Raw genomic sequence first — 69814 nt, 5'->3', positions numbered from 1 at the left:
CTTTTTAGATCCTATGAGGTTCTTTTGGATTGCAGGAATTAGAGTATATTTTGATACCAATTCGATTTTCCAAATTACCTTACCTTTCACTTACCGTTGAATTTTTAAATAATAATTACCAATTTAATCATTATTCATTAAATAAATAATTAGTTTTGTTGTGTCAAACAAGAAGAAGAATCATTCGTCTTTTTGATATTTTGTACTGTAGTAAATACATTTAGGAAGTACACGATTCGGGACGTAATACAACTGGTCAGATAGCGCACATGTAAGCATTAGTGATGGGTAAAGTTTTAAAAACTCCAGTCGGAGTCGGCCGGGATCGTTCGGAAGTTGGCCAGTGCAAAGATGATGTTTCATTTCACTAGTAAGCATGTAACATGATGTTAATATCAATTTAATTTTATATTCAGATTTAGTTTTCTTATTCTTCAAACAGCACAACAAATGTATTTCAAAACGAATATTTTATTACATTTAGGATAGTGGTGTTACTGACTTCATGCTACTTTGTTGCTACTTCAGGCTTCACGAATTCACATTTTAAGCCATAGTCAGCCAAATTCTTGAATGATCCTGTTCTACCTAATACTTTCGACATCAAACTCATTGGACTTCATGTAGCAAACGGTTATCTTTAATCAATGCTATAGGTAACAGAAGTAAGAATCGAAATCTTCTAATTTTATAGGTAACAATAAGTCTTAAAATTCCTAAATAACATTCAAGCTTGAGGCTTTGAACTCATTTTACGAAATATTGGTGGTCAAACAGCGGAGAGCAAGTTTAAACTATAGCTTCATTGACAGTTTGAAAGAACATCATGGTTAGGTTTGGTTTGGTTGTAAACTTTTTCCTAAACATATTATTCTAACATCATATTCCATGTAAGTTGACTGCCATCGTGACTTCCTTGTTGAAGATTTGTTTTAGATGGATCAACCTCTTCCCAATCTTCACCGAACACGATTTCGGTCCAGCGCAAAATAAAACTCCTCTCGAAAACCATGCCTATCCATCGTTTCTCTGATGCTCCCCGAGCATATTGAGCAGTAAAAAGGAGCAACGACTCGTTCCTCGAAACAATCACCATTGTCACTGCATACTTGGGGCGACCACTTCCCAAACAAACCCACGAGGACATTCGCCATCTATCCAATTGGACAGAGCACCCTCGAAAAACAAGAACAAACCTCCCATTTTCCCCATCATAACCAAAGTGTCCATAGTAAAGCAAAGCCTGATTCATTTCTAGCAAAATCTGAAATCGATGCGATATTGATGTGTTTAGCAGAAATGGTTAGATTTTATGGAGGCGTTCTAGGTGGCTCTCGGGGAGCTTCATCGTTGAGATGAAGAGAGTCAAAGGACAATAGGTTGTTGAGTGTATTTCATCAAGCGAAATGGATTACTGAACAAAACCCAAAAAGTAAAAAACCAGTATAAAAAGACGACGTTCTTCAGAAAACGGCAAGCTGCAAAAATGATCATAGAGCATCCTTCAAACGTTCATTATTTGATTTCATGTAGACTTTTTTTGCCGTTTTCCAGCATTCCCCGAACACTCTGGCATGCAGCCGTAGAACAACAGGGCCGACCAACTGTGTTTGTTTGTTTGATCGAGGGCACATGGCACGGAACGCAAACCGCATCGCGTAATTTAAAACGTTTCGTTTGTGCTGTGTGTGGCAATTATAAAAAGCAAACTCGTATGCACACACACACACAGACGAACGCCGCCCTCCCTGTGGAGTTCCACTCGGTGCAGCAGTTTGACGTTTGTCAGTTGTCCCGCCGGTAGGGTGCATTTCCGTGGAAGCTACTGCGGTTCTGCAGTTTAAAATAAAAAAAGTGAAATGCATTGGACTCCACCAACTTTCATCACATGGCACGTGCGCGACCGGAGGCTGATGGGTCTCCAACGGTGTGTATTTACCTTCTTTTTTTTGGTCCGCCCGGTGTGACGCTGGAATGGCGCGCGATGCGTTGAGCTGTCGCCACAGCTGTTTCCTACCAGCCTGTGCCACCTTCAGCTCGTGCTGTTTTCGCTTTCATCTTAGTAGCGGGAATTGGACCAACCAAAAAAAAACACTACAACGAAACCATTCATGAATGGAAAGAGCAAAAAACAGGCAACGACAAACAGGAACTTCGCTGGCGGTTTGGCGAGCTAATTGGAAATTAATCACGGAACCTCAATTTTGCGTCATTTTATGAAGAAGAAAAAAAGCTTCCCAAAAAAATGCATTCCAACATCCTGGCGACGCCATCCGAGTTGAAATTAATACTTTTCCACTTTCATTTTTTTTGTAGAGGCTCCTTTTCGTTTGCTGCATCGGAACTAAACCCGCCGGCTAGGGTTCTTGTGCAGCTAAACCGAATCTTTGGTACCGCTTCGCGCAAGTAAACCAACTTCCTGACGTCCCGCTGTGAGCCTACCGGTGTGAGCCTCCTTTAATCGATCTCAGAGAGCCCGTTCGATCGAGTGTAATTAGTACGAAAGGCCCACCCGGTCGAGGCGATCCGGCGTCCCCTTAGCGACCGCTCGGGGTGAAGCCGGAGTTGTCCTTTTGCGCGAAGGAATTCCTGGAACCCGGGAAAGGTTCTAGATAATTATATGGCATCGAGGCTTCATTTAAGGATTAAAAGGTTTTGAAGATTTGTTCCTGCACATACGGGCTTGAAAGAACGCGCTCGAACACGTTGTGATCAATCACTTTCGGTTTCCGATGCTTGGGATTTATGAATGAAAAGGGGGCTAATTGGTGGGTACGAAGAGGTGGACTAAGGTTTCGAAGGAAATCGGTAGGTTGGTATTTATTAAATTAGGAGCTACTTGTAAGTAGTAGGACGTTTTTCAATCATCTTTAGATTCTTTTTGGACTGAGTTACAATAGTTAAAAATGAAAAAATTTAACCTTGGATTTAGTATCTTCCAATATCCAGTATCCAATAAAATATATCTAATGAAACAGATTGATCACAAAATAAAATCTAATATTACTTCAATATTTTAGGGACTCAGCAAATAAATGAAATGAACAAAAATATAGAAAACATCTCAAACATGCCAAAATTAAAAAAGAAATGACTAAAAGTAAGACAAGATGCTAAAACAATATTCGCGGAACTGTTCCCAAAAATGAGGCTTGTCCCTATTTCATTTTTGTTTCATTTTTGCCAACTTGTTTCATTCTTACTTATGAGCTACAAATAAAAATACTCACACACACCTTTATGGAAGAAACAGTGCTCCAAAACTTCTCGAAAGCACCACCGCTCCTCCGTATGTAAGCTATAAACACGCTTCACGCATATTGCTAACGGGTAGCGAAAAACTCTTTAGTTTTACGAGCGCCACCTGCCATTTTCCTTCACGGTGCCACTCAATAACCTAGCGCGAGTGCCACCAGTGGTGGTAATTTCAGTCCCCCCAGTAGCCCTCTATCAAATGAAACTAACAAATGTGTCATAAAAACCACCCCGAGCCATCAAAGAGAAACCAAAAGAAAACCTCTCACCCACCCATAAGTGGCAAATCGAGCGATGCCGCGATTTGTACCTGTCCGTTCGGTTGGTTGGGTCGGCACTCCGATGGACGACGAGTACTCCGATAAGGTATAAAGTTTATGATATTGATAAAATTTAACCCGACCTAAACGGGGCGGCACTATTTGGCCACCGTGAATGGATAAAACAGGTAGAAAGTGCCGATCCGCGAACACACGTTCCGGCCCCGTTCCCACTCGCCAGGACCAAGACCGCGGGAATTTATGAATATCGCTCCGTTTATCACGCGACAAAGCCGTAAACCGTCTTGGAGGATGGTAGAAGACGCGCGTTGGTGCATTGACGTAAGGGTTATGGGCACCTTCAGGATACGGGGAAAGCAAAGGGAAGCAGATCGCGCTGAAGGAACGGTTATTTACGCTCGAAACGAAACGCAACCGAATGGGACACAATTTACGGTAATGTCGCGGCTCGCTGACGGTCTCTTGTCAGTCAAGCCAAAATTGGTGGGTTGCTTTTGCATCACCAAGCACGTTCACTGTTTCTCTTGCTCTCTCTCTCTCTCTCTCTCTCTCTCTCTCTCTCTCTCTCTCTCTCTCTCTCTCTCTCTCTCTCTTAGTGGTGCTACTTGTGGGTCGAACTGTTCCGGTTGGGACAGTACAGCACGGTTGGTTTCGTTAATTTTTTGGAACCAACTTTACCACCACCCGCGTTTGAGATAAGATGGGTGTAATTACCGTGTAATGGCGCTAATTAAATGTCCACCTCGTCTCAGGTCGCGGCTACACACTACCAGGATGCTCCCCCACCACACAAGCGAACGTTTTGTCCGGTGTAACAAGAGCGTAGGCAGAGGGATGCATGCACTGGCACAGGCTGTTTTGTGACACCTTGACATGCCAGCCCCGTAAATAGCCGCCGTTACTGTAGCAACACTAACCGGCGGCAGCGTTCGGGAACGTTGGTGACATTGGATTGTGTGTGCGCGTGTTGCTAAAAATCGAAAGTAAGAAGAAAAAAAAGAGCAAACCACGAACCCGCCATAACGATTGGTTTTTTTTTTGGTCGGTGAAAGGTGAGAGGTGCATGAGCGCGCTGAATGTTGAAGGAAAACGAAAAGTAAACACTTGTCGTCGACGACAAGCGTCCTAACCGTTTCGCTGTCACACATTTATATTTAATTTTGTGTAATATTTCATGCCATTCTGTTTGCCCCTTTTTTCAAACATCTTAGCACATCTCGTGCTGTTAACCTTTGTGTTATAGTTCATTTGTTGATGGGTTTAAGTTTTTACTAAACATTAAAGATTTAAATAAGTTAATGCTGTATTTTTATTAGTTTAACTTGTTGATATTAGTCTATGTTTTTCATTTTTTTCAGTTTTGATCAACTCTTGTATCAATTTTTAACTTTAAGCCAATTGCTTTATTTACAAAGTATAACGAAATGTCTGAAACTGTATGTTTCAAGATCATTGAATTTAAGTTAACATCTTTAGTAATGTCATAATGGAATTTAAAAGATAACAATTCCAATTCCAAAATTTTAAATTTAAAGTTTTTACAGTTTTGAAACATTTCATCACAAGGAAATGCATTTAATTTACATTAAGTGAATGTTTTTTAATAACTAGATAGTTCGGGAATTGAATATCCTTTCTTTTGCTGTACAATAAGCCATATTCTGATAAAAATATATTGAAATATAGCAGAAAAACCTAAAATTTCACGTTCAATTTCACTGGGACTCTAACACGGGCTTTAGAGGCAAAACTTGATACACAATATCAAAAATACGACCCCCCCCCCCCCCCCCCCCCAGTCAAAATATCGCGTCAACAACTGTAATATATCTCCCTTTTTTTCCTGGTTTGAGAGTAGACAAACACGAGTAAAAGAATTATTGAAAATAAGCTAAGAAGTAGGAATAGAAATATGGAATCTATTACACTGAAATTAAGCGAGAAAATACAACTCGTTGGCAAAAGTCTCGTAAAATGGCAGTGCCGTAATAATAAACTAAATAAAAAAGTAAACCAGTAAAACATCTAGGTTCTAGTCAAACTAAACTATGCTAATAAACTATAAGGAAAAACCCCTTGGAAAATTCAAATTTTCCTTCTGGAAAGCCAACCCTCTGTATACCATTTTCGTTCGCATCTAAGAAGGTTAAGCTGTCCTCGACGGCATGCAAATGATCATTCCGATCGAAAATGTAACTATTTCAACTGTCACAACAACGAACAGTATGATGATGGCCAGTGCGCATACTAAACTAATGTGCAAAAAAAAAAACGAACACTTTGCCCACTGTCACCATCACGTCAACGTCACGGTGTGTCGGCGCATTTAAACGGTCCACTTCAGTGCGACTGTCAGCGCGGAAGTTTTGCCGTTTTAGTAAATCGTGTCGTGCTGTGGAATGGAAGAAAGGCAAACAAACTCTTTCACGCCGTGTTGTCGGTCGTGGTGATGTGGTGTTTTAAATTAATAGAAAACAACAGCACAGCGTTACCCCAGACTGCGCGACAGTGCGAGAGTGCGCCATCGAGTTGATTTAAGGGATGGTATGGGACTTTGAGTTTTTTTTCTCTTTTCAAAGTCGAACGCAAATGAGCAGCAACAAAACATAGTAGAGTACACTACAAAAAAACCCGTTCGAAACGAAAGGAGTAGCTCCACCTCTTTCGGATGCTGGCAGCCAATCCTGGTCGTGGGGCAAACCTTTTCGCTGGTTCAAAGATAAAAACCGCGCACCCGCGAAAGAGTAACGTCGTGAACCAGTTAAAATGGTGTACTTTTGTTTCGCTTTTTCCTGCTTTTCTACTCGCTTGTATATTTCACATCGGCGCGGCGTGTCGACGACATTTATGTTTACATATTTGAAGACTGAACGGAGGGAGAGTCCCTCGTGATACATGCCGCCCCACACGCACACGCATGGCACGCGTCTTCGGCCACTTTTTAAACGCAGAACTGCGTCAGTCTTGAGGCCGGCTGTAATACCGAAGGGGGAGAATCTTTTTTTAGACAAGATGTGTCTTTGTTGGTATAACAAAAAACACCAATATTGCTGCTACATTGTGTTGCAGCGAGCCGTAGGACAAAAAGGGTACTAAAAATGGGGACGATCATGATGGTAAATCATGCTAATTTGATTTCCATGTTTGAGATTTGCTTGTTTTCTTCGGGAGAGCTATAATTTAATGCAATTTTATTTCTTATGAGCTACCACTGTAGAGCTGCATTTTTACACTTTCTGAGAAGCTTGCATTGCCTTTTTCAAATGTATTTTTTGTTACTGGAACCTGGAAACATGTTGCGAGACTGGCACCCTCCCATTGGTTCGCCTATAAATAGCTCCCCTTGAACGCGGAAAACCCGTGCGCGCATTTGTTTTTTGGGGTTAATGGAATAGGAGAGTTGTCCCCAGAGTGCGTTACTCCTACTCCCCGTGTAGTGCGTTAGGTTGTGTTCCATTCTCCCGGAGAGCGGGGGGGTTTTATTTTTAAGGGCGCACAGTGAAACAAAAAACCTGCACCTATCTACGGTTGCATACACCGTCGATGAAATGTGGGATGCATTTCTCAGCGCCCGGGTGAACGACACGATACACACATACAGGGTATAATTCCTTTACCGTCCATGCCACGGACGTTCGACGACTTTACTTTGTACAGGGGGTTTTCTTTTTTCTTGCTTTAAGAAGTGAGTAAACCTCCTTGGCAGCTCCTGTTCAGGGTTGTTTCTTTAGCGTGCCTGCGGGTGACACACACGAGCACCCTCTTATTGGACCCTCGAAACCCCCAAACGCAACCGCATGTGTGTGCATGTGCGTAAAAAATTGCCTTTTATTCCGATATTATGTAAATATCGTCCAACCACGCAGCATATATTATTTACAGAACCGGCAAACCGGCCGCCAGCCGGGTGATGGATATCGAAATAAAGACAAGCATTCCGTACTTGGCGTTCGTCGCGATGAGGTGAGGCTTCCTCGTCGGCGGTGGGATGCGAAAGTGCGGCATCCCAGTCGCGCATTCCAGCGCGCCTTCAAATTGGATGAAGAGATGATTTCGTTCTGTTTGCTTCATTCTTCCACCGCTGCTGTTGCTGCTGCTGCTGTGTTGTGGGTGGTGGGGTTTCTCTTAGTTTTTCTTCGTCGTGGAATTCCTCACGAAGCATACCGTGGTTGCGGAATGCGTGTAGCAGCGATAATTTGTAGCTGTTATGATCGTCCGACTTACGCCGGGTTGCCTGAAATAATCGAGCAATCATGATAAGTATCGGCCACATTAGCAACATTAGCGGTGGGGCCCGGGGTTGCTGGTTGCTGGGTTATAATTCAATTTGTTCAAATCTCAGTCGTGTGTTGTTTTGGGTTCTTTTTTCCTTCTTCGGGGAGAATGGGGAACAGGAGTCCATTGCGGATTCGAGAAGTTTGGTGGGTAATAAAATGAGTTGGATGGTGTGAAAATGCTGTAGAAGGCTAAGAATGCTATGTAGCGTAATTAACACGTATGTTTTTAAAGAACTATTCATGGTACAGATATTACGACTATTAACAAAAAGAAACAATTGTTTATATTCTACCACGGTGAAAATTTTGTAGTCAGATTAAATTAGGGCATCATGACGGTTTTTTATAAAATCAAAAAAGTGCTTTTAATTGTTAAAACTGTGTATTGTTCTAATTTGTTCTTGTTACTCGTTGCTGACCTATGTCTTGTTCGGTCTTTTGCTCGGTCAAAAACCTCCTATTAGTGCCTTCGTATATGTTTCTTCCAGCTACGTTTTAGAATAATTTCAACCATTCAAAAGATATCCAGTCTGAGTTATCGAACGTATAGACGGACTGGACTAAACAGATATCGACTATGCCTATATTAACCATTGGACCTTGAAGCTTCTATTAATCGTTTCGAAAAGACTACTGTTTGTTACTGATACAAGCAAAACTTTACAAATACTTGTATTAATTACTCGCAATCCAATTTAATTCAAGGCATAGTTCTAAGGCTGAAGTATATAATTTAACATAATATGTTGATTGTAATAAAACAAGGTTTAGTAAACCATGACAGAATCAAACTAGCTAAATTGTTGAAATATAAAAATCCAAAAGATAGCTCCTATGGTTCAAAGCTGTGTAAACGTTCATACCAAGCAAGCTTGAAGATTAGATATTGGGTTTTTTTTTAATAAATATATTAGTTAGTTAGTTAATTGTTAAGGCCCAAATTGAGGTGGTAAGATGGCGTGGAGGCGTCCGTCATTAAGGCCGGGATAACGGACTGGCACACGAAGGCGCGAGACCTTAAGCGGTTTCGGACACTCCTGAGGCAGACCAAGACCGCAAAGCGGTTGTAGCGCCGGATAAGTAAGTAAGTAAGTTAGTTTAAGATAGTTTACTATACAAATATCTTCTAAAACTGATGTACATTTCCTTTTCTAGGTAGTATTAATGAACAGGAGTCTGAAGAAATTTAAGTGATAGAAAATGCTTGTCTTTTCCGGATAATTATATGTTACTTTTGGCCAGTCGTGTTTATTATCAGTTGAACTCTTTTATATTTCCTTTTATCTCTATTTTAGTATTAACGGTGTTCCAAACTCGGAGCGTGTTCCACTAGCCATTTAGTAGCCATTTTTGTTCCGAATTTAACCCTTTGAAATAGTGTTACCCCTTTTCGCTAACGCATCTCGCACAAAATGGCTCACGTCCCATAAATAACCTAAACACACACACCCATACACTTCCCTCTTTAACCCCTTTCATTTGTTACCTACCTACACGGTTAGTGTTTCCCCCTTTTTCCCTGCACAGTAGCTCAACAACCACCAATAACGAATTTGGGATTCGGAATTGCTCCGTTCTCCTTGTATTACCTTCCGCCTAATAGCTCTTTTTTATGACACACCGAAAGGGGTAGAATAGGGTGCCAAAAAAAAACGGCATAAAAAATAAAGCCTGTGCAGTGAAAGCATAAAAAAGCAGAAGCCATTTTTTAAACATCGACTTTTTTACCATAACGTCAACTTTTTTTTTATGATCGATTCGGAGAAGCGTGTGCACGATTGGGTGCTGTCTTAGAACGTGTGCCGGGGAAAAAAAACACACACACAAACGATCGCCTGGTAAGGCGCCGCCCTCCCGGTGCTGTGATGCGTGTGATTTACCTCTGGAAATGATTTTAGTCAGCCGACACCGGATCGTCTAGGTGGTGGGGGTAGCACAATAATATGTTAGAAGTTTGGAGTTCAATAAAAAGTGAGCATCATTTCGTGATCGTAAAAAAGGCACAAACAAACACTGCTCTATTCTTTATGATACGCAACACGCTACCCAGAACCAGAAGATCACTTTCAAGCGTCATAAATAGTGTCGACTGCATTTTTTGAACATTTTTTTATTATACAACCGTCCATCCCACAAGCGACCGATGAGTGATTGGACATCGTTTTTGAAGTTTTGTCGAAAAATTAGCTTCAAAAGTTCTACCTCCCGTGCCGCTCGGTGATGTACTGACCCCGTCGTCGTAAGACAGGTAGCCCCTGGTACCCGTAATAGGTAGCAGAAATCGGATTCGGACCTCATCTCCTTTCAACTACCAATCTGGAGCGGATGGTTTGCATCCGCACCAACCGAAAGTGACAAAATAAAACAATTTGCCTAACATGCTGCAACCTTTTTTTTTGTTCCCCCGTCCCGGTGAAAGTGAGGTGACCTTTGCTGTGCAGTCACTGCCCAACTGATGGCAAGGCCGCCCGACTTCTAACGGTACTGCGAAGGTGGAAGGCATCATGGTCGTCGAACAAAAAAGCGCAGCACGAAACAATTAGAGCCATGAGGAGCAAATGTGTGTTGGTACCGTTTTTTACAACCACTCTTAGCCCATGCGGGGCCGGGCGTACGACTCCTGCTTGGTACGGGACCTTGGAATGGATGGTGAAAGTCGTGCGAAAATTTGCAAACTTACAACTGCATCGTAAATGCCGGGGGAAAAAAGAAGGTTCACTACTCTAATCAACCTTCGCCTTTTGCAAAGCTTACGTAAAGTGAGGAAAAGTCAGCCTGGTAGACTTGGCCGTGGACGATCAATCCGCTGGCATGCATGATCCTTCCGGGTCACGAACCTTGGAACGGCACTGTGGGCATTTGCTCTGATTGTTTTATGAGTACATTTCACTGTCACAGATCACCTAACGATCGATATCGTTTAGCAGGGTGTACGCTTTGCGCTCGGTTTTTGTCGAGAGGTAAAACTGTTTTCAATGCTCTAAAGCGGTGTAGTAAAAAAAAATATTTCTATGACAAATAAATCATACGATATGAGGCCCAGAGCGGACAGCTAGAGACAAATGGATTTTTTATGACGTGTTATCCGAGGAGAATGCATTCGAGATGCGTCTAGGATCTTTCGTGTCACATGCTGAGATTATGCTAATAAAAATTGAGAGCATTTTTAAATTTGCATGACATTTATATTCATTTCAATAGAATTTAAAACGTTTAAAAATAACATTCATTTAGAATAAATCAACTGTTTTATGGAAGTTTTGTAGTAAACGTTTTTATTCATTTTTACGAGTTTTCTTCATAAACTCACTGAATATTTCATTGATTGAGTTACAATTCTATAAGACCTTATTCATGTAATATTCAGCTTAAAAATAATCAAAGAAATCAAATGGCTTTTTCCAGTCGGACGAGTGAAAATACTTTAAAGTATTATTTATTTTTCTACGATCAGTCACAGTTAGTTGATCACAATTCAGCTGATGAAGATGATGACCCACCTCTGACTATTACATAGGATTGTGATGTACCATGTATCTTGCGAAAATTTAATTGTTGATGTAATTATGTAACGATTAAATATTAGTAATTTCTCTACTAAATCAAGAGCGTCTTCCACATGAACATGTAGTTTTCTGGAATGTCTTATTGAATATGAGATGTATAGATTGAAATTTCAAATATTGATAACCTTAGTGGTTAAGTGTCTAGTTATGAAGCCATGGTTTTATTTAATATCTTTGAAGTATTGCAATATTATACATTGCAATACATATGTCTACATTGAAAAGCGTTCCTTCTTGTTTTAGTCATTGCTACGAATGCTGTTTTATCGAAAATAGAAAATAATCCTATCCTACATGAATAAACATAAACAAAAACAACGTATGTACCTTTATCGAAAGCAATAACAATGAAAACCCATTTCTCAAACACATTCCACAGTATCTATATGTTTTCAAAGGGTTCATCAACATGTCAAACACGGTACCGAAACAATTATCCTGCTGAAATTGTTATCCCTTTACCGCATCATTTTACACCGTTTAGCAAAACATTAACCCGCCAACCCTTTTCAATCGCCACCGCATTCTTCTCGATCTGGCGACCTCTTAACCCTCCACTTAACATCGATCATAATTGTGACCAGTTTATCATCGAAAGCGAGTGGTTTCCCCCGTTTCACACGCCACTTCAACTCTAACGCACAATTTGTTTCCAATCGAACTCTAGCCACTCGGGTGCAGGCCACAAGGCTGACTGAATCATACTCGTAGCAAGGAGAACCCACTTAAAACGGCGACACACCTTGCCTAGCCTGTGGGGGTGTCCTTTGGAAGGATTTGAATTCCCTGAAAAGGGGTCCTAACCCAACCGGCACCAACTGACAAACAACAAACAACGGAACCTGTACCAAGACACACGGGGGAACAACAGGGTGAAAAACAGTTTGTCGACCGTATCCACTTATGCGCAGGGTTAAAAGGCGCGCGTGGTCCTTCGAGAAAAGGGGTTGTACGGGGCACGGATCTAGCACCAGCAAACAAAACTACCCGAACTACACTTAAACGCCGAAGTTTGCTTGCACCGAGCCAGCGACCGAAACCATCAAGCTGTCAAACAAAACGTCACTCAACGGTCGCTCTCGAGGGAGCGACCTCCTCGTCATCTGGCGTTCGTCTTTCGCAGCGAACGGGGTAAACAATACCAAAACAAAACGGTTTTTGGTTCGGCTCATTATGCTCCTTTGCCTTCTTCTACTTCGTCGCTATCCTCTTTCTCCCGAAACGCAACCAAATCAAACGCACATCAGCGAAAGCAAACAGGCTGCCAATTAGTGGTGCCCGGGCAAGGAAACCGATACCGAGTGATGGCGGCCTCTCGGGGCATCGATTAATCATCCACCCTGGCGCTGGTGGCAGAAAGCTTCCGGTAGTATGTTGGTCCTTCGAGCCGGAGTTTCGGGCTCATTAGACGTGACCGTCCGGAGAGCCACAAGATACTGCAGATGGATGATGATGGGTAGTTGCTATCGGTGCGTGTATGGTGTAGCTTAATCGTATTTGCATAAGTCACATGTCGGGTGTACTGGCCTATAGGCCTTGACAGTTGGCGCATAGTCTTTCATCCATCCATCCATCCATCCAACGGTTTCTTAGCTTAACGAGCAAGCGACATGGCCGATGACCTCCCGGAGCTCCGGGAGGGACGGGCGTTCGATTCCGATGCGAAGTAATTTGATGATAATAATGTCGTCCTAGTTGCGGTGACTTGTTATCCCTTACTTTTGACGTGGTGGTGGTGGTGTATGATAAATATTTGTCAATCGATGCTCCCATATTTCGTTCCCAATCCATCCAAATCGGAGTTTTGTTGCAAAAAATGGCGTTGTTGGAAGTGTGCCTACAAGCAATGGACAATCACTCTCATTATTATCTTCCTTTTTATCCTGTAACAGTGTATGTATTACAAATATGAATTGGTCTGTTTTGCTATAGACAACATTTAATGTTACATACCTGCTGTAATGCCATGTCTATTTCTGCAAAATAAAATAAAGTTACTATACGTCTCTCTAAAAAAACAGTCCCTGTTGTTTAGTTTTTCTCCTTCGAATAATAATACAAATCGCTTCTACGCGTCCTGCCCTTAAGCCTATATTTAGTTATATCTCTTCTCCCGTATCCTGTGCGTATCCTGTGCCCCAGCTATGCACTATACCAAAACCAACTTCATCTACCTCGCTTCGGTTGAGATTAGTTTTTGGACGTTATAAATCATGACCGCTTTTTTATCATCCATCCGTGGCAGAAATGATCGGCAATCTTTGGCAGGCAGGCAGGCGTGCAGGCATGGAGGGCGTACGCCAACGTACCGACCATTGTGTGTCGGTGTGATCTTGCAGATGAGAGATGAGAGGAAAACATTTATCTTCCGCCGATGCCTCTCGAAAGGGGGCAGTGCGGCGGATGCGGTATCCTTTTTCCCTTGACGAGAGGCTGAGGACGCACACGGCTAAGGAGCTGTGCGGAGGAGTTTAACATTGAAGTTGTCAAATTAACTCACTTCCTTGTGTATGTGGGTGCTGGTTTTTTTTATCTTTTCTTGTATGTGAATGTAGTTCCGTATGTGTTGTAGGGATTGAGGAAGTTTTTTTTTACTATCGTGTCATCAGATTAGAGAAGCAAAATGTTGTTGCAAGCGAGTGAAGATCGTTTATTTAAGAGTTAATCACATCGCTTTGTAGTTGAGTGTCTCGCATAATCTATAGCAGTTCACCTAGATTTGTATTGAAGTTGTTCTATTTGTTGAACAAGTAGTTTAAAACAGAACTAATCGAAGTAACAAGTTGAACAAGTTCGTAAGAATAAACATCAATTCCTAGTTCAATAGGCTAAAAAAGCTATGTTAATGTCTCCTATTACTATTTCTTAATAACTTTATGCTTTTGATCGGGAAAAGAGTCGTGATCATACAATAAAACATATCTAAATAACTTAATTTAGCTAAACAATATGTTTAAAAGTGGAGAAATCAACTATTTGCCGTCTGATGTATTATACTTTATGTTTCAGTATAATTCTTAAAGAATAAAAACCATTTTTACTTTCACACTACCCTTAATCACTGCTCTATTGTCATTTTGGGTTATTGCAATATTGTGGTGTTCTCTTGTACATAAAAGAAAGTTTAATTAACTTAGCTCTTGGACTGAGAGCCTCGATCATTTATTGAAATAGTTGGTTTTGTTTTTCTTTGTGTTGTGAAAATAGACTAATCATTTCGAGCCGGTCTCGTAGTACAGTCGTCAACTCGTACGACTTAACAACATGCCCGTCATGGGTTCAATCCCCAAATAGTCCGCGCCGCCATACGTAGGACTGACTATCCTGCTATGGGGGGGAATCAATTAGTCACTGAAAGCCAAAGCCCACAAGTGGGTACAGGCAGGCCTTGACCGACATCGGTTGTTGAGCCAAAGAAGAAGAAGAAGAAGAAGAAGACTAATCATTTAAAAAATCCAAAGTGGAAGTGCTCCAGAAATCTACATTACCTTCAAATAATTTCAGAATTTTCATGTATGTTTTCCTTGCATCTCAATTGTTTGAAGGATTTAGTTCAATATGCAGAATTATTTTGCGTATTCTGCTAATTTATTCTATTATAAAGGATACAATTGGAAGCAACCCAAAGACATCCTTTACTAACTTTCGAAGAAACTAAATGCCGCTTCTTGAAAATTCATTTTTTATAGTATGATAGAAGTAGTATACAAATAAATGATCAAGCCAATTGTAAAGGAAATTGACAAAACTCTTTATAAAAACGATATCCTCCTTTGGTCATCTGTGGATGTGATACGCACTTTGTCGGTAAAAAAAAGGCACTTGCTACACATCCAATCTAAACGACTTTATCAACATCAATGCCGCCCTTCCTGCTGTAATTGATCAAACAGCTACTGAACAGCTAACACCAGACGTACTTTCGATTGCCAACCGAATCAGTGAAAGTGACAACACTTTGGGTCCAACCCTCGGAGTCTGATCCAACTAGAAACATCGAACCTCACAGCATATAGATAAAAAACGCATCAGTAAGGATAAACCAAACGAGTGCTTCACACTTTCACACTGTCCGGATTCGGTAATGCGTTGTGGCCGCATCACTATCAGAGTGGGTTTGATAAATGGCTTACGCTCCACTCTTGACGAATGCTTTACCCTGGCTGTCTGAAAAATGAGGTATAAGGAAACAAAAAAACACTGCCAAAACATCGTTTACTACGGGGTGGCTCTAGCTCACTGGATGTAGGTGTAAGATTGGATAAACAAAAAGTCTCCGAACCGCTGGAGCGAGGTAAAATAGGGAAATAAAAAGTGAGCAAAAAAAGCAACTCAGAAACGTATATTTTTGGGTGAAGGCTACAAAAAAGTAACTCTCACAATCCGCCACAAATGGTCATCTGCGGTGTGCGGACAGTGCCAGTGGTCGTATGCTGTAAATCGTGCGTCGTTAGTGGATGGATTGAGGACTAAATTTCGTTCAGCATTAACTGGCAGACATTCTAGGCCGGGATGTATAAACTGGATGGGCACTGGAATTGGTTTTTGTATTTCTCGTAATACTTTTACCCCTGCTTCGAACACCATAGGGCAATGTTCTACTAAAGCATGAGCTGGCAGACTGTTGTTTTCTGTGCTTTTTTTGTTGGAGGGAAGAAAAACCAAAACATCGTAAGAAACCCCTCCAAAGAAATCCTTTTTGCTTTGAACAGCAAAGTTACGGTGGCCACAACATGTGACCAGACACAGTGCACAGCGTGTGCTTAAAAACTCGCACCCACCGGTACCATTGAAACCCCGCAATACCGAGGGAACGAACGAACGCGTACGCGCACTAATCGAGTGTAAGTGTCAACGCCACGCCACGTCAACTTCCTCACGGCCACGGCGTTCCATTTCACAAGTGACGGGTTTCGTTCGTGGCCGTCTTAATCCTTTTCCGTGTGCTAAGGTATAGGCTCTACCCTCCCCCACCATTATGGCTCCGGTGTTGCTGTGTGGCTTCTAAACCTTTCGGCCAAGGCGGCTAATCGGCTTTTGCGTTGCGTTCCGAACGTCTGCCGCCTCGCTGGAAAACAAAGGCCTAACTGTGCTGCTAACTAACGGCTTTAGTCGTTCTCGCCTCTCTGTTTTAGGTCTCCGTCTCACCTGACAATCGGCATCGAAACCCTTCAACCGAAGGTCGGTTCACAATCCGATTCCACAAAGGCGCAAGGAGACAGGCATAGAGAGAAGCGAGTAAGCGCAAGAAAGCCACCGCCAGCGGTAGCTGCAGATCGTGAGCACTGAAAAATGAGTAAAAAAAAAAGAAAAGGATTATTCACAGTTGCCCGGCATATACACGGCATATACCTCCGGGAAGCTCTTTGTTGCACCCTAAGCTTTAACCGATACGGATTGCAAACTTCGGCAATCGAGAGCCCATCAATAAGTACGCAGGACGCGGCGGATCTTCCCCGGCATCTGGGGGTAAGTAGATCTATTTGTTTTGGAAATTGCAAGGAAAACAGTTCAACTACTCGCTCGGGCTGGGTCTCACCCGCCCTAAGAGCGGCTTATCCTAGCGGCCCCGTTTGAGCTGGCAAGATTCGGGCGAAAGAAAGCAAAGAAAGAAGGTGCCGCATTTCGCACCACCAACAACAAACAACAATGGCGTCCCAATGGATCTTACATGGTGGCAAGAGGTGTGAGATATCACACCAAAATAAAGACCTTGTGCCGGCCTGAGACACCTGAGTGCGGGGATCCGGATGACCAAACCTGTGCCCACGTGGTGGACTTAAGATATTGATCTGCCGCCCTGCTGGACGTGGACGTTTGGCCGGTTGTCGGTTGATTTGGCTTTCATGTGCAACCGAGCGAGCGGCGAGGACAGAGATTTGAGTTTTGCATAAGCCATCCGAACCCGAGCGACTTCCACGAACATGAATATTCAAAAAACAGCGTCATCCATGCGCAACGGCTTTTTGAAACCGAGAAGAAATGTCTCGAGATTCTGAAGGTTTTTTCCCCCTCCTATTTGCACCAAAAGGAAGGCGGTCTTTTTTCACTCTTGCCGTCTCGAGAGCCCCTTTGCCGAATAATTGTCCTTTTAAGCCATACGCATCACCATATGAGTTACAGTTTGTCTCGCGGAAAAAGGATATAATGGGTACGGTACTTCAGAAAAAGTCCCCTACAAAGAGAGGTCATTTTGAAAGAGCGCAGCGAAAAAAAAAGGTCGCGACGTAACTGGAGAAGGCTTCCTGGCGCGGTTGGCGACAGTATGGTAACATTCATACGAACCCGAACAAAAAAATTGTGACTAATCTCCCGTTCCCGCGCGGATGTGTTCTTCCTTGTTTGCTGCTGGCGGCATCCCAGTCTGCGCGACCTACGGACTTGTGCTCGCGCGTAGATTGTTTTAGCGTCGGGTTAGGACGAAGGCTTCTTTTTTACGCCATCCCTATGTCTCCCGACGGCGACGACGAAGAAACACATTCCTCGACACTTTAGCGCTTCCGCCCGCGTGCCTCGGGAGACCAATTTCCGAGCTGATTATGATGCCACTTCCGGCAGGTTGCTCGAGAGGATGCGTGACCGGGGAAGGATTTTTGTATTTTTTTTACCTTGTATCACTTGCAATACGGCTGTTTTGACGCCTTGCGGGGATGTATTTTGGAGTGGGACTCGCGCGCTGGTTCAGTTATCAGTGAACCATAATTTGTTTGGTTGGGTTTTACGCGTATTAACCGTTGCTTGCTTGGCATGACGGTGCAGCAAAATGGTTGTTAAAAGTGAGGACACATGTTTTTAGTTTTCTAAGCACTTATATAGTTGACTGTATGGTGTAAAACCGGAATGAAACGCCAATTGGTCCTTTCGAAAGATTCTTTTGGATAATTTATACCGTATAAAACCTACATTATCATATGTTTTGTGTATTATTGTTGTACTACCAACATTCTTTTCAATGTTGTTATTTAAAGGTAATGTTGAACTTGATGTACTGAGGTTTGTGAAACAAAATGCAACATGTATTGTATTGTTCTATAGTTCTTCTCTGATCTTCAAACTTACTGAACTCAAATTGTTTGCCTTCAAGGCTTTTACATTCTTGGAACGGATTGTGTTTTCCAGTCTTAACTAACAAATGCACTTTATCATACATGAGTTTGATGACTTATCTTGCACTTCAAATCCTCTTTTGTTTTTTATTTTTTTGTATGGTATTCTTATTTATATACGCTAAAAATCTTCAAATTTCGTGTTGTTTAGAATGTTGAAATAATGTACGCCACCAAATGGCAAACCTCACTTAGAAATGGATCGAACTTTTCACTTTTCATTGAATGAGTTGCCATCATACGGAATACTATCTTATATCTTCAGAAACTCTGTTTTGTTGCCTTTTGTTGAAGGATATGACATCATATTTCTCCAAAAGAACTATCACAAATATCTGTTTTAAGCATTAAGTTTGTGATTGTTGTGATATTTTAGCGATGAAAATCAATTCTATATGGTGATACTTTGAATTGTTTTTGATTTACATCATTTGGAATTATTTTCAGGAAGTTATCTTTCATCGGGTAACGGTTGTTAAACATTTAGCACATGCTCGTACTTGAGTTCCAGTTCATTCATACATCCCGCATGTTTCTAGGAAAATAAAACATGTGGTATTTAACGTCCGACATGGTCCAGAAATAGAATTGGGAAGTAAATGAAACTACAATAGCCTTCACCTTCACATTACGAGTAAAGGGAGTTGTCTATGGAATGTCCATCCCCACCCGACTGTTGAAAGGTCGTCAATTAGATCCATTTATCGAAGACATTACTCACCATCAGCTCGAATCCTTCTCAACGGTGCAGATAATTAAATTTGAAACACCGGTGCCACACGGTGGTTTAGGGGGTTATCTCCCCCCCAGCGTAGCGGGTACGCGTGATGAATGACGAACAACGCCGAAGATCTTGTAAGATCAGCACTCCCCCCAGAGTGACACGAATGCGTTTAGTAGGTGGATAAGCACACACTAGCACGGAAGAGAAGAGAAATCTGCTATCGTATCCTTTTCCGACTGGAAACCAGCATCGAAATCATAAATGGCGTTGTCACTCAGCAGCCGAAGGGCATCGGTCGCGCTAGGCCTGAGCTTGGGTCGGTAACCAAGCAGTCATGGTAACACGCTTGGCGTGGGAACCATGCAACAGGCTACCAGCAGTGGGCTGAAGCAAACACATATTCCTCGCTTCCAGGAGGAGGAACGCTTGTCGAAAATAACCCAACACCAGCAGCAGCAGCAGCGTGCATGTGAGTGTCTATTTTCCCAATTTTTGCCGGACGACCCTTTTTTCCTCCCTTCGGCGGCCATCCTTTGTATCTGGCTGGCGATGCTCGGCCCGACACTGCGACGTGTTTGTCAGCCGCCTATCAGAGCGTGTAATGTAGTTTTTCCTTCGTTTGCATTTTCACTCAACCCCGGGGGCAAGATGAGGGAAGAAATAGTGGGAAATTGAACTACCCCAGCTTTGAGCAACAAATCAACTACTAAAGTCGGCTTTTTTAGTTCAGTAATTCCGAATCTCCGATGGGCTGGCAAGAATGTCAACAAAATTAAACTTCTTTTCAAAACACATTGCTGACACAGAGCGGTAAAAGAAGCATTGAAAACGGACCCACAATACACCCGAGAGGAAGACTTATTTCGTTTTAATTAACTATTTAATCACTTTTAGAGCAGATGCAGACAAAGAATGTCCTTGTCGAAAAAAGAAAAAAAAACACATCTGGATCACTAGCGATCATACTGTTACATGTGGTTCCATGTGTTTGTTTTGTCGCTCTGCAAGAACTACTCAGTGAAAGGATCGTGTTTTAAGGGAAGATTTAATTAGAAATCAGACAAGACGGCAATGTAGAAAAACAACGACAAAAACCAAATCATTTCCTGATGTCCTAATAGATTGTTTTCCACTAAGCGGAAACCGATTTCCATCGGTGCAGATCGTTTTTATGAGGGTAGGGAAATGATCAGCCGGCGCTAAGGAATTTCCGTTTTTAGGAGCTCACTACAAGCCACATGTGTCACAACATGGCAGGAAATGAAGTTCAGGAAATGAAGTAATCAATCATATCGGTAGAGAAAGTGTAATTTTGGTGGCATGGAATTGGGCAGGTTTTTTGGAATGGTTTGTTAGGAACAACTTTTCCTCAGTGATCTTCAGTGGTGTTGGGCTAATCCGTGGGTAATTCTTTATGCCCTAAAATATTCATCGACTGTTATATTACCTTACATTATATTCTAGAATTAACATAAAACTATACGTAAAAATGTTAAGTAAAATATTTTGAGAACAGTTTCATTCAAATAATATAGTCATTTGTTTTTATTCTAGCACGCAGTGTTGATTGGAGTTCATTTATCAAATTAAAATCAAAATCAAAACCTTTACTGCAATCAACACAATTATTGTTGCTTCTATAAGATTTTCCTGGGATATACAGTGTAGTTTCAAGAGTTACTGCTAATTTCTTAAGATGATGTGTTTACCTTCTAGTTTATCGCATTATTTGTTACACCAATCTGTTTGTCCACGTTGACACTGTGTAAAGAGGGTCGTTAAATCATCTCGGTCGCAATTATACAGACGACTACTTCCAAGCATATATAACAAGATCATCCTTTCTTGGTGCAATTTAATCCATTCCCTTGTCAAAACTACCAACTTCAGCACAAGCCGTCTGTTTTTTTAGTTCGAGTGCTGCCATCATGTCATACAACTTTAAAAACTTCATTCGTCACGCTTCAAAGCATACTTACGGCACAATTCTACCCAAACATCAGACCAAAAACGGTGACATTCAACACTCGTCCCGGTCGATGGTTATCATCGAACTGAAAGGGAAAACGTTCCAAAAATCCTTGAAAAGCTTCATCCAGTATAATGCCGTGCAGGGACTCCCATTGCAACCTTGCACATCTTGGACCCTCTGCCATGGCGCGAAACACAAAAGCCAAAATCAATAAAACTGATCATCAATTTTTCTACCCTTCGATCGAAGACGTACCGGCGGGAAGGGGAAATAAAAGGGATGAGTGTTATCCTTTCACACTTTTCGCCTTCGCAATCTTGTGTGAGAGGAAGAAATCGAACTGAACATCTGCCCCGAAGGGCCTCGAAGATCTTCCTTTGGGACACGGTGTAGAAGGCGCTAGATCATGACTTTGCCTTGCGCGTGTTACGTCTGCATCCTTTTCATCGTTGCAGGGTGTCAGTTTCTCGGTTCATTTTCCTTTCAGTTTTAAGAGTGGTTCTTTTCTTTTCACTCCTTCGCTACACCGTACAACCGTACACGATAAATCATTAACTCTTCTAAGAAACTCGATCGCGCGATCCTCTTTTTCCCCCGCCGTTGAGGTTTCGGGTTGCGATTTGGCCATTTTCAGTCGGCATTTTGTGCCGGTGCGAACGACCCATTCGATCGCTCGATCGATCGATCGGTTGTGAGCTGATAATTAATTATCCTCACAGGCTGAAACCACTTCAACGAGAAGGACACGATCGTAGCGACGGAAACCATGCACGGAGCTGCACCACAGATGAAACTCATCATTGCGTGGCTAATTTTTTATTGCTTTCAGGTTCGACAGTACTTCTCCGCAATAGGCAAAAAAGTGTTATATTTCTGGCCTTTTTTTTTTGAGTTTATACTTTTTCTAGTTATCGACACACCCAAGTGTGTCCTTTCGAGGTACGTGAAAGCTGAAACATTTTAGGTGACTTTTTTGCTTCTAGCTGATCGTCGTTTGTAAAGCAGGAAGAGAAAGGCTCACCGTGATGAAACGATAATTTATGATGCAAAAAGCAAGCAGAGCGAGCGATGCATCTGTGATTCTTTTTTAAAATTAACTTGTTTCCTGGTGACACTTTCGGGATGCTGTTATGCTCCAGTAACACGCTTGCCTGTAGAATGCTAACGAGTTTTTAAGCCCAAAACCGGGAAGTTGTGCTCGAAGCCATACCAAATCGTGCTACAAAAGCTTATGCGTTGCGTATGGTTACGAGGCCCAGGGCGTCCTGAAACGGTATCGGATGTATCCTTCTACCCCGTTTCTTCGTATACCCGTTACCCTGGGTCAGCGGGAATTCTTATCCTTTCGCATTGTTCTGCGAAGGAGTTTTCGAAGTCGAAGGAAATCAGCATGATTCCAATGCTGCTGTTGCTACCCCTGCTGGAATGTGCTGCACGTGGGTAAAGAAAAGAGCATCGGACATTAATGCAGCGCACACAATTTTACAAAACCAACACAAATGTGCTTGTGGATCCGATGTGCCTCGAATAATCGGTAATAATGTCCTATTCTACTTTATATTTTATTATTTCCCGTTCGGTCCATTGTGCAATATGGCCGACCGTCCTCGGTGTCCCCGTTGTTTGCTACGCAGCCCCGGGAAAGACCGAAGCGGCGATACCAAATGTTCGGAAGGGTTTACCGAAGGGTCATCTTTTGGGCCTCTTTTTTTGCTGGCCAGCTTGCGTAACTCATTCAGGCGGAATTACAACCCTTACCGGGCCACAGCAACTGTCCCTTTGCAATCAATGGGTGAGTCCTTTTTTTTTGTTCGTTGCTCTTCTGAAGGGATAACGTGTGCAACTGGCCAGTGTGGTGGACATTCTTTCATGCTCAGTTTTTTTTTTTTTTTGGCACAAAAGGGTCAGGACACCCCACTGCGGACGCATAAGGACTGGAGCGGTCATTAGAAGAGGGATAGGCTTTATACGCATCCGTGCTGTCCGAGCAACAATGCGCAAGAGTTGCACATTTTCCTGGTGACGGGGTTGCTTGGTTTGCTCAGTTGAGCGTGCACCTTTTGGACAGTGAAGCCTCTGGACGGTTTCTGGCCATGATTTATGTACACATAGCCGATACAGGACGTAGTTTGTATGTGAGGAAACTTTTAAAATTGTTGTATTGATGACGGGTTGTCTGTATTGTGATACGATTTAGCTCTATTTTTCCAGCAAGTTTTAAAGTATACAAAGTATATGATCAGGCCTTAGGCGATTCGAATTTTTGAATTGTGCTAGAAACTGTTACGATAAAAAATAATTAATTATTCTCTCTTCTTGTTATTTTTGTGGATTGTTAAAATAGTTCATTTTTTACACTGTCTTTGAATAATTCAATTAACCTGGTATCAACACGATTCCTTTTTATCTTAATTGGAATAAAGGATAGCTTCAGATGCTTACCAATGTCGTCGAAGTTTATTTACATTTAATGTGATGAATTGAAGGGCCTTAACGAAATCCAATGCTTGTAATTTGCTTACTGTCATCATTTGATCATCGAAATCAAATTGACATCTTTACTGGTGACTTGAACAATTGTTACAATCATATGGTGACATCTTTAACGTAAGTTATTGTGCCACACTTCAGCAATGAGAACTCCAATGCTTTTTAGAGTAAGTGAACTTATTGAGTTTATGCAATCTCTTATTCTGCAAGTAATAATGATCTGTTCTAAAACCGTTTTTTTATCATACAAAACCACAGCTCCACCCTTTATTGCTTATGAATATCCAAATCGCTCATGCACGGCTGTTCGGCCACACCGGCATCGACGAAATCTTGGTATGGAATCAAATCTTCGTACGGTTCCACATCCACCATACTATCACGCACCCCTTCCACATCGCGAAAAACGCGCAACAAGTTCTCACCCGCCAGCTTGCGCAACTCTTCCCGCGTCCAGGGCGCAAAGGTGGTCCCGTTCTTATACACACCCTCGGCTAGCATATCGAACAGATCAGGGTACTTCGAGACATCGTCCAGATCATCCGGAACCTCCGTAACTCCATCAAAGTCTCCACCGAGTCCAATATGGTTCGGTCCGGTGACGCTTTTAATATAGTTTAGATGCTCTGTAACGTAAATAATTGTTAATAATCGCATTGCTTTATGTGTATCTCGTAGCAAGTAAACCTACCGATCACATTGTCAATCGACCGTCCCCCAACAAAGCCCGGATAAAAGTTCACCATTATGATGCCATTGTTCTGCACCAGCTGCTTCAGCACATCGTCTCGCACGTTGCGATGATGGTTGAAGACGGAGTACGACGACGAGTGGCTAAAGATGACGGGCGCTTTCGTGTGCTCCAGCACCTCCACCATCACCCCGTGGCTGACGTGCGACACATCGATCAGCATACCGAGCCGGTTCATCTCCCACAGCACATTCCGGCCCCAGCCCGTTACGTTGCGCAGCGTCGCTTCCGGCTGATCGTCGATCGGTGACGCATCCGCCCACGGCGTATTGCACGAGTGCGTTAGCGTCATGTACCGTACGCCGAGCTCGTAGAACATGCGCAACACCGCCAGGCGAGAATCCATCGAATGGCCACCTTCAACCGCAATCAGCGAACCGATCTTTCCCTCCCGGAACGCTTCCATAATGCCCTCGGTCGAAGTGACGTACCGCATGTACTGCGGGTACTTGCGCACCATCCGCTTGATCACGTCGATCTGTTCCAGTGTGCGTTCGACCGCATCCTTGTACTGGTTGTTGCAGCCAACGTACGCCACCCAGAACTGGGCGCCGACTTTGCCCGCCTGCAGCCGTGGAATGTCCGTGTGGCTGTTGGTGGCCGGACCCCAGACGGGATGTGCCTTCAGGTCGGCGTTCAGCTCGAACTTGTTGATCTGATTCCGCTCGTAGTTGTACAGATTCCAGGGCAAATCGTTGTGGCTGGGATGGGACAAACAGGTGGAAAAGATGTGATCATTATTGAAGGTTGGATAGGATCTCGCCACGAAGGCATACTAACCCATCAATCAATGGCACCTCGTCCAGCACTGTCCGGCCGAAAAATTGATTAACCTGTGGCGCTAAACTGTTATCGGTGTCGCTGTTCGTCGCTATTGGAACGGCAATAGCTACCGCGAGCACAGCTAACAGTATCAACACACCCATCGTTAGCGTCTTTTTGTATGCCATTACTGTAAAATTTGAAATACAGTTTATTTGAACAAGATAAAGTTTGATACAAAAAGAAAGAATTTAGTTGTTAGTGTAAAGAATTTCTTTAGAAGTCGTAAAAAAATTTATTATATATGTTCAAATATACACAAATATACAAAAATACTACACTACAATAGAATGCTAATGAAAGTTTCGCTGGTAATCATTAATTTCCAGTTACAGGGGGCATGATGACATCTTGCTTCCGTAGTTCATCATGACTAAGCAGCTTTAACACGCAACATCGATCACGTTGTTGCGAGAACATGCTTCACTTAACTAAAACACCCTTCATAACCTCAATCTATCCTATAGCATCGCTCGAAACCAGTGGTTATCACATTCTATGTCTCTCTTAATTCACTTGTACCACACTGATCACAATCAACAACTCGTTACCACTTGTCGCCTACACGCTAATTACCTTTAGCAAGACACGACATTTTACTCCTCCAGTGTCTGGACCGTCTCACGCAACTGCCCGATCACTACTAAACCCGTCCGGTAGTAGCGCGCGCGACCTGAACTCGCGGTCTCACCGTCCCACTTTCCCGTGTACTACGGTGATATGATAATGGTTGTAAAATAATTACGCCTTACCCGGCTTTACCTAACGCGAATCGGGGCTCTATCGTCATTCATCTCGTAAGAATGATAAGCCGAGAGTACCGGTGGAGAGAGATACTAAACAAAGGGTGGAGAGATATACATACCAAAGAGGGCAATTGTATTTGAAATCGATTAAGACCAGGCGTCTGTTGTAAAAGCGATTATAATGACAATCGGTTGTCGGAGTGTCTATCAAAACAGATAATGGATGAGATAGCACTTTACAGCTTCTTGCTGTTTTGTTAACCTTCTTGACGTCTTTACTTTATTTATACGTAATTATACTGACGTAATTATCAGAAACCTAGCTCTTGTGCATCTCCATATCCGTCAGGCAGGGCTGATCTGCTACATTCGCTCTCACGAACTCTTCGTACGGAATAAGATCCTCGAACGGGTCCTCTTCCACCAAACTGTCCCGGATGCGTTCGACCTCGCGGAACACACGCAGCAGATTCAATCCGGCCAACTTCTGCAGATCTTCACGCGTCCACGGCTCAAACGTTTCCCCCGTGCGCAGCACACCGTCCGCAAGCATATCGAACAGATCGGGATACTTCGAAACATCTTCCAACCCTTCCGGTGTAACGGCCACCCCGTTGTAGTCCCCACCGAGCCCGATGTGATCGACACCGGTAATGCTGCGGATGTGGTTCAGATGCTCTGGAGGAAAACAAAAAGAATTGCACATAAAATCCCCTTTCAAAAAATCCCCCTCCCGTTCGCTCCATCTTTAACTCACTGATAACGTCATCGATGGTATTTCCCCCGACGAACAGCGGATAGAAGTTGACCATGACAATGCCCCGCTTGCGGGCCAGCTCTCGCAACACATCGTCCTGCACGTTGCGATGATGCTCGAACACGGCATGGGCCGACGAGTGGCTGAAGATAACGGGTGCCCGGCTGTGCGCCAGCACGTCCCGCATCACCCCGTAGCTGACGTGCGAGATGTCGATCATCATGCCGAGCCGGTTCATCTCCCAGATCACATGCCGGCCCCAGGCGGAAAGGTTGTTCAGGGAGGGGGCCGGTACCTGGTCATCCACCGGCGATGCATCGGCCCACGGAGTGTTGCAGGAGTGCGTTAGGGTCAGGTAGCGTACACCGAGCTCGTAGAACAGCCGCAACACCGCCAGCCGGGAATCGATCGAATGGCCACCCTCCACGGCGATCAGTGAGGCAAGCTTTTTCTCCCGATACGCCTCCATAATACCGTCCGCGGAGTCGGCATACTTCAGATCGTTCGGGTACTTCCGGATGATGCGTTTGGTGACGTCGATCTGTTCCAGCGTGCGTGCGACCGCATCCTTGTACTGCGTGTCGGCACAGCGGATGTAGGCCACCCAGAACTGGGCGCCCAGTTTGCCCTGCCGCAAACGGGGCAGGTCTGTGTGGCTGGTGTTGACATTGGCCCATACGGGGTGCTGCTTAAGATTGGAGTCGAGGTTGAAGTGATTGATTAAATTCTTCTCCACCAGGTATATGCTGAAGGGCAGATCGTTATGGCTGTGAATGAAATCAGAGAGTGTTGTGGTTCAAGATCGAATCTAATTGTCACGAGAGTCAAGAGAGAGAGAGTAACATTACCCATCTATTAGTGGCACTTCATCGAGCACTTCTCGGCCGGAGAACTTGCTTGGCTTCGGTGCTTCATCGTACGAGTTGACGACAGCGATCGGTACGACGATGGCGCAGATCGTTATCACTACCGCAATCACGCAGGCGGTGAGCAGCTTTTTGTTGCTTAAAACTGTTGTATTTTTATTCATAAATCTCTAATTCTCAATTCAAAAACCTGCTTCATACTTACTTGTTTGAAAAATCATCCCGAAAAAGGATCCTTACCTCACCGACGCTAACGACCTACTGAAGTGAATGTGCTTCTGACGACTGGGGCGGATTAGATAGCACACAGCTGGCGCAAAGATACTGATGCCAGGTGCTTTTATTACCAATCGAAATGATAACGTCACACCATCATCACTGATTACACGGATCGACTATAAACAATTTTATTTCAATCTAACGCATCTTCCGAGCCATCGTCTTCGAACGGTTGCTCGTGCGAGAGTTGCCGCTTCACCAGCTCTACTTCGTCGAACACGCGCAGAAAGTTTACTCCTGCAAGCTTATTGAGTTCTTCTTCGGACCATGGTTGGAATGTTTCCCCATCGGCGTACTTTCCTTGCTGGAGGGCGTTGAACAGGTTTGGAAACATGGACACATCCTTCAACCCATCGATGGCGCCATCGAAGCTCTCAAATCCACTCCCAATTCCGATGTGATCCGATCCGATGACGTCCCTCAGGTAGTTCAGATGCTCTGCAGACAACAGAGCGCGATCGTAGTACTGATTGATAACATGAATCAATGATCTTACTCACCAAGCACATTATCGATTGTGTATCCTCCCAGAATCTCCGGGTCGAAGGTTATCATAATAAGGCCTCCCTGTGTGGCAAGCGGGATCAGTACGTCTTCCTTCACGTTCAGATGGTGCCTGTTGATAGCGTACGCCCCGGCATTGCTGAAAATGACCGGGGCCCGGCTATACCGCAGCACATCCAATGCTGCCCCGTAGCTTGCGTACGACAGATCCACGATCATACCGAGACGGTTCATTTCCCACACAACCAGGCGTCCCCAAAGGGAAAGATCCGTTCTCAGGTGGGTAGAATCGATGTCGACGATGTCAACGAGCGATGAGTCAACCCAGTTGCAGCAATTTTGTTCCGATGCCAGCGACATACATCTTACGCCGAGTGCGTGCAGTGAGCGTAACAGTCCGAGCCTCGAGTTGATCGTATGTCCGCCTTTCACAGCGATCAGGGACCTTATTTTTCCCCGCCTAATAGGATCCAGTATCTGAGTTAGGGATGTGACCCGCGAAAGATCATGGTGGTGTTTTTCGATCAAACGATTTAGTGTGTCGATTTGTTCAAACACTCTTTGTGTCGCTTCAGAGGGAGAATCGGTACAGTTTGCACCGACGTACCACATCTGGCCATATACGTGTCCAGCTCGGAGACGGATCAGATCCGTGCGGAAAGTGTTAATCTTGCTCCAAACGGGATGCCGCCGCAGGTCCCAGTTGAGGTCAAACTCTCGTAGGTTATTGTTGGTAACATTAGCTACGTTCATAATCAGTCTGTTGTGTCTTGAATTCAAAAGAACAAATTTAGAACAAAAAAAAACCAAAAAAAAAATTTACACATTTTTACTTACCCCACAAGTATTAGTTTGTCATTCCTTTCAATCCTTTCATCGGCATTCAAAACATTTCCAAAAAATATTAGGCAAGAAATTAACGCAAAAAGAAGCCCACCCCACATTAAAAGAGATGGAGAATAGTCTGCAAAGATATAACATAGAAATTGACTATTAATTTGCAAATTCAAACGGTCATATTAAATCAGAATTTTCTTTTAAAGCGAAATGTTTCATGAAACATTTCAACTCATATTTCAACACATTGGAAATTGATATTTTTACCGTTATCTTCATTGTTAGCAGTGTTTTGAACATTGTATCCACTTAATAGTAATTTAAGTAATTTAAAAAAAGTTAATTTTATCCATATAGTCAACAATCTCAAAATTAGTTGAAAAAATTTTCCACGGTTTTCGAAATTGAATGTGACATTTGATTCGAACTTGATGTTTACGTTCAATTTGACAGCCAAAACAACACGGACGGGTTTGTTTACATGTTGTGCCGTTGATTTTTTTTGGTACCAGCAAGCAACACGTTTCTTAGTGCACCGATATGGTCGATTTAAATAGTTTAACGTTAAAGTTTAACACAAAACTCGAACCAGCCTTCAGTTTACCACAATCCTGCTACATTTGGCCGAAAGCAAGTGAACGAAATCAATGGACACTGTTTCCTGGAGTGCCGGCCGAATGCCGTCTACAGAATGGTCGCCGATTGCTATGGCGCGTCTATTCGCACTTGGATCGAAATTCTACGCACCGAGAAGCTTACTTTGCCTACCAGACGGTAGAATTGGAAAGAGAAGCCCTGGCGAGCGACATCGCCAGTGAAGAAAACATCCTGGTGGAGATACGACCAATACAACCAGCGCCAGAAGACTTCCAAGCAGTGACCGTCGACGTTCTGCTGGATTGTTCGCGTCTTAAAGTGGATCTACTGCTGACGAAAGAGTGCCTGGCAGACACATTGGCCACATTTCTTAATAGAACGTTCTTCTGTAAAGGTTGTCGGATCGATTTTACCGGCTGCCTTCGTGACAGAAACATGGGAATTTGTGGTGTTTATGTGAAGGAAACACAGGGACCATCCGTGTACGGTGAAGTGGACCGGCACACGGTGATAAAAATCGACCAAATACTCTACCACCCGGCAACGCTCACACAGAAACCATTGGGAGGCATCGACGGTGTACGGGAGCAACTGGAAGCAGCCCTAACCGAAAGCCGCTCTCTGCTCCTAATCGGGCCGAGTGGATCCGGCAAGTATAGCTTGGTGAAATCGGTTATCAGTGAGAGAAATCTCCCGCTGTTTGAAATTCGCGGACTGCACTTTCTCCGATCGTTGCCCGGGGAAACGGAAGCGGAACTGCGGCAAACGTTCCTTCGATTGCGCCTCTTCCAGGAGCTCATCGAGCGGGAGAAACCCGCCATTCTGCTGGTGAAAGATATTGATACCATCTGTCCAAAGATTGGTGCGAAGAAAGGTGAAGACGTCGTCAATATCGCGCGGATCGCATCGCAGTTTGTATCGCTCGTCGATCAGTACAGGGAGTCGGCGGAGAATGTTATCATCATCGGGACAACGTCGAGCGTGGAAAGTATGGACACGCGCCTTCGCCGTCCCGGCCGGTTAGATAAGGAAATTACTCTCGGCATCCCGTCGAAGGAGCAACGGATTGATATATTACGTTGCTTTTATGCCACTGCGCGAGGTACGCTCACCGACGAACAGCTGGACCTGGTCGGACAACGAACGGCGGGCTACGTTGGGGCAGAGCTGGAGCTGCTCTACTACAATCTCGTACGGGAGATGCACAAGCAGCAACTTCCGTTCGAAGAGGCCCTCGCCGAGATACAGAAGAAGCACCGACCGAGCAATCTGCGCAATGCTACAGGCCTCGTGGGCAGAGAGGCCACGCTAAGTCTCGATTCTTTCGGCGGCATGGATGAGCTTAAAGCGCTGCTGAGACTTTGCATAGTCGAGCAGCTGGCAAACCCGGCACGCTTTCAACGGCTTGGCATTCACCCACTGCGCGGCATACTTCTGTACGGTCCGCCGGGTTGTGCGAAGACCACACTCGCCAAATGTTTGGCGGCGGAAACCGGCATGACCTTCCTGTCCCTGTCGGCGGCGCAAGTTTACTCGCCCTACGTGGGCGATGCGGAGAAGCTTATCACACGCGTGTTTAACGAAGCGCGCACGAATGCACCGGCCGTAGTGTTTTTGGATGAAATTGACTCGCTCGTCGGCAATCGTGGCACGGGCGGTATGAAGGGTGGCTCCAGTGCCGTCAATATGGGCGTCCTGTCGACACTGCTGATGGAGATGGATGGTATCGGGCAGGCGGAACAGGCGGCCAGTGCGCTCAGCGAAGATGCGAAGCGGGTAGTTGTGATTGCGGCCACCAATCGACCCGATATGGTGGACGACGCATTGCTGCGACCGGGCCGGCTGACCAAACTGATCCACGTACCGGCACCGGACGGGAAGGGACGGTTGGAAATATTGCGAAAAATAGCGACCAACGTGCCCTTTGCGGAAGACGTTCAGCTGGAGCTGGTGGCGGAACAGACGGAACGATACTCCGGCGCTGATCTGCAGAACCTTTGCACCCAGGTAATGGAAGGTGTCCTTTTATACTTGTAAGAAAAGTTGTTATAGTTTGTTTTGCACTTCTTTTAGGCGGCACTGAATGCGGCAACGGAAGATTTAAATGCAACCGTCGTTACAATGGCACACCTTCGGAGTGCGCTGCAAGACGTTCGACCATCGTTGACGAAGGAACAGATCGATTGGTATCACAGCTACGAGGCAAACCGGTTGCGATAGCAGGAATAAGTTTGTTATCCTTCTGCATACCTCCAACTGAGTAGATTTATTTTCGGACTCAGATAAAGTTAACAATCGGAAATCAATAGTCCAACGTAAATTTGATTGAAAAATGTCTCGGAATATCCGAACAGAGGAACTACAGGTAAACATTATTTATAACAATCTGCGAGCAGACCCTCCTTCGGTATGCTATTTTCACGTGAAAAGGGCATATTATCGTACGTCAAATAGTTGTCATTTGCTCACTGTATAGCAATTGTAAAAATCAAGAGTAACATTATGAGCGCCGAGTGATTAGGCATTGATTCGGTAGAATCAAGCAGGGATCGACTTTAAATGTATGTAAAATGTTAACATCTATGTTTTGCCATAGCAAAATCTTTTGAACTTAAATGTCCAAAATAGAAGCAAATTTTCTAGACATTTAAGGGCCGGTCTGGTGGTACAGTCGTCAACTCGTACGACTTAACAACATGCCCGTCATAGGTTCAAGCCCCGTATAGACCGTGTCCCCATACGTAGGACTGACTATCCTGCTATGATAACAATAAGTCACTGAAAGCCAAGCTCACTTCACCAGTGGGGCAGGCAGGCCTTGACCGACAACGGTTGTTGTGCCAATGAAGAAGAAGAATGTCTAATTATAGAGAAAATTGAATATTTATAAACACAGTGGAACGCTTTTCAGCCCGACTTATTGGGACTTCACCTTGCAAGGGCACTCGGATAATAGGGATATTTGGATCAACGATTTTCAAACCTTCAACCTTTAAACCTGATTGATAACGATTTTCAAACCTGCTTTTTGGCACTAACTTTTGTAATTAACTGTCATTTCTGAACAACACAGATGTACGGACAGCCACATTAAAGCCGGATTAAACGACGTTCCACTGTATTGCCATACATTTTTAAGAACATAAGGCTTCTGGTTTATACCGTGACCACCGTTGCCGTCAGTAGCATTATAATGTAAAATTCAAAATATTAGATAAAAAGATTATTTTCTGAATAGTTTAAAACCTCCTTCCTCCTCCTAAAATATTTCTCTCATCACCAATTTCCGATCACGAATCACGTATCAAACAAATGTCCCGCACGACCGTGTGTGTGCATGTACTGGCGGGAAATATGTTGTAAATGCAAATCGATGCATGATAAACGCTTGGAACGCAATCGCTTCCCCGATAAGATCCCCCATATCAGGAGTGGACAACCTGTCCGATGCTTACCATTCTCTTCCGTTCGATGTTCACTCGGCTGCCGTTGGATCGCCATCTGGTATCACTGTATGAGTCTGTTTGAGTTTGTTTATTTTTTGGATAGCCCAGGCGCCGGTGTGATGTCGGATGCCCTTTGTCGTGGAAATAACTTCTCCACTTTAACGACTGCTAACAGTTTGGCGGCAGCGTGTTCTATCAAGCAACAGCTTTTATCGTACTGAGCATCGAATGTGTTCGTCTAGAAGCGTACGTCCTGCGCCAGATGGTTCTATCGTTTGTGTGCGTGTTAGAAAGGTATGACCCGTTCAACATACGGTCGTGATACGGAGTCCCCAGCAGCTCCCCCATCCGTATCGATAAGAGCGCTTCCGATCGATTATCGCCTTCGGCAGTCTGCTCATCGTGAAGATAGTAAGCAAGGGTGGGGCAGAGATAGTTAAGCTCACTCTTCACCAAACGTTGTGTCATGCACTCTTGCGCACTGTGAGTTACCTTGGCTTACTTAAGTCGTTTTCTCATTCCCAATTTTAAAAGCTTAACTCTCTTGCTCTCCCAAGAGTTGGCCAAAGTTCTTTTGGAGCAGCCATCATACCTTACGTCTTGGCTACGTTCTCCTCGGGAATGTTCGGGTTTTGAAACATTCGGTGCCGTGCCATATCTTATCTAATCTTTTCTCATATGTTCCCTTTGCTTCAGGTAAGAAGACAGAAAAAAGTCTCCAACAAAACGGTACCTCTTATCAGAAAGCTATAGAAAGCGAAGCCATTCGTTACCATATTGTGCTGAATGTGTACGAAAAACGCATATTAACAAGCTGATGTTTGCGAGTTCTGATAAAACAAACTACCCGTTGACGAGGAGATAGGGCCGGCTAGCCCAAGCCCGAACGGCGTACCGATTCCGGTGAGACAGTCGTTACAAGTTCGCGAACGTGACAGGACGTGGCATCATCATCCACGCGTGCTCTAAGGGTCGATCAATACAAGGTGTGACGCAGGCATTAGATCAAAATCGGTTCGAAATACAATCAGTGGAATTCGGTGTGTTTTTACATTTTTAAACGTTAACTTCTGGATAGATCCTAATCCACAAATAACAGTGATTGAATTACTGACATATTGCGCACGGTTGCGCATACAACATTCAATCGATAAGCGGCAAGGCGAAAAGGAACCACCGATTCAACAAGGCGATTGTATTGTAATTGTACCAACCTGCCCGATAACGTCCCTGAATGATGGATTAATTGACGGGGAACTTTATTGATAGCCCCGTCGTTCTGCGCGAGAGCCGAGCGCCGATCGTAACCGCTTGGGCGTTGGTGGCCATTATTGTGCCACTCTATTGAGAAAACGCGACGAAAAATCTCAGTTCAGTTATTTGAACCTTTATTGAACCTCGACGTGGGAACAACAGTCCGAGCTGTCGGTCTGGTGGTGACGTTAGTAGCAGAAGGCGACGTGTTAGCAATATAGAATAAGGCGCTTGTTCGATTGGTCTGTGGTTTGATAAGAAGATGTTGTGAGTGTGATGGAATATTGTTTTAGGGTTGTGTTATTTTGCCTGTGCGCCAGTGTTATGATCTAAAGATTCGTTTGATATTCTTTTGAGCAGGGGTTTACGGCAATGGATTAGTGTGTAATGGCGTTGTTTCATGTTTTCTCTCTCCATCCCTTTTAGTATGATTGAATATTTGTGCATGATGCATCCGACGTCTTCTTGGAGGAGTGACTAACAGCAACGAAACGGTGTAAAGAGTGAATAACGAACGAATCAATATTTTGTGTGCGCCTGTGTTTGAATAGTATCGAACAGTGATGAGACGCAGTAATAATGGTGGTGAAGGGAATCGTGCTGCTTCTCGTCGTGTTGCTCGGTAGAGCATGGACTCTTATTCATACTGGAAGAGACGTCTACAATGACGAAAACTCCGCCTTGAGGCTTAGTGCCTTACCGTCCCAGACATTTAATGATCTGAACGAATTAGACCTACGAATTAGCCACTGTCGTTTGAAGCCATTGAATATAACCATTTCAAGATCGGTGGTGAATGTTGAAGAATGGAGTGATGAAAGGGACGATAATGTGTTCTACCACTTGGAGGTGCAATGGATACAACCAAACGCAACCGTGTCTACCGCGAACTTGACAGCCTGGTTGATGCAAAACATTGCGCTCCCTGTGCGGGATCAGTGCAGTTTACTCAAACTGAAGGCCTGCCAGAGAGATCTGCGTACACCCGTTTGTGTCTGTGGAGAATGGGAACCTCAGTGTGGTAAAATAACTGATATTGAAGTGATGGAAGTTGGAAACGATAATCCTACCTACGCCCTTACGTGGAAAGTGGAAGACCAAGCGTGTGTGCATCGGTATGAGTTGCTGGTGGGAAGTTCCGTCATTCCATTGGACATACCATTTGTTGGAATGTCAGGACTGCAGGGCGGAAAAAAGTATCGAGTGGTGCTGAAAATAATCTGCATAAATGCAGGCAAGGTGCAACATCTCCTAGAGATCTACGTAAAATCTCCAGTAAAGCAAACAACACCAAACCCTTGGAGATGTGGCCTGGAGTTCTATGTACAGCATCGCAATGGTATTGGCGAAGTGATCAATGATAATCCTAAAACATTCCAATTTTATCACATTGCTCGTCCTATCACAACGAGAAAGGTCTGTTCTAAAGAAGCAAGAAAGGAGTCCTATAAGACTAAGACTCATGGGAAGCTATCTGTTTCTGACACGAACTTCCAACCCAATAGAGTTCCGGTAGATGTTTCTACTCCACAATTGCCTCTTGATTATTTTGCCAAGACATCGCACATTGAATTACCATCAAACGCAATTCCAAAAGTGCTTTCGGCTATTCCACCTCTTTGTCCAGGTCTTCGGGCACGATCATCGTCCGGCGATGCAATCATCAAACCGCAAACCGTCGGACCCGTGCGTGATCTACGCGCAAATACCGATCTCGACCGAAGCGTCCTGCTTTCATGGAGACCGCCAAAGGAAGGTGCGGTTTGCGTCAAGGAATACCTTATCACGTGGTCCTCCGAAAGCGCAACGATCGATGCATCGAGAACAGTTTACAATGTGACTAACCTGGAGCCATGCATGACGTACGAGTTTACAGTGAATGCAATCGACCATACCAACGACAAGGGAACGCCAGAAAGCATATCTGCTACGGTGCGTGAGCTCCAACAGCTATCCCAAGTGACGGAGCTGGAACTGAACGAGGTGGAACCGCGATCACTGTCCGTCAAGTGGAAACCTCCAACGAATGGGACGTTCTGTGTCGAGTCGTACCGTGTAGTGGCATGGTATAACAATCCCGCAAACAGTGCAGATGTTACAGAAGTGTTTTCTAACACCACGACCGATCAGCACGTAACGTTTGGGGAGGTGATCGCTTGCATGTCGTACACGGTGCAAGTGATACCGATCTCCATCAGCAAACACGACGGTCTGAACGAGATCGGAACGATCAAAACGAAGGAACGAACGATCCTCTTCTACCATGTGGAGCCGATCCGTGCGATTGCGTTGAGTTCACGCAGTTTAGAGCTGTCTACGATGCTGCACAGTGAAAACAACAACAATTGTTTGTTGGTGACCGTAGCGTTCAACTGCACCAAGATGGTGGAAGGTGTACCAGTTCCCGAATCGCAGGTACTAATTGCAGTAGATTGATTTTTTCCCCCGAAACAGTGTATAGTATTTTACTTGGCCGTCTTCTACTTGGTTATAGGTCATCAAAGAGTTCGTCATTCCAAATGGCAACACTACCTTTGAAGGTATTGTAGAGCCATTGGTACCGTACTCCACGTACGAATGCAACGCAAAGATTCAGAACATTGCAGGCTGGTCCGATCCGACTCCAGCGTACACGTTTGTAACGGCCGAAGATGGTAATGCAAAATGATGATGATCCTCAGATGATCTTTTCACACTTTGGTGGTTTTCTCGCTTATCATTGTAGTGCCCGAAAGCCCAAGCGTGATTGAACTGATCGGAAAGAACCGATCGATTGGAATTATATGGAAGGCGCCTACCGTGAAGAATGGAGTTGTCGTCCGCTATCGCATACACGTCCGTATGGTCGCTCCAGAGTACCCACTGCCCAAGCTGTGCGCTCCGCTGGAAGAGTTCAACGAAACGGTGGACCTGCGGGACGAGGTGAATCCCGACGAGTCACGCAGCTGGGATGGAATCGAATTTGAGCATGTGGTTGCCAAGCTGAATCCTTACACGCTGTACCTGGTACAGGTGGCTGCGGCAACGGGGGCTGGCTTTGGGCCGTACACCGAGCCAGTGGAGGTGGTTACTCTACCCGACGTGTCGAACGTGACTGCAAGCTTTCGGATCGATAAAATCGAAGGCCCCGAGCTGAACCAGACGTACAAATCGTCGGTATGGTTTGGCTGGGACTTGCCGTGCGGTTTGAACGGTAGGCTGAAGCGATTCGTAGGTGAGATGTACGGTATCCGCGAGCAGGATCCTTCCAATCCGCACGCCCTAACCTGGGAGGTTAATGTGGGTGAGGAGGAAGAGATACTGGATGTGTATAGCTACGTGGAAGATCGCCTGAAGCCTGAGTACAACTACACGGTAGCGATACGCGTGGAAGTGGTCGCTGTGGAGGAGCTTAGTGATGAAGTGAAGGTCCAGTTCGAGTCACCGGCAGGCAGTATGTGCTGGACGTTTGCATCTGGTCAAGGAGGTTCTTTTAACCATATTTTTTTGTTTCAGTTCCGTCTATTGATCAGAAGGAGGAATGGTTCAATGTGGACGTGTTTGAAGCACCCAATCCTACCAACACGGCCCGCATAATGCTCGGCAACATCACGCTCACGTCGGACATTGGCAGCATCCGCTACATGGCACTGCTAGTTTCGGAACGGCTGTGCCAGCCCGACCCAACACCGCGTACGGACTTCATCAACAGCACTGGCGGTACGCAGTGGCCCAGCGTGCCGGATTGGTACTTGGCGAACGAAAAGCGCTGTGCGGAGCAGTACCAAACGACACCAAAGTTCTGGAATCCAATGGCTCGTGGCCAACGGGCGACGACCGATCGCGAAGCAGCAGGACTGATCGAGTACGTCATCGGGAAGGAAGATTGCGACAGGGGGCAGGAGTACTGCAATGGACCGCTGAAGCCGGGCACGGAGTATGCACTCATAGTGCGAATCTTTTCCCGCAGCGGGTACACCGACTCCGAGATGCAGGTATTCCGTACGGACTCACTGATTAAGGTCGGTTTAATTGTGAGCGCTGTATTGGCGTGTCTGGTGCTAGCATTCCTCGGTGGATTGTTTGTGGTGTGGCGCAAGCAGCGGCTGCTGCTTCCCGCACAGCAAACGCGCGGCGCTCCCACGGAAGAGCCGGCCGACATACCGGTAAAGAACTTCCCGCACCAGTACGACGAGCTGTTTCAGTCGAACCGGGAAAAGGTGTCGAAAGAGTTCCAGGCCATCAACTACTTCTCCGACTTTGCGCTGCAGGACACGGTGAGCTTCCAGAGTGCGCGCGAGAATGAGCGCAAGAATCGGTACGTCAACATCTTACCGTACGACTCGAACCGTGTACTGCTGGACAGCAATGAGGACGGCGAGGAGGGTGAGTATGGTGCGAACGACTACATCAACGCTTCGTTCATCGAGGGCTACAAGTACCAGCGGGAGTACATAGCGACACAGGGTCCCAAGCAGGAGACGTGCGCCGACTTTTGGCGGATGGTGTTGCAGTACGAGATCGAGTCGATCGTCATGCTGACGCAACCGATCGATCACGACAAGAACAAGTGCTGCCAGTACTTCCCGCGGTTCGACCAGTACACCGACTACGGGGACATTCGCGTCAAGTGCACGCAGGAGCTGAACCTATCGCTCTACTACAAGCGTCTGTTTCTGGTTTCAAAGGTATTGGAAATGGCTTGCCGATTGAAAGAATGACGCTTGGGTGACGTACTGAAATAACGCACTTTGTTGGTTTGGTTTGCAGGGAAATCTAACGAAAGCGGTGTTCCACTATCACTTCCTCGAATGGCCCGATCACAGCTGCCCGGCCAGTACGGCGGATCTGATAAAGTTTTCCAAGATTGTGCGCGCGGAGCGGAAAAGCTACGCCATCCCGCTGGTAGTGCACTGCAGTGCGGGAGTCGGCCGTACCGGCACGTTCATCGCGCTGGACATTGTGCTCCAGCGGCTGCAGCAGGAGAAGAAGATCAACGTGTACGACACGGTAAAGCAGCTGCGGCGCCAGCGCGTCAAGATGGTGCAAACGCTCGACCAGTACACCTTCCTGTACCAGTGCTGCATGGAGTACGTGTCCAAGAGCAATCGAAAAAGTAAGGAACGGAGGGGCCACAAACGTTACAAAAAACATGCGAACAAATCGCATGAACATTGCATATAATTTGAAATATTTTTTCTCTTCTTTTGCAGAGCCAAAGACGAGCAACATCGAGATCATCAGGCGGGACGAGAAAGGTAAACAGCACTACCCGGATGTGATCCTGGAGGTGGAACAGCAGCACATCGCTGTCGGGAATGGCGGCAAGCCGTTGTTTAACATAAAGTTTCCCAAATCGGTCCACGCCGGCGGCTTGGCCAATGTCAGCTTTGCTCCGAACGAAATCGAAAGTGATAAATCCGTGTGAGGCAGCTCCAGCGAGTCAGTACTGCCGCACTAGCTAGGAATTTGTGTGTGTGTGTGTTTTTTTAATGTTCTAGGTTTTTTTGATATTGTATATTTTTTTAACTTAAAATATCGATCTGTTGTATTGTTGGTTTGCACTTACTGTGGGTAATTTATAACGAATAAAGCATAACATTCGTATACAAGCTTAGGGTAGTGAGCGCAAAACATATAAGTTGTTTCAATATACCATCTAAATACTGTGGAATTGATCATTTTATATTTATTAGAATTTAGGTTCGAATCGTAACTTTGCTCGGGTTTTTTCTAAATTTTCTAAAAACGGTAATTGTAAACGCTAAGAAAGCAAAACATTCAAACTTGGCAGGGCTAGCTAAATTATTCATACCATGAGGAAAGAAAACAAACAAAAAACAAAGAAAACACACTTTCGTGATACTTTTGTGGATTGGAATTACAGGTGGGCATTTCGGTTCTTTTGAACGTGTACATGCTTTCGGTTCTTTCGTTGTTTTGCAAACAGAAAATATCTGTAAAACTACAAATTAATCTGTTGGTCTAATCTATTGATGCGTAATCCGGAGTGGAGTCGTGTATCAACTCTGACTCCAGTGCGCAAAATTGGAATCCGACTCCGGATCATTACCGGATTCGACTTCGGATCACTCCGGATCAGTCTGGAGCAGTCCGAATCAGGTCTGTTCGGATGGGTCTGGATACGAACGTACACATGTGTCGTCCAAAACAACCGAAGTCTTGCGAAATCATGAAAAAGTCTGCTCAATCGCGTTCCAGCGTCCACCCGAAGTCTACCGAACCGAACCGAATAGCTGTGTTCTTTAATCATGTGTGCGTTCAAGTAAGGCATAGAATGCGTACGATGCAGTATAACATTTTTTTCTGTTTGCCATAATATTTACCTTTTCGGTCAGATTTAAAACCCTCTTTTCCTTGTATTTCCCGTATAAATAAAAAAGAAAGGCTATTTCAAGATTGATTTCTACTTGAAAGGGAACGCAAAGTTAAGTTTTGCCGTTTTTATTGAAGAACTACAAAAAAAAAAAAGAAAGAATTTTAGGTTCATTTGTAGGTGGGCTGTTTCGGGGAGTTCGGGTCAGAATCGTTTATGTTTTGTTGTTTATGGCACCGGCTCGAGTACAATTTCTACTAATTTCGTACGGCGGTAGAAACTCGTGTCACAGATGACATTAATCGTGCGTGCGGCCCGTCGCCGTGTAGCGAGAGATCACCGATGACACAGAAGATAGACTACCATTAGAGTTGTGACGCATGCCACTGGACAGATCTGCAAACTAAACTGTTTTTGGCGATCAATGCTCAGTTATCGTGCCATCACCATACGAAGTCACAAACCTCTAACCAGCTCGAGAATGTTATAATCGACTCATACAGCACTAACCTCAAACTCCACGCCTCAGGCCACACAATGAAAATTTTTGCTCATTATTTATCTCTAACTATGCCTTCAATGTAACACAAAACATCAACGCTAGTAAAAAATCGATAATTTAAAAATAATCGCTTTTTGACGACTACAAACAGATTACACTCCACTTTTGGAAGCTGGTGTATAAAACAAGGGTGTTTAAACAACGAGACCACGACATATCAAACGAGTGATCGTACCGTTTCGTGAACATATTTCATAGTGCAGCAAAAAGGTCACCGATGTTCCGAGGGATAGTGTGGTGTGTTTTTAGTACATTTAAAGTGTATCACATTAATTCTAATCGAAAATGTGTCACCATTCTTCGTGCAATAGGTTCCTGGTCGTGGCAAACGTAGCAAGCAGTTTCGCTGAGCTTGAAATGATTTGCTCAGTCATGTGCTACATTTTTAACTTCAAAACGAAAGGAGATTCGTTTGCGTTTCAACACATTCCTGATTTTGTGCATGTGCTAAACATGGAAAATGTGCGGATGAAACACATCGATCGGTGGACCCTGGAACAACTGCCACCTTATGTAGATAAACTAAAAATAGCAGGCTCGATAAAGCTGAAAAGGATTAGTGTTCCGAATGCGTTGCGCAACCTACAAATAATGCACTCCAATTTGAGAAGGATCGATATAGCTCCCAATAGCTCATTAAACCATCTAAGTTGTTTAGCATGTGATGTGACGAAAGTTCCGCTGGACATTCGAAACGCACCACTACTAAACATGTTGAAACTGTATGAGTGTAAATTAAGTGAGATTGATTTGGCAGTGTTTTGTGACAACTCACATTTAACATATCTGTTTTTATATTTCAATACCATACGCTACATTGTGAACACGTCCAAAAGGAATTGCAGTTTCTACAATGCACTCAGCGAAATAATATTATCGAAAAATATGCTAACAACAGTGAACATGGAGCTGTTCAATGTGTTTGTCAATTTGAAACAGGTGGATTTACAAATGAATAGAATCACAACGCTATCGGGTCGGTTGGTTCTTCGTTCTTTCGAAATTCTTCCGCTGTTTACAAACCAGCTCGGCCATATTGACCTGTGTGGTTGGGATGTGCCATCAGTGAAAAAGATGTTTTTCACTGTAAACTTTCTTACGACACTGCCGAAATGCATCAACAACTGGACGAGCGTTTCACATCTCGATTTAAGCTATAATGAGTTTACCAATTTCAGTATCGAAAGTGTAGCGGGAATGAACAATTTGGAGTCAATAGACTTAGAATGCAACAAGCTAACCGAAATAATGTTGAACAGTGTGCACTTTCCTCCAAAATTAAAAGAGATTCGTATTAGTCGAAATTATCTCACATCGTTGGATTTGTCGTTTATACCGGTCCGATCGTTACAAGTATCAGTGGAATATAATTTAATATCAAGTTTTGATATGAACAACAGCTCACCAAACTTGACACGCATGCACATGAAAGGAAATCCAATTGACTGTTATTGGGAAACGCGTTTGGAACAATTGTACGGTGAATGCACTAGGAATGAGTCATTTTTTATTTTGCGTGACAAAGAGATGAAAAGATGCGTCAACAATAGGTTCATTGCAAACTATTAAATATCTTTACATAGGTCTGTTTGAATATCTCCTTTTTATTATGATCATTTGTATTGTGTTATATGTGTATTATGGCATGAACTATGGGATTATGGTAACGGTATTAAGATCAGACAACTCTTGAAGGCTAGATGTACTTACATGTACTGGGATTAGATGAATATTATAAATGAATTATAGAATGAATTATAGCATGTACGAATGAACTCAAACGAACAACTGAATAAACATTAGCAAGGCGATGGTTAAACCGATATTAATTCTCAACTTCCCAAAATTTCATAATTTTCCTCCCATTTTCACAACCGGTGCTGCTTCTCCTTATTATCAAATGATAGGGTTTTTGGAGTTTTTGAGAGCAAGTTATTTAGAAGTGTTCAACAGCCGCCGCTGTTCCTCTTCCATAATTTCACATCCATGTGTGCTGGAGCAAAAATGTTCGAAATTGCTGTTCATAAAGCTCTACTACAAAAATGCAGGTCAGTTATGTCATTTAACAAACATGGTTTTGTTCCCCAGCGCTCTACTACTTCAAACCTGTTAATTTTTGTGTCATCATGTGTGTGCTCCTTTGACTGTCGGCTTCAAGTTGATACGCTTTATACCGATCTTAAAGCGGCTGTGAGAAAACCTCACGAATGTTCGGCTACGTGGTACAACTCGTTTTCTTTCCCGATAATTCCAAAAACTTGGTTAGAAAAATGAATGCGACTCGTTCAAATGTCCGTTTGCTACTGTATATTCAATTGTCAAGAGTTCATTACATAATTCATTTTGAGTTCATTCTGTTATCCTATTTCTAAATTGAGTTCGAATTTCGAATTCGAACTAATAAATTCAAATGATCAATCTCCAACAGCGGCCTTTGATAGTGTTAACCATTAGCTACTTGCCTTGAAGCGTATGTAGGCTCGTATCTCGAAAATAGGCGTTATAAAGACAAAATCAAGAACACTAATTCTGCAGAATTTATTAGCTCTGTTTGTTTTGGAAGATGTTTTGGAAGATGTTTTGCAAGATAAAAGTTCTACAACTGTTTTGGAAAAAAAACAGTGTTTTGGAGGATAAAAGTTCAACAAAGCAATATAATTCATCAATAAGCTATCTTTATCCTGTTAAAAAGGTCCTTGATTTGAGAACATCTCTTCCATCATGATTGAAAATAATTAAGCATTATACGTGTATAAGTGGTTATTCATTCGAAAAAACATGATATTTTTTTTAACAATTGTTTACTATGTTAGGCTTAAGGCTTTAGTATTGTGTAATGTTATGTTCAATAACAAATATCATGTTTTTTCGAAAGGATAACCACTTATACGTAAATTTAATACTAAAGCCTTAAGCTTTACATAACCACTTAAGCTTAGAATAACCACTTATATGTATAAAGCTTAATTGTTTTCAATCATGATGGAAGAGTTGTTCTCAATATTCTGCTAAGTGTAGTGAAAATCCTATCCTGCTTTAGCATCAATTATGTAAGCCACCACATTCCTAAACCATTCGATTGATTTATTCCCGAGCTTTCTGCAATATGAATATCAAACGACACATAACTCAGTCGACGAGATTCATTTAGTGAATCCTGTAAATGCTTTTGCCGCATTGGTTAATTTCTTCGTCGCGCAAAAGAACGCTTAAACCATTCATTATACATTCACCGTACAATTGTTCCAAACGCGTTAACCACGAACAGTCAATTGGATTTCCTGTCATTATAAGCCGTCTTACATTTGGCGGCCTGTTGTTCGTATCGAAACTTGCGATTAAATTATATTCCACTGATACTTGTAACCATTCGACCGGAATGAACGACAAATTTAAAGATGTTAGATAATTCTTACCAATTGCAAGGTTATTTAAACTTGGAGGAAAGTGCACACTGTTCAACATTATTTCGGTTAGCTTGTTGCATTTTAATTCAATGTACTCCAGATTGTTCATTGTCGCTACACTTTCAATACTGAAGTTAGTAAACTCATTAAAGCTAAAATAGAGTTTTGTAATGTTCGTCCAATTGGTTATGCATTCCGGTAGTCTCGTCAGGTGGTTTGCGGAAAATGAAACTGTTTTCATTGATGGCACATCCCAATCACACAGTTCTACATGGCCGAGCTTGTTCATACTCATAGCAAGAACTTCCAAAGAGTGATGAGACAACCGACCCGATAGCGTTGTGATTCTATTCATTTGCAAATCCACCTGTTTCAAATTGACAAACACATTGAACAGCTCCATGTTTACTGTGGTAAGCATATTTTTAAATAATGTTATTTCAATGAGTGCATTGTAGAAACTACAATTCCTTTTCGATGTGTTCACAACGTAACGTATCTTATTGCTGTCAAAAATAAGTTCAGTTAAGTTATAGTGATCACAAAACACTGCCAAATCAATTTCACTTAGTTTAGTCTCTTGCACTTTCAAACTACTCAGGTGTGGTGCATTTTGAATGTCCAGTGGAATCTTCATTAGTTCATTTTTAGAAACAGCTAATTCGCCTAATGCACTGTTGGCAGCTATATCGACCCTTTTCAGATTGGAGTTTTTCACATGAACGACGATCAATGCTTTCGAAACACTAACTCGTTGAAGCTTTTTGGAGTTTGCTATCTTTACAGTGTGTACAAACGGAGGCAGTTGCTCCAGGGTCCACCGATCGACGTGTTTCATCCGCACGTTATTCATGTTCAGTACACGTACATGGGCAGGAATGTGTCGCAACGCGAATGTATCTCCTTTCGATTTGAAGTTAAAAATGTAGCACTCGGAATTGCAAGACATTTCAAATTCAGTGAAGCTGCTTGCAACGTTTGTAACGACCAGTAGCCTATTGCATGAAAAGGAACGACACGATTTTTTTTTCAATTAGAATTAATGCGATACATAATGAATGCTGAAAACACACCACACAACCCTTTGGAACATCGGTGACACTTTGGATAAAGTATGAAGAATAGAAACACAACAATCACTCGCATTGCGTGGTATGCACTCTTTGTACCGAGTTTTATACAAAAAATCCTAAAGGGAAAGTATTCGTTTTGTGATCATCAAAAGGCAATTACTTTAATTTAAAAACACTTCATTTTTACTTTAACAAAATTACTAATGATGTTCGACATCGTGCAAATTGATTTGGAGCAAAATTTATTGCTGGTTTTCCATAGAATGTCTCCATGGATGGACCATAAAGTATAAGCACGATTTAAAAAGCAAGCAAAAATAATTTTTTTTACAGAAACTTAGTAAGTTTTTAAGTCAAAATTGAATTACTTACAAAAAATGAATCATTCTTTATGATGCATGTAAACTGACCACACAAAATCATTGAGAACAAGTCTGTGGTGAGTCTCATGAGAGGCTTCAGGTCAAAAGTGTGGTCATTAGAGTACGATTAATTTTTAATATGATTTTTTTGTTCGAGAATAATCTAGCATATTAGTTGACGAGAACACGACAAACTGTGTTTAAGTCGTGTTATAGACTATTCTCCAAAAAAAATCAAAATTGTATGCTAATCACTAATGCCTACCATCAGGTTCAGCACAGACTTCTTGAACCCAACGATTTTGAACACTTTTGGTCCACAGGTTCAGGGTTTCGATTACTTTCCACCATTTGTGGATCATTTGTGCCATTTGTTCCACCAAGGCACCATTTGTGCTTTGAATGTAAGCAATGAAGCACACGAAAAATCAGCCATTTGCATCCTTCGTTTGCTAGTAATGACTAATTAATCCACCTGTTACGCACGCGATTCTAATTTTCTTTTTTTTACCAATCTGATCATAGCAACCATTATTTATCCTTCCACGTGAAAATAAGATGTTTCTGGAAACACGAATTATCCCGTCCGAACGGATATTCGGGTAAACTTGTGAGGATAAATTTAGTATAAAAGTAGGCCATATTTTAAATAAAGCAGGATTCAAACGCAGAAGCTCTTGGAGTAAAGAGGTTTAATTCTAAATATCCGAAATAGGACAGAGCCCCTGGATTTCCGAGCCAAACACCCCCTTCCGTCTGCATAGGCTTCCCAACCTTGGATCAGAAGCAACTAGCGGGAAGGACTGGTTAGTAGGCGAAGTATCAAATACTCTGTCCACTCTGCTGCTGTTTGTTTCTCCTCCGTTACAACCCTGCAACTCTTGCTGAGGGCCAAACCTTCGCGTGGCCTGCCGGAGAAGCTCGGTTCGTAACACCACCAATCCACCAATCATGTGAAGACGAAATTTCAAGCAAGAGGCACAAGTCTACTCATTTATTTATTTATTATTATGGTATCGAGCTTCCATGGCCTACATACACAATTACAACTAATGTCTTATAAACTATGGGTTCCTAAAATTAGACGTAATGCAGTCTCGTATGACATTAGAACTGTAGAACGTGATCTGGGACATGAACGTAATCCGGGAGGCAGCATTGAGGACTGTTATGGCACACAAAAATCTAGCACTGAACTAACTGGGTGAATGATATCCAGCTTCCACTCTTTCGGTAGCTTTTCCTGCCCCCCGATTTTCATGATAAGTTAATGGCTGGTATTATTGAATCCGTTCGTAGCGGCGGCGTACGTCCCGACACTCATTTTCCTAACGTACTAGATGATTGCTACAGTTATTCACTGCGTCGTTGTAGGACCGGGCTCAAGAAATGTGTTGCCATCCCTAGAATTTCATTTGAGCGCCGTACGTTCCCGCTACGAACGGATTCAATAATACCAGCCAATGTCTCTTCGGTCCAACCTTGAAGAGCTCGACCGCCAGCCCATCGCTACGAGCATACTTATTGCTCTTAAGCTGCTCGAAGTAGCAATTCTACCTTTCGATCATCTCCCGCTCGTCTGTCATTCAACATCTCGGCATATTGCGGTTTTAGGAGCAAACCCGCTCCGTGCCTCCTTCAATCTCCTGTAGAGCAAGCGAGTGTTCCCCGGCTGGGCAAGCTGCTCCAGCAGCTTTACATCTGACTCTTCAAAACGACGCTGCTTGGCCTGGAAGAGCAGGGCTTCCTGTTTCCTCAGTCATGTAGTTCTTCACCTTCTGACGGGTTTCATGTCGTAGCAGTGCGGTTGAAGAACACCTCATGAGCGTTAAATAGTGCTGTTTACATTGGACATTGATTCGGAACACACTGTAATACGCGAGCAGTGATAAAACCGTTTTTTTTTTTAGAAAATACGCCCAACGTGTAAGACTTCGGTTTGTTTTCCACTGTTTGAGCCTCCAACAGCTAGAGGATAGTTCATTGTCATGCGGTATTATGAGTTACAAGCTATGTGATCAATTCTGTTGGGAGAGCCTCATTCGTTCCTTATTTTTTTTATTATTTAAAAAAAACACATAAAGGCCGGGTGACATTGGCTGGTATTATTGAATCCGTTCGTAGCGGGAACGTACGGCGCTCGCATGAAATTCTAGGGATGGCAACACATTTCTTGAGCCCGCTCCTACAATGCCGCGGTGAATAACTATAGCAACCATCTAGTACGTTAGGAAAATGAGTGTCGGGACGTACGCCGCCGCTACGAACGGATTCAATAATACCAGCCATTATCCGTACTCGCTAGCGTAATTTCGATTTTTACTAGTGCATCTGGCGGCGGCTGACCGAAGCATTTTGTGATACAATTTGGAGCTGCTTCAGAAAATATGTTATTTTCCCATTTTTTTTACTTAAATCGGACCAGAAATATTTTGTTATAGGTAGATACACAAATTCTACTTGCATTGCATCTATTTTCGCATCGAAAAAAGATTGAAAAAATAATTTATTTTCAGATCCAGCACGACTATTCCCTCGATAACCAAAAAAAGCTTCCACCAGCCGCCGCTAGATGCGCTAGTAGTAATCGATATTATACTACTGAGTACGGATAATGTACCGCGGGCTTAAGAATCTAAATGAGTTGCTGAAAACATAGACTGAAAATGTACACAACTTATTGGTACTACACATTTTCATCGCTAACATTGCTTTCAATGTACCCAAAACATCAACAAGAGTAAAAACATCCATTGTATATTTTCCCGAGGTAGATTTGTGACATTTCGATAATTCGATATTAATCTCTATTTGACGACCACAAGATGATCACTTTCGTTTTACAAGTTGGTGTATAAAACTCGGCGTAGCAAGCTCATGACATGGCAAACGAGTGATCGTACCGTTTCGTGAACATATTTCATATTGCAGCAAAAGGGTCACCGATGTTCCGAGGGATAGTGTGGTGTGTTTTTAGTACATTTAAAGTGTATCACATTAATTCTAATCGAAAAATCTGTCCCCATTCTTCGTGCAATAGGTTCCTGATCGTGGCAAACGTAACAAGCAGTCTCGCTGAGCTTGAAATGATTTGCTATGCCAATTGCCACATTTATAACTTCGAATCGAAAGAAGATATTTTTGCATTTCAACACATTCCTGACACGGCGCATGTTCTGAACATGGAAAATGTGCAGATGAAACACGTCGATCGGTGGACCCTGGAACAACTGCCTCCTTTTGTACACACTCTAAAGATAGTAGGCTCGATAAAGCTCAAAAGGATTAGTGTTCCGAATGCGTTGCGCAACCTATATATAATGAACACCAATTTGAGAAGGATCAATATAGCTTCCAACAGCTCATTAAACAATCTAGTTTTTTCAGGATGTGGTGTGACGAAAGTTCCGCTGGACATTCAAAATGCACTACAGCTATATTGGTTGAGGCTGCATGAGTGTAAGTTAAGTGAGATTGATTTGGCAGTGTTTTGTGATCACTCATATTTAAAACTTCTTGATTGCGAGAACAACAATATACGCTACATTGTGAACACGTCAAAAAGGAATTGCAGTTTCTACAATGCACTCACTGAACTAATATTATCAACAAATATGCTTACCACAGTAGACATGGAGCTTTTCAATGTGTTTGTCAGCTTGAGACAAGTGGATTTACAAAGGAATAGAATCACAACGCTATCAGGTCGGTTGGTACATCGCTCTTTGGAAATTCTTGCGATGAATAAAAACAAGCTCGGTCATGTAGACCTGTGCGGTTGGGATGTGCCATCAATGAAAAAGGTTTCATTTGCCTCAAACAACCTTACGACACTACCGGAATGCATAACCAATTGGACGAGCGTTTCAAAGCTCGATTTTAGCTTTAATGAGTTTACCAATTTCAGTATCGAAAGTGTAGCGGGAATGAACAATCTGGTGTCAATAGAATTAGAATGCAACAAGCTAACCGAAATAATGTTGAACAGTGTGCACTTTCCTCCAAAATTAAGCTCGCTTCGTATTAATCGAAATTATCTCACATCGTTAGATTTGTCGTTCATACCGGTACGATCGTTAGACGTATTAGTGGCATATAATTTAATCTCAAGTTTTGATAAGAACAATAGCTCGCCAAACGTAACAAGTTTAAGAATGAGTGGGAATCAGATTGACTGTTCATGGGAAACGCGTTTGGAACAATTATACGGCGAATGCACTAGGAACGATTCCATTATTCTTTTGCGCAACAAACGAATGAAAACATGCGACGGCCAGAGATCCCGGCTGTATTTTGTGTTATGAATAGATCATGTCGTTGGAACTATATATCGTTTGGTGCCTTCATTGTAGATATCTCTGGAATAAACCAATCATGCACATTAATGCAGTGGCTCAGATAATTGATGGTAAAGCTGCTAAGGATATCCACTATGCTGAGTGCAATATCAATAGCATGGCCATCAATGTTTTTTTTTTATAATATTTTAGCATTTTACGTGTCGATCGTACGTTCGGATTGGACTTTTAATAAATGTTATGTTCGAGTAGAATCACAGAAAAAAAAGGTTTTCACACAAGCACGTTTTTGCAGCTGCTTTATTGGTAATTCACTTATTTTATTGTCCAAGACCAAATATATCGCACCAAAACGAAGCGCTCAAAAAAGGCGTGCTTCCTATCCCCCTTTTTTTATTCAACTCCCCGATGACGCGTTAGTTTTTTGGCGCTTTCCCCTCTTCTTTCGGGTTACCTGATGGTAATCATCGCTTTCAGCCGCCGCGCACGTTTCTTCTGTCCAATGTCTCGGCAGTGATGCCATCATGCCCCAGTCCCCGCCATCCTATATGAGAGCAGTGGTGCCATCACTCCCGAGCCCGTCAAACATTTTTGGAACGATGGCAGTGGTGCCAACAGTTACATATTTCCAGTTTCATGCTTAACAATGTACCATATTAAACCATCGATAATTGACAAACGTTGCGAAGCATGAATAACACCACGAATAAGACCAGTTGTTTATTGAATTATAATTAGTTAATGGAATTTTGATCTTGAAAACTTTATTTTGATAATCTAGTTATATGCAGCCTGAGGAAGCTAGTAGCCCTGTTTGATGATGAAGGGAGTGTTAATTTTGAACAGATTTAGACGAGGGTTTCATCATTCACTTTTAGTAGTTCTGTTAACTATTAACGGAGCAATTAATTCATTTCTTCGAGAAAAAGTCTTCCACTGAAAAGAATTAGACTCGTTATGCGAGAAACTGTAAAGAAAAATATTTTAAACAACGATGGAGAGTTTTTTTTAGTAAAAAAGAAAAATAATAATCGAAAGTATCTCACAGACAGCTCTGTGTATTTATTTTAAACGAATAAATGAAAGAAATATGAAAGAAATCATGCAACCAAAACTAAACCCCGAACAAAAGGAATTATTTGTTCCATACTTTGTTTTCGTCACTTGACAGAGCAATTGACATGTAATCGCTTTTTGATGATCAAAACAACGATTAGTTCTTCTTCTTTTTCTTCCATTTTTGTATAAAACTCTCTGCAATGGGTCTATGTCAACGTAAAACTAGTGGATGGTGGTGAGAGTAATACTTTTATTCTTCATATTTCATCAACAGTGTCATCGATGTTCCGATGGGTAGTGTGGTGTGTTTTAATACATTTAAAGAGTATCGCATTGATTGTAATTGGAAACAAAACGTGTCGTTACGCTTCATGCAATAGGTTACTGATCGTTGCAAACGCCGCAAGCAGTATTACTGGACTTCAAATGATTTGCTATGCCGAGTGCCACATTTCTAACTTCAAAACAGGAGGAGACGCGTTCGCGTTTCAACACATATCCAGCTTCATTCATGTACTGAATATGGATAACGTGCAGATGAAACAGATCGATCGGTGGATCCTGGAACTACTGCCTCCTTATGTACACACTCTAAAGATAGTAAACTCCAAAAAGCTTCAACGTGTTAGTGTTTCGAATGCATTGGGCAGCCTACATATAAAAACGACTAGTCTGAAAAGGATCGACATAGCTGCTAACAGTTCATTAAACATTTTAGCTATTTCTGGTAGTGACCTAATGCAAGTTCCCCTCGATATTAGAAATGCACCAATGCTATCTAGTTTGAGATTGCAAGAGAGTAAAGTAAGTGAAATTGATTTGGCAGCATTTTGTGAACACTCAAATTTAAGTGAACTTATTCTTGATGGGAATAAGATACGCTACGTTGTGAACTCGTCGAAAAAAAACTGCAGCATCTACGGATCCTTGACTGGGATACAGCTGTCAGACAATATGCTTACCACAGTAAACATGGAGCTGTTCAATGTGTTTGTCAGCTTGAGACAGTTGGATATACAAATGAATAGAATCACAACGCTATCGGGACGGTTGGCACATCGCTCATTGGAAGTTCTTGCGATGAATGAAAACAAGCTTGGACATGTAGACCTGTGCGGTTGGGATGTACCATCAATGAATATAGTTTCATTTTCCGCAAACCACCTGACAACACTGCCGGAATGCATAACCAATTGGACGAGCGTTTCACAGCTCATTTTAAGCTTTAATGAGTTTACCAATTTCAGTATCGAAAGTGTAGTGGGAATGAACAATCTGGTGTCAATAGATTTAGAATGCAACAAGCTAACCGAAATAATGTTGAACAGTGTGCACTTTCCTCCAAAATTAAGGTTGCTTATAATTAGTCGAAATTATCTCACATCGTTAGATTTGTCGTTCATACCAGTACAATCGTTACAAGTATCAGTGGCATATAATTTAATCTCAAGTTTCGATGCGAGCAGCACCTCGCCAAATGTAACACGTCTAAGAATGAAAGGGAATCAGATTGACTGTTCGTGGGAATCATGCTTGGAACGATTGTACGGCGAATGCATTAGAAATGAATCAATTATTAAATTGCGCGACGAAAATACGAAAAGATGCGACGACCACATGGCTAGGCAATATTATGTATAAATGGGACTGTAGGGTACTGCTCGACAGCAGCTTATAAAAAGATCGCTCAGCTCGGTCGGTGTAAACAAGGTGCATAAGTTTCTTGTCCTATATGCGTCTTTATATAAAAAAGCGAATAAACGTTCTCTTGCATTATGATTCTCAACCGCGTAAGTCATCATTCGAAAGCTCATCCATAACCTCGCGCACATGCCTGTGCGCCATACTGTCACCTCAGCTTGGGCCTCCCAGGATCCTTCCGGGGGTCGTTCTTGTGAACGGTCTAGAAGGATTTTCGGGCTGAGCCTTATTACTGGTACTATACACGTGCTTCGTTTGTCGCGACAGAACTTTTGAGGTGAACGGTTTCCTCAGGCATAGAAATCTTAACAGACTTCAAAAGCACGTTCACCTATCCGTACGTCACTCCCACGTAGTGAGCCTTTGCTAGAGTAGAACCAAAAGGCCGTGGGTGGTGCCACGATCTAAAGCTCATCTAAAACGGCATGAATGCCTGTTGGATAGTGGTATTCCATAAGTTAGTTCGTGTCGAGCCGTGGCTGCGTACTTTTTCCACCCTCATTAGCGCGGCGACGGACGATTCTATAGCATATCACTAGGCCAACCAAGCAGTGATCGGAATCGATGTTGGCTCCTTTATACGTTCCGACGTTGAACATACACGACTGCCGTCGACGATTTACCATCACGTTGTCGATCCTGGTTGGATGTGGCTCCATCAAGGAACAAGTGACCTTTTAGATATATCCCTGCGCGCAAATTCGCCCATAGTCTGTCATCAATAGCCTTGAAACCAACATGATTGCTGCTTTTAGCTGTATACTAATGGAGGAGTCCGTTCTGAGCATAACGTAGAGGACGTGGTAAAGTAAATGTCGTAGCAATGATTACCGCGCCTGTTGTGCGCACCACTCTCTAAAATAAAAAAAAATCGTGCGTAACAATATTGTACCAGTTGCGAATCGTCTTCAGTCAAGTCAATCTGCATTCCGTGAGCGTTTGCGTGTTCGTCTCGTAGGTTGTTAGCACCTAGTTCATTAGCACTTTTCCTATGTCCGATGAAGAAACTTAATAAATACTGAATACTAAAATATAACATTGGAAGAAATGCTCTTAAAAATTACGTTACGCATTAAGGCATTGGTCTAATGTTGTTGCGCGCAACATTATTGCTCAAAAACATATTGCTGAGGTGGTCTATGAATGTTGCTGGCAACATTTAGCTTTGACATTGTTTAGCGTCAAAAAAATAGCCAAGTAACAGCTCAGAGTTTATTTTTTGTCATTCACTTGTTGAATAAAGTGTTGAAAAAATAATATATACAACAAAAAATTTATTACAAATGCTTAAATTACAAATTTAGCGAATGGCAACAAAACGCACACTGCTGCTGTGTCATTTGATACACCCGATTACCAAGACCAAGGTAGATAGAAAATGTTGCCAGACAAAAATCAAATTGGTTTGAATTTGACGGGTGGTTTGAAAATTTTTAACAGCAAAAAAAACCTAGTATCATCAATTGAGTTATCCCAACAATACTGAATACGAAAATGTAACATTGGAAGAAACCCCCTTAAAAATTACGTTACGTATTAACGTGCAATTACAGATTGCAACTCCCTATCTCCACTCCTTTTGCTTTGAGTGAAGTATCTACAACCGGAAAGGTTCCACGACACAGGAAGTGGAAATTAAATAGACATTAAATGTGATGGATTTTTTACTACCCACGTTTTACAAATGCGTCTTTGTAGGGCTTTGTGTACTGATGGCAAATACATAGATGAATCAATAGGACACTTTTCGTATACTAAAGTACATTTTGGAAGTATTTTCTACATAGCCATTAAATAACGAATAACGAAATCGGGTACATTTTTTTTATACATTCATCAAATTGCGAATAAATCTATGCTCCATTTAGCCTTACCTCATTACTTCGAGCTGTGATACACCAATTCAAAATTAATCGCTGCTTTGTGGTCAGTTTTGGTTTGGGTTTCGTTTTGTTTTTATCATTATTGTATAAAACTCGGTCCAACGGGCCCACACGTAACTTGCCACGCAAAACGAGTGATTGTAGTGTTTCGCGCATTTCAGCTGCAGCTTTACTTCAGCAAAAGTGTTCAGATGGTGCAATGGACTGTGTGGTGTGTATGCAACATGCGAAGAAATAACGGAATTTTTTTTTACTAAAAACGATACTATTCCCAACACACCAGGCTACTACTGATCGTGGTAAACGCAGCAAGCATAAGCGATAAGAGTCTTAGAATGAGTTGCCCTAATCTGTGCTTCCTTTTTAACTTTCAAAAAAAAGGAGATACGTTCGCATTTCAGCAAATATCTAACACCTCGCAAAATTTATACATGCAAAATGTGTTGATGAAGCGCTTGGATCTTTCAATACTGGAACAACTGCCTGCTTTTATCGTTGAGCTAAGCATTCACTCATCAGACAGATTGAAAAGGATCAGTGTCCCAAAAGCAATAAATGTCATACACATCATAGAGTCCGGCTTGCGAAGGATCGATATTTTCGAGGGCAGTTCATTAACGAAGCTAAATGTTTATGATTGTGACATGACGAGACTTCCACGAAGTATTCGTAATGCACCAAACCTGAAATTATTCAGAATCGATAAATGTAAACTGAGCAACATTGATTTGGCAACGTTTTGTGATTATCCTTATTTGCGCGATCTTCGTTTAAATGGTAATAAGATACGGTACGTTGTAAACACGTCGAAAAGGAACTGCAGCATCTATAGTTCCGTCACACTGTTGGAATTAGGTAATAATATGCTCACCACGGTGAACATGGAGCTGTTCAATGCGTTTACCAAATTGAAGGCCTTGAGTCTTTACAACAATAAAATCGTATCGATAACGGGCCAATTGGCTCTCGACTCATTGTCAAATCTCTTAATGGGTGGAAATAGGCTAGAGCATTTGGATCTTTGTGGTTGGTATGTGCCATCAATGGAATCGGTGCTGCTTTCTTTAAACCGTTTTACAAAGATACCGGAATGTCTAAACCATTGGAAAAGTGTTTCGTCTCTCATGTTGAACCACAATCAATTCACCAGCTTTAGTATCGACAAATTGGCGGGGATGAGCAATTTAACAAATTTATATTTACAATGTAACAAGCTAACCGAAATTGAGCTGAACAGTGTATTCTTTCCCCCGAATTTAAAAAAGCTCATAGTGGACAACAATAATCTCACTCTGCTAGATTTGTCATTCATTCTGGCACAGGACTTAGTAGTGCAAGCAAGCAATAATTTCATTTCGAGCTTCAACCAAGAGAATTCCTCGCTTAATGTCACAAGTCTCACGATGGAGGGAAATCCGATTGACTGTTCATGGGCAACTCCTTTAGAACGATTGTATGGTGAATGTGTGAGGAATGAAGAATTTGATGCGTGTAGTATGATCGAAAATAACATAAAATTGTGTAGCAAACATCGGTTGTATAGGTGACAAATTCGATGATGCTGCTTTTAATATTATGCGTGATTGCTGATATGGATATAATTCCTGATGTATGACAAAGCGACAGTATTTTCACATTAAATAGACAGTTTACATCAACAATGTTGTGCTTATTTTGTCTAGCGGAAAGAAACCATTAAGTGGAAAGAAACCATCAAGCGGAAACAACCATGAACAAGAATCTTAAAAAAAGAGTTTTTTCAACAATTAAACTGGTCTAATTTAATGTGAGCCGATCTGGTGGTACAGTTGTCAACTCGTACGACTTAACAACATGCCCGTCATAGGTTCAAGCCCCGTATAGACCGTGCCCCCATACGTAGGACTGACTATCCTGGTATGGTAACAATGAGTCGAAGAAAGCAAAGCTCACTTCACCAGTGGGTACAGGCTGGCCTTGACCGACAACGGTTGTTGTGCCAAAGAAGAGGAAGAAATTTAATGTGAACGGGAATCTTCTGCAACTTTTAAATTTATTAGTTAGACATATTAAAGTGATAGTGTCGAGTAAAATGATCCACAATGTTATAATGTTTGTAAATGACTTGTTTAGTTGAATCATACGTGAAGATCAAATATCCGATGCGCTTTAATATCGATGCTTTATTTTTATTATCCTGAAAGCTTAAATCGGTACATCGATATCTTATCATACGATTCGAATAGTATACTGCTGAACAGCATCGAATCACTCTGTAATTTTGGTGCGATAAACCAGAATCAGCTCAGTACGCTGCCGTTATGCGTAACGTTACACTGCAGATCGCATACCTAACCAGCATTACAGCTGCACACTTACGTTAGGCCTTATTTCCACGGAATTGAATTCTTTCAACTGGACCCCAGTACCGACAACATCCTCTCACCAGACAGCGATATCCAGTGAAAACTGTTTCAAATTCTCCATTTAACCATTTTTAACAAAATCAACTAATAGAAGTTTATCGAGACTGCCTGACATAAGGTAATTGCACGCCACAAGATTAGAATGGAAGCTATTAAAATAAGACTTAATTACTTTATTTAATTAAATGATGATTTAAAACAGACGAATGAGGCCAATTTATTGAAAGTCTCTCTAAGAACACGATTTATTTAACATCTGGTCCACTAATCTGCAGCATTAATTGGTCCGAAACATAAAAGAAGCAAGCCAGAAATAACTTATGATCGATGGTGTTAATAATCGTGCATCTGACCAAGTGATTACGACTATGTAGTCTACGATTGACATAATGTTGGTGAAAATTATGAAAGAAAAAATAGAAACAACGTGGAGGGTAAGCAACTCCATCTCATTCATAAACCTGCGAAGCTTTGTAGTTTTAGTTCTTTTTTGTATAGAAATTTTATCTTACAGTCCAGTCCAAGAGCATGAAGCATATTTAAAATATAGCAGAAATAAGGATGATTAGTTTTTAGGATTAAAAAATATCCTGGTGTTAATTGTGTCTGTCAGTGCTACAAAATGTCCTGAGTATCACGAGATTTTCACCAACGAAAACAATTAACATATCCGTGGTGGCTTGATGCTCATTGCTGATACTCAATGAAAGTCCGTCATGACATGCCGAACACGATATGCGAGTGCTTGAGTCAACCGCGATAATCTGACTGAAAAGCTGAGCTTAATGCCGTCACAAGCATAATCATGACTTTTTATGGCTGTGAATAGTGCTGCCAAATGCCACTGTTTCAGACACCAACACTCATGACTGAAACGAAGCTCAAATCAGCTCACGTACGCAACTGAAATGATCAGAGGTGAGACTCAAACAGTTGGTGGACCAATCACATGCTTGGTGACATTTTGTTTAGCACCCAAGTCTTGATCACTCACTTAGTCATGATATTCTCTGTCGGTGATAATCATGAAATATACTTGGCGTGTGGTTCCAAGCAGCAAATTAAGCATGCTTTCTCGCTCTGTCTGGTTTGATGGTCTGTCGGGTTTAATAGAGCGAGAAACCATGCTCATTTCGTTTCTTGCTACCACTCGCTCGCACCGCATATCTCCCATGACTATCATAATGATCACCGACTGAAAATGTCACCACCAAGTGACTGACCAAGAGTTGGTCGCACACAATGTCACCAAGCATGTGATGATCGCACCAACTGTTTGAGTTTCACCTCTGATCATCCCAGTAGAGCTCGTGACGCTGACATTGTTTTGTTTCAGCCGGAATTTGTCATGACTATGTCAGTGACATTTTGCAAAACTGATTACAGTAAAAAAAAGTCATGACATAGTGACTGACCAAGCGTTGGTCGTAAAAATGCCACGAAGCGTGCATTGGTCACACCATTCGTTTTAAGTATCACCTCTGGTCATCACAATTGAGTACGTGATGCTGACGTGGATTTTGTTTCAGTCAGATTTTTTAATGACAATGACAGTGACATTTTGCAGCACTGGTGTCCCTCAATTTAGTGTTGTTAGAACTTTAAAAAAATCAATCTGCTCGTTACGCAATATTCTTGTATATTCACTTGTTTATTAAACACCGCACTGCTTAAATGCTTACAAATAACAAATTTCGTCCGAACGCTGAAAAAAGATGAGGGGGGGGGGGGTGGACGCAGATCATCTCATCCAACGCCAATGTATGTACACAGAGAAATGAATGCTTAATAAAATCAGGTTAAATCCAGCTGAAACTTACAATCGTACTTATTGCTACACACTAGAAGCGGGATTTGCTGGTACACTTTATCTATTTGTTCTCTGCCGCTATACAACTCCCGAACGAGCTCGTATAAATAAGAGCAAACGATCATTCCTACGATCGGAATCAGACCTCAATCTTATCACAACCTAGTCAATTACTTGCAAACCATGCACACCTTGTGGTTACGTGTGGTGCAGGTTTCAATTTCTATCGCCTTTGTTCGTTTGAGTATGCTTATCAAATGGGCTTTCCGGGCCTCGGGCAGCCCCAGTCCGTTCACAGCTTCTCGCCGCTCATGTTGAGCATATTGTAGTAGTTATGGTCGGGAAACCGCTCCAGCTCGATGTAGTCCGTCTCGGTTTGCAGCAACCGGTCCAGCATCTCGACCACCTCCGGGAAGCCGGGCCGCTCATTCGGATCGGCCGCCCAGCAGTAGAACATGATGTTGTACAGCTCCCGGCGGCAGTGTTCCGGCTTCTCGAGCCGGTAGCCGTCGCGCACCTTGCGCATCACATCCGCCGCCGCAATGCCCGGATAGGGCGTGGAGCCGAGCGTGACGATCTCCCACATCAGGATGCCGAAGCTCCAGATGTCGGACTTGACGGTGAAGATGTTGTCGTACAGTGACTCGGTCGCCATCCAGCGGATCGGCAACCGGCCCTCGCTCTTCCGCTCGTACACCTTGGAGGTGACGATGTCGCGGGCGAACCCAAAGTCCGCCACCTTGCACGTATGGTCGTCGGTGATGAGAATGTTACGGGCGGCCAGGTCACGATGTATGATCTGTTGGGAATACAGGAACAGGATAATCAGAAGCTCTTGGGAATACTTCACGACGACAGTACTTACCCCAAGGGATGTTAGAAAATCCATCCCACGTGCGACCTGGTACATGAACGAGGTAAGATCACCCGAGGTAAGAATCTTTGACTTGCCGTGAGTATTTCCATAGTGTCTGCAAAACGAAAAACATCAATTAGTGACATCTTGGACGATGGTGTACTCATCGGACTTACTTCTCCACGCGCGAGTTCCTCAGGAACGTCTGCAGCTTGCCCATATTGACGTACTCCAGTATCACGAAGATTGGATCCTTCTCCGTGCAGCAGCCGAGCAGCCGCACCACGTTGATGTGCGGTTCGAGCGACTTCAGCACCTGCAGCTCCGACAGCAGATCGTTCCGCTCCGCCTCGCTCGCATTTTCCTTGAGCGTTTTGACCGCCGTCACCGATACGCCCTCGTGCCCATCGATATCGGTCGCCTCGCAGCGCCAAACCTGCCCGAACGCACCCTCGCCGAGGATGTTGAACACCTTCAGCCGGTGGCGTGGAAACTCCCAGCGATCCTTCACGATCGACCCGTTCGACTCCTCGGACAGCTGGGACGTCGCCTGCAGGTGACCGTTCGTGTCCCGCTCCCACGGTGAGGTGTACCGGTTGCTGAACGCCATCGGGCCCGTCCAGTGGCTCAGCCCGATCGAGTTGCGGCTATCCTCGGCGGTGGAGGTAATGTTGCTGCTGCCGTTGCTTTGGTTTGACTTTTTGGCTTTATCGATTTTGTTTTTCTTCTTGAGCGTTTTGCTGAGCGCGCACAGATACTTGCGGAAGAAGCAGATCGCGATCAGCCCGGCGGTGACGAAAATGATCGCCACGGAGATGATCACCGGGAGCAGTATCTTGACGGTGTTGGTTTCCTCGTGCGGATGGGCATGGATCGGTACCGTGCCGGTGGTTATCGTAGGTTGGAGCGGTAGCTTTGGAGTGGTTGGTGTACTGCTCTCGCCAGCAATCGTGGGATGCGGCGCGGTAGTGTTAATCACCGGTGGAATGGGAGACAGCTTTGTTCCATTGTAGACACTCGGCTCCACGGGATGCGTCGTGGGGGAAGAATCTACCACCGTGGACGCATTTCCTGTGACGATTGGTCGATCGGGATAGGTTTTGGTTTGCTTGGACGGCGGTGGTGGCGTTGGAGTCACCTCAGCACTTTCCAGACCCGGCCCCGGCACGGTCGGTGGTTTCCGTGTAAACTGTGACGGTAGCGGTGGCAGTGGGATCTGTGGTCGCGAGCTAATTCCAGGCAGATTTATGCCCGGTGGCAGTATTTGACGTATGTTATCGATGCTGGGCGTAAACTGCGACCCGCGCGACTTGTACAAACCGGTCGCGTTTTTGCTCAGGATGTTCACGTACACCTCGTTCTTGGAGGTGACGCTGCCGTCGCTCACCGTGACGTAGACGAAAAAGTTCTGTCCAGCTCGGCCCTCGATGCTGCTGTTCAGAAACACGAACCCGGTGTTGGGGTCGATAATGAACGGTTGCTCCTGGCCGGCGACCAGTGCGTCCAGCCCAAACTCCAGCTTGTCGTCCTCGTTGTCTTCCGCATTGACGCGCGTAATCATCGTGCCGACGGTCGTGTTCTCCGGTATGCGCCAGTGCCGGTCCACCACAATTACTGGCGGTGTGTTGAGATCTTGAGCATCTGCAAAGGACGCGAATATGTGCAGGAGAGGTATGAGAAGTACGCCTTAAAATGTCAATGCACACAACCCATGCCTGATAATGAAGCTTCGTTCGCTGCGTTATCGAAGCGCAAATAGAGCTTCATTACCGGTTTGGTGAATAAATCCCCAGCCAAGGTCTTTAATGGGGGACAGGTTTGGGGCGAGTGACACGATAACAAATGACTTCCCTAGCGAAGGCTCCCCCAAGCTGGGTTTTGAATAATTTTCAAATTTACTTCCTATCACTCACAATACTTCCGAAGGACCCTACGCGGAGCGGGAAGTGCACAAGCCTAGACGAGGCGGATCCTAGACCTGGAGCCATAATCATAATAATAGTCGGCAAGTGTCATGGTCATTGAGCGAGCTAAAATTATAGACCCCGCCAGAAGAGTGATTCTGACAGCGGCACAGGTAGCAACGCAGCCTCACACCGGTGAGAACGATGGCACGGCTTCAGTAATGAACGTGAAGGCCTCGTGGAGGGAGTTCCGACGAACGGTTTGAAGGACTCGGACATAAACAAAATATTTTGTTGCCTCGGCCGCTATCGGTGCGATGGTGTGCTGTTTTGTCTGATCGCAATTCAGACGGCTTGCGGTAGTGATCCGGTGCAAAAACCGGTTCGACCGCTTTCAGTGGCCAGAAGAGAGGGATAGATAAAGAGGGGAAGACCTGAGCGAGCGAGAGAGAACGCTCCCTCCCCTATAGGGAGACCACTTTCATTTTAACACGCGCAACGTGTTGGCCGTAGGGTCGCCGTGCCACTCGCTTTCTATTGCCGTGCGTTGATCGTGCATGTGTGTGCTCTTTGCGATTGTGTCTGGCGAAGTACGATCGCATCTCGATTGCGATCTCAAGTGGCCTTTACACACGATTTGATTGTTTTGCCTACACGGAGGCTTCCATTAGCGATGATCTTACCTGCACCGGGATGCTGCAGCACGATCGCCATCCACGCAAACATTGTTAGGCAGTGGCGCAGTTTGATGCACAGCCGAACGTCGGCTGACGTCATTCGCGTTCGCCCGCTGGATGCCATCGTTCTTCCGTTTCGGATGAGAACAGTCTGAACACTGCGGCAGCTCCTGCTGGGAACAGCTTCTGTCCTGGCGGGTCAGTTCTTCACGTCGTCACGCGCAGTCATTTAGAGGGTGCCCGCGAAGCAGTAACCTCTGGCTTTACTACACTCACTCACACACACACAAACACTCGGTCGTTCGTTTAGTTGACAATTTTACTGTTTTTGCGTTGGCACTTTCTCGCCTTCCTTCCGCCGCTGTGCGGAAGTGGCAGGAAGACAGGAACAAGATTGGTTTCACCAGCTCCTCGTCCCTGTCCCGCGGTCTGTATGTGTGTGTGTGTTCCTGGGGCTTTCGGGATTTGTGTTCGACACTTTACGTAACTATCTCGAAACTTGTCACAGCAACGATTATCTTGTGCCGTCCGGTTTCACTTTCGGTTACATAGTCGCTGGCCGCGCTGGGCGACATTTTGGGTTTGCCGAAGCCACGGGTTCACACCGGTTATGTGAGACTAGGAGGGTAGGTAGGTGGACCACAAGTTGTTTTGCTTTTTGCACTTAGAGTAACTAACGTCTCGGTTGAAGCATGTAGCCACAGTTTTGGTCACATTTTGGAATGGCCGTTACGGCGGATTATGATGACAGACACTGTTACTGGTTGAGGTTACTAGGTAAAAGGAATATACAATTAAAAAATTAGTGTTCATTGAGGTATTATTAAAACACGCATTATTACATTTATTCGCACTGAACTTAACACTATACGGACATTTTGTAGCTTCTTTGTAACGTAGATATCATACAGTTCTTTGAGATGCACTTCTTTCAATTCTTTCTTGCCAATGTGAAGGTGTCATTCGACTCCTTGAAATGTGATATTCATCTCTGTTTTGTATCTTGTTCTCATTAAGAGCTCTCAAATCGAAAGGCCAAATCAGATATATACTATCTGGATCTGAAGGATTCCGAGGCATTTACCCAAAATCTAAACCAATCCAAATCAATCGAAGCTACTTTGAAAGAATATCGATTTAGCATTTACAAAAGGAACACAAAGCAAATGACAATAGTTAAATGCCAAGATACAATCTTGTTGATCACGATTTCAACATTTCTTTTGGTGATAGAATGGATTCTCGTACTGTATGTAATTAGACTAGCAAGGCTTTTGTTGAATTAAAATAGCTGAAACATGCACACTCAAGCTGGCGGTTCCGTGGTACAGTCGTCAACTCGTATGATTTAAAAACACTCTAGTCAGGGGTTCATGGGCTCAATTCGCGTATTGTGACTGTGCCTTCGTAATTAGATCTGGCTATCCGGCTCTGTGATTCTAATAAGTTTCGAAAGCTTATAAATCCGTCATTGAAATAGGTAAAAGTTGACATAGAACTTGTCAAGCTTTTAAATCAATTATATTTGGGGCAAATTACGGAGAAAGTGTACTAAAATTGTATGTTTTAAATAAATTATCAACTCTCAATGCATTTTGAAATTACAATTTTGCTGTAATTCTCGCCTTACAATGTACATCTAGTGGGTTGACCATTTATGATTTGTTATTTACTAGCAGGAAAATAATAATCTAAGCACCACAAATACTTCAAACTACTCGAAATTGCCCTACTTTTCAGTTGGAATAATTATAGATACAACTGCATAAAAACCGAAGCATTCCATTAAGAGATGATTTTATTGTTTTAGACACAACAAGACAAATTAATGCTTGAATTAAGTCATACAGCTTAATCAGTTGGAACATATCATTGATTTAATATGACTCGTTGATTGAAGATCATTAACACATCCCACAGGCTAGATCGAGCATAAATGAACCAACACACTTTAAGCCCAATCGCTCCAAGAAGGAAATATGTGAATTGAAATCGATGAAAAAAAACCACGATTAAACAATACGTTCATAAAGTCATCGCCCTTGGAAAGAGCCCCAGAAAAGCTGTTTCCATTGCTTTACCCATCCGTCCAGACGTCCGGCACCAACTGACATTTCCTCTCTTTTTCCTGCCTGCTGCACGGAAGCTCCGAAGCAAGCGCCAAGTGCTTTCGAAAGTAAGTAAATTGATAAAGCTTCGGAGTAAGCCGATTATGTGCCCGAATTTCCACCATTCAAAGTCTTCATTGTGTGAGTGCGTTTTTTAAGTTGTTGTTTTTGTTCCAATGCTCCACTGACTGTTCGACAATCGTTATGCTTTCACGGGCTGCTTGCGTTTTGTTGTGCACTGATTCCGCTTTTCGCTTGTTTCTTATTATCCTCTCATCTTTCCTTCTGATACTGTTTTTTTCGCTGTACTTCCTTTCACGTTTGTTAATTGAAAATCTATACCTTTTCCGAGCACACACACAAAACAAAAAATCGCAAGAGATGCAAAAATAATGCACAACTAAATTGGGTGAAATTGCAAATGGAAAAACAATCAAGTGATGGATGCTTTCTCAGCACCACAGACCACAAAAAAAAAAGATCGCAAATGGCAAACACGCAGACACACACACACACACACTGGACCGGCCACTGTGCGGGGTGGTAGTTTTCTCTTTCACTGACCCTGAGGCGATCGGGCGATCCTTGCGCATATCATCATCATCATCATCAACCATCAACCTTTTCCAATCTTTCCGATTTCTTTCCCCACTCGCTTGCACTGCACCCCACCAATAGATGCACCCGCCGTACACGTCATCCGCCGTCAGTCTGGTGTGATATCAGCGGTGTGTGTGTGTGTTTGCTTTTTTTGCACAACAATTTTCTCCTTTATTTCCTCCGTTTTCTTTCGCGTTTCGTGTCAAGAAAGAACCGCATCAATATAAAGAAAACAACAAAAAAAAACCGGTGAAAGACTGTCCGAGTCCGTCTCGGGCGCACTTTTCGAAGTAAAATTTTGCCTTCAAATCAACGAAACACGAGGCAGGAAGTGAGGAGAATGGTGCATTTATGGGTGGAAACTGTGGGGCGGACGCAGTTGCAACATTCCTCCAGCTCCCTCTCGGTGCTGCCTTTTGTTTTCACGGCGCAGTTCCGTCACCAACATTTCACCGTTACCGATTTCTCTTTTTTTCCCTTCTTCACTTGAACACCACGGGGTGGTGTGGTGTGCGTGTGTGGGTATGTGTTTCGTTTCTACCCCTTTCATGCTTTCTCTCTCTCTCTCTCTTTCACTTGCTCTAGCGCACATGCCCGTTCCGGGGGAGGTTTGCTTTCTTCACATTTATGCTGCTCAGTCTCCCCTCCGCACTTGCTGACTCTTTCACTCTGTCGTATAGGCGATCCCTCCATTTGCGATCACTTCTTCGCGACACTCGACTTTCCTATTCCGCTACAACGGAGTTTTGTTTCCACTTTTTTGCCTCAAGGGGTACCTTCACAACTTTGTCACCAGTCACAGTCACAGTCACAGATTGTGTGTGTGTGGTTAAATTTAATTCAATAAAATAAAAAATAAAACAAGACTTTGAGCACAGAAATTGATCAATATTCAACCACTTCACTTGCACCAGCTTTTCTGTGTTAATTCATTCAAACACGTACAACCACAATGCACACTGCCACTAAGCCCGTAGGCCCTGTTACTATCTCCATCTCGCTCTAAGCATGGAAAAATTCTTTCCCTGGGAAAGTTTCACACAAATTAGCAGCAACACAAAAATCACCAATTTGACCTATTGTTTGAGCGCCCGCTAATAAGGCGACGTTGCCTTTCCAAACACACTACAGATACGATCAAATAGCTCTAACAACACACACACACACACACACACATACACACAAATACACACATTCAATCCGTACACGGTGATGCGCTGAGCACACGTTGTAATTCGCACTTTTTGCACGTGTTACCGTGGAGTGGGTTAAACTTAACGTTGGCAACCCTTAACAGCCCTTAACAACCGATCAATCTGTGTACGGCTAAGCTACACCACGCACTACAAAACATTGAAACAACCCTCATCCCCCCCTCTCCCGCTTCGTATATGTGTGGGTTGGGGTAAGGGGTGGCGACAAAAAATAACCTACACGAAACACCCGGTTTAAGTATCGTCGAAAATCGGCCTGTCACGCGTAGCTGCCAACTTGGAAATGAAAACGAACCCGTGCGTTGCTCGTTGAACGACTGCAAAAGATCTTGGAGCTTTGCGGTGGTGTGCGTATGCTCCCCCGTTTTCAACGGAATTTGCTCTCGCAAGAGAGCATAGAAGAGCGAGAGAAAAGGGTTGAAAGATGTTTGTTTATGCTTTTATAAAGTTTTAATTGTTTGTTCTATTTTTAAAACCAATTATTGTATGTTAATAATAAATAAAACTTTTTCAATTGATCTTGTACTTCTCGCAAATAGGAAATAATTATTACTTCTTTTTTATGCTGACACATACATACAGCCCGTTTTCTTCTGCTCTCTTTCACGCTCGCTCTCGCTCTCCCTTGTTTCCAGCCGACACAAACACCACTACAACGCAGCAGCATCAACCAACCCCCATTCACCAATATTCGCAGCAAATCTGTATCTGTGACAACACAACATAAGTAAAAAAAAAAAACAACATACACCCGCTCTCTTACCGCCCCCTCCGACAATCCAATGCGGCAAGACGAATCGAAAGTTGAAAGGCTCACCAGAACAGGCTTCCCTGCTTTCCGTGCCATCTCTCCTGTGTGTGTCTGTATGGCCAGCATCCCCATGGAAGCTCAGCTGGTCTCGGCGAGGCTGTGACCAGGCTGTGATATCCCCTTGTCCGATCGGGAGGATGGGTCAGCTGCTTTTGCTTTCGTTTCGTGTAGCTCACGCCATCCGGAGGGGCGCATAATTTGGGGAATCGTATGACATTAAGCTCAACATGGATTGGAATCAAGCTTTCATAATACTGGACGGTCGTATGATTCATGCCAATTTGCATGGTGTGATGAAATCTGGGTTCAGAAAAGAAAAGGAAAAATAAATAAAAAGTATAAATTACTTAACCCGAAGCCTGGATTTGGTGGTTAAACAATTTTGACTGAGTGCATGCCAATCTCGGGTGTGAACTGCTAGTAAAACTAAAGATTTCAATGCTGCACCAAGAAGGAAGTGAAATTTCAAAATATATTTTTAATAATATTTTAGTCTTTTTATTGTTCACAAACAGTCTGCATACGATTTCAATATGTTGCGCGTGTTCCAATAAACAGATTTATAGATTGTAGGAAACTTACAAATCGAAATATTTCTATATTAAGAGTCGATCTGAAGTCCTTGAACCTGGTCAAATAATGAAAGCAGCCATCCATTTTTAAATGAATGTATTTTCAACGAACGAAATAAAAAACAAAGCACTTTTAATTAATATTCTATCCCTCCCAAACTCGAACAAAGCGTTGAAGTCTCTTGACTTGTTTTGTTGCTGATTTTTTGTTCAACCGCGCCACAATCCAAAAATCCAATTTAAACCCTACCCAATTCCGTCAACCCACTAGACTGGAATATTAATCAATTCTAGTGGGACCGGATTCACAAGCAACAAAAAAATAAAACCAAACCCCAACCAACCAAAGCCAAATCGATGTCTCACCTCGAAAATATCTCACACCATCTCGTGGGTTCGTGTCCTATTCGTGCGCTTAAGTTTCCTGTTTTTTTAGATTGTATTGGAGTTTCGTTGGTTTTGCTTGTCAGTCAGTCGCGTAAGCGATCTTCGAACGATCTCTAAAACAGCATCGCTGGTTGCTGCTGCTCAACATCTCAAGGTCGTCCGGGATGATGTTAAGCTTTCCAAGAGGGAAACGCAATCGCGGATGCGAACTTTACGCGCAACCGTGTACAAAAAGCGCTCCTGTACGGTGGTAGTTGTGTGGCGAGGGCTCCACGGCTCCAGCTCGTGTCTCTACGTACCCGGTATAGACGCTTGTGTGTGTATGAGTGTGCGTGTAAAAATAATAATATAACCATAAAGTTAGCTGGCGAACGCCGAAGGGTCATATCGTGCGCAGTAGAACGGGTGCGGAACGTGAGATTTCCAATTGGAATAAGCTCCATTGAGAAGAGCGGGCACGCGCAGCTTGGCGTGGCAGTTCATTGTTGTGCATCGCCGCACGGCCAAACGGAACGCGGGTCATGTGTGACGACGGCGCAAGGGAAGGCACACACGCACACGGCCGGGTTGGGGCCGTTTGGTTTAGTTTCCACGGGCCAAACGGGCCTGCCGGCATACCCGGTGACCTCCGGTTTTTTTTTCACACCACGAACCATGAAAAACGGAAGAAGCGTAGAGAACAACGCAACCACCCCGCAGCAGTACAGTGCTTGCAAGTCAATAAAGCTTCTACCGTTAATAGAGAAGTTCAATTTGGACAGCGTCAAGTATGATACTTGATAATCTTTTTGGCATCGAATTAACCGCCCCAAAGCTGTGTCGGAGAATGTTACCGTTCTTTTTTCTTCGTTCGGACTTCTAACGGTTTCATTGGACGGTTTTCGTTTCGAAAGATCAATGCCTCGTGTACGGGCGGGTTGGAAGATTGTGCCCGCTCCGTGGCTTACTGGTTGGCAATAAATTAGCACCGCAAAGTCAGGCCACAATCAAGCTGTAGGTAAATATTTCAAGATTGTATTTACACCTCTGACCTCGTTAATGTGTCAATAACAATTGTGCGTCAGAGACGTTCATCTACATTGCATAGAAGTAGTACGGAGATGCAGTATGGAATAGACAGGCTTCTACTCTTTGTTTTTTTAGCCAGATTTTCTCTTTTATTTTCACGTCATTTCAAAACTTTTCCGTTGAAACATGAACGAATGTTATTAGGATTAATCTATTTAATAAAAAAATGTGTAAGACTAGAAAAAGTAAGATTCATTTGAGATTTTGTTGG

General features: G+C 43.3%; 8 protein-coding genes across 15 annotated transcripts; 4 read left to right on the top strand and 4 right to left on the bottom strand.

Annotated features, from left to right (window-relative positions):
- Window positions 1-23616: 23616 nt before the first annotated feature.
- Window positions 23617-26252, bottom strand: LOC1280984 (dipeptidase 1). The gene is made up of 5 exons (XM_320858.5): window positions 26110-26252; window positions 25821-25954; window positions 25203-25374; window positions 24363-25123; window positions 23617-24297 (listed from the first exon to the last, which is right to left on the bottom strand). Exons 2-5 carry the CDS (start codon window positions 25837-25839, stop codon window positions 23939-23941), a joined length of 1311 nt encoding a protein of 436 aa, XP_320858.4. The 5' UTR covers window positions 25840-25954; window positions 26110-26252; the 3' UTR covers window positions 23617-23938.
- Window positions 26241-28291, bottom strand: LOC4577490 (dipeptidase 1). Its single transcript, XM_552611.4, has 4 exons — window positions 27819-28291; window positions 27596-27758; window positions 26748-27514; window positions 26241-26668 (listed from the first exon to the last, which is right to left on the bottom strand). The coding sequence occupies exons 1-4, from the start codon at window positions 27832-27834 to the stop codon at window positions 26310-26312; spliced, it is 1305 nt and encodes a 434-aa protein (XP_552611.4). The 5' UTR covers window positions 27835-28291; the 3' UTR covers window positions 26241-26309.
- On the bottom strand, window positions 27996-33535 carry LOC133392844 (dipeptidase 1-like). Its single transcript, XM_061654855.1, has 4 exons — window positions 33286-33535; window positions 29234-29360; window positions 28393-29165; window positions 27996-28330 (listed from the first exon to the last, which is right to left on the bottom strand). Exons 1-4 carry the CDS (start codon window positions 33329-33331, stop codon window positions 28026-28028), a joined length of 1251 nt encoding a protein of 416 aa, XP_061510839.1. The 5' UTR covers window positions 33332-33535; the 3' UTR covers window positions 27996-28025.
- On the top strand, window positions 29676-32410 carry LOC1280986 (uncharacterized). Its single transcript, XM_320860.5, has 2 exons — window positions 29676-31837; window positions 31904-32410. Exons 1-2 carry the CDS (start codon window positions 29774-29776, stop codon window positions 32048-32050), a joined length of 2211 nt encoding a protein of 736 aa, XP_320860.5. The 5' UTR covers window positions 29676-29773; the 3' UTR covers window positions 32051-32410.
- On the top strand, window positions 32060-40145 carry LOC1280988 (phosphatidylinositol phosphatase PTPRQ). Of its 8 annotated transcripts, none has more exons than XM_061654853.1 (7): window positions 32060-32195; window positions 34957-36945; window positions 37025-37184; window positions 37256-37963; window positions 38026-39197; window positions 39280-39625; window positions 39723-40145. In XM_061654853.1, the coding sequence occupies exons 2-7, from the start codon at window positions 35110-35112 to the stop codon at window positions 39935-39937; spliced, it is 4437 nt and encodes a 1478-aa protein (XP_061510837.1). In that variant the 5' UTR covers window positions 32060-32195; window positions 34957-35109; the 3' UTR covers window positions 39938-40145. The 8 variants fall into 8 exon arrangements, with proteins under 8 accessions (XP_061510837.1, XP_061510834.1, XP_061510830.1 ...); XM_061654850.1 differs by lacking the exon at window positions 32060-32195 and adding an exon at window positions 34040-34179; XM_061654846.1 differs by lacking the exon at window positions 32060-32195 and adding an exon at window positions 34097-34262.
- Window positions 40146-48537: 8392 nt separating this feature from the next.
- On the top strand, window positions 48538-50578 carry LOC133393561 (protein flightless-1 homolog). Its single transcript, XM_061659049.1, has 2 exons — window positions 48538-49215; window positions 49291-50578. The coding sequence occupies exons 1-2, from the start codon at window positions 49196-49198 to the stop codon at window positions 50552-50554; spliced, it is 1284 nt and encodes a 427-aa protein (XP_061515033.1). The 5' UTR covers window positions 48538-49195; the 3' UTR covers window positions 50555-50578.
- Window positions 50579-55285: 4707 nt separating this feature from the next.
- On the top strand, window positions 55286-56997 carry LOC133392843 (protein phosphatase 1 regulatory subunit pprA-like). The gene is made up of 2 exons (XM_061654844.1): window positions 55286-55402; window positions 55475-56997. Exons 1-2 carry the CDS (start codon window positions 55383-55385, stop codon window positions 56736-56738), a joined length of 1284 nt encoding a protein of 427 aa, XP_061510828.1. The 5' UTR covers window positions 55286-55382; the 3' UTR covers window positions 56739-56997.
- A 2231-nt stretch (window positions 56998-59228) lies between these two features.
- Window positions 59229-67074, bottom strand: LOC1280989 (tyrosine kinase receptor Cad96Ca). Its single transcript, XM_061658040.1, has 5 exons — window positions 66986-67074; window positions 62850-63616; window positions 60439-61903; window positions 60272-60377; window positions 59229-60205 (listed from the first exon to the last, which is right to left on the bottom strand). Exons 2-5 carry the CDS (start codon window positions 62965-62967, stop codon window positions 59699-59701), a joined length of 2196 nt encoding a protein of 731 aa, XP_061514024.1. The 5' UTR covers window positions 62968-63616; window positions 66986-67074; the 3' UTR covers window positions 59229-59698.
- Window positions 67075-69814: the final 2740 nt, after the last annotated feature.

Source organism: Anopheles gambiae, chromosome 3 (assembly GCF_943734735.2).
Source record: "Anopheles gambiae chromosome 3, idAnoGambNW_F1_1, whole genome shotgun sequence".
Lineage (NCBI taxonomy): Eukaryota > Metazoa > Arthropoda > Insecta > Diptera > Culicidae > Anopheles > Anopheles gambiae.
This window is presented reverse-complemented; position numbering and strand designations above follow the sequence as displayed.

Excerpts from the sequence above, each read along its gene's own strand:
- LOC1280988 (XM_061654853.1), top strand. The coding sequence starts at position 35,110 with ATGGTGGTGAAGGGAATCGTGCTGCTTCTCGTCGTGTTGCTCGGTAGA. Across the intron at positions 36,946-37,024 it reads TACCAGTTCCCGAATCGCAG|GTCATCAAAGAGTTCGTCAT; the intron begins GTACTAATTGCA and ends ACTTGGTTATAG. Across the intron at positions 37,964-38,025 it reads GTTCGAGTCACCGGCAGGCA|TTCCGTCTATTGATCAGAAG; the intron begins GTATGTGCTGGA and ends TTTTTGTTTCAG.
- LOC133393561 (XM_061659049.1), top strand. The coding sequence starts at position 49,196 with ATGTTCCGAGGGATAGTGTG. Across the intron at positions 49,216-49,290 it reads ATGTTCCGAGGGATAGTGTG|GTTCCTGATCGTGGCAAACG; the intron begins GTGTGTTTTTAG and ends TTCGTGCAATAG.
- LOC133392844 (XM_061654855.1), bottom strand. The coding sequence starts at position 33,331 with ATGGCGATCCAACGGCAGCCGAGTGAACATCGAACGGAAGAGAATG. Across the intron at positions 29,361-33,285 it reads ACATCGAACGGAAGAGAATG|ACTATTCTCCATCTCTTTTA; the intron begins GTAAGCATCGGA and ends ATATCTTTGCAG. Across the intron at positions 28,331-28,392 it reads CACAATCGATAATGTGCTTG|AGCATCTGAACTACCTGAGG; the intron begins GTGAGTAAGATC and ends TGTTGTCTGCAG.
- LOC1280984 (XM_320858.5), bottom strand. Across the intron at positions 25,124-25,202 it reads GAGGTGCCATTGATTGATGG|CCACAACGATTTGCCCTGGA; the intron begins GTTAGTATGCCT and ends GTCCCATCCCAG. Across the intron at positions 24,298-24,362 it reads GTCGATTGACAATGTGATCG|AGCATCTAAACTATATTAAA; the intron begins GTAGGTTTACTT and ends TTTACGTTACAG.
- LOC1280989 (XM_061658040.1), bottom strand. The coding sequence starts at position 62,967 with ATGGCATCCAGCGGGCGAACGCGAATGACGTCAGCCGACGTTCGGCTG. Across the intron at positions 61,904-62,849 it reads GCTGCAGCATCCCGGTGCAG|ATGCTCAAGATCTCAACACA; the intron begins GTAAGATCATCG and ends CGTCCTTTGCAG. Across the intron at positions 60,206-60,271 it reads ATTTTCTAACATCCCTTGGG|ATCATACATCGTGACCTGGC; the intron begins GTAAGTACTGTC and ends TATTCCCAACAG.
- LOC4577490 (XM_552611.4), bottom strand. Across the intron at positions 27,515-27,595 it reads GAAGTGCCACTAATAGATGG|CCATAACGATCTGCCCTTCA; the intron begins GTAATGTTACTC and ends TTTCATTCACAG. Across the intron at positions 26,669-26,747 it reads TACCATCGATGACGTTATCA|AGCATCTGAACCACATCCGC; the intron begins GTGAGTTAAAGA and ends GTTTTCCTCCAG.
- LOC133392843 (XM_061654844.1), top strand. The coding sequence starts at position 55,383 with ATGGTGCAATGGACTGTGTG. Across the intron at positions 55,403-55,474 it reads ATGGTGCAATGGACTGTGTG|GCTACTACTGATCGTGGTAA; the intron begins GTGTGTATGCAA and ends CCAACACACCAG.
- LOC1280986 (XM_320860.5), top strand. The coding sequence starts at position 29,774 with ATGGTCGATTTAAATAGTTTAACGTTAAAGTTTAACACAAAACTCGAA. Across the intron at positions 31,838-31,903 it reads TGCAGAACCTTTGCACCCAG|GCGGCACTGAATGCGGCAAC; the intron begins GTAATGGAAGGT and ends CACTTCTTTTAG.